Here is a 72,089-nt window from a genome sequence, read left to right on the forward strand (position 1 = left end):
TAAGGTTGAAGAATATAAAGCCAAGATACCTTATCCTCAAAAACTCCAGAAAGAGGAGCAGGATAAGCAATTTGCTCGCTTTGCAGATTACCTCAGGACTCTTGAAATAAAGATTCCATTTGCAGAAGCACTTGAGCAAATACCTTCTTATGCCAAGTTCATGAAAGACATCTTGAGTCATAAAAAGGATTGGAGAGAAACAGAAAGAGTTCTCCTCACTGAAGAATGCAGTGCAGTCATTCTGAAAAGCTTTCCTGAGAAGCTCAAAGACCCTGGGAGTTTTCTGATACCATGCATATTGGAAGGTCAATGCACCAAGACAGCTTTATGCGATCTTGGGGCAAGCATCAACCTAATACCTGCATCCACTATCAGAAAGCTTGGCTTAACTGAAGAAGTTAAACCAACCAGGATATGTCTCCAACTTGCTGATGGCTCCACTAAATACCCATCAGGCGTGATTGAAGACATGATTGTCAGAGTTGGGCCATTCGCCTTTCCCACTGACTTTGTTGTGTTGGAAATGGAGGAGCACAAGAGTGCTACTCTCATTCTAGGAAGACCCTTCCTAGCAACTGGACGATCCCTCATTGACGTCCAACAGGGGGAAATAACCCTGAGAGTCAATGATGATGAGTTTAAGTTGAACGCTGTCAAAGCCATGCAGCATCCTGACACATCAAAAGACTGCATGAAAGTTGATCTTATTGACTCTTTGGTAGAAGAGATCAACATGGCTGAGAGTCTCGAATCAGAGTTGGAAAACATCTTTAAAGATGTTCAGCCTGATTTAGAGGATTCAGAAGACATGAAAGAGCCTCTGAAAATTTTTCTGGAAGAAGGAAAACCTCCTAAACCCGAACTCAAGCCATTACCACCATCCTTGAAATATACATTTCTGGGAGAAGGTGACACTTTTCCAGTGATCATAAGCTCTGCCTTAAATTCACATGAAGAGGAAGCACTTATTCAAGTGCTAAGGACACACAAGACAGCTCTTGGGTGGTCCATAGGTGACCTTAAGGGCATAAGCCCAGCTAGATGCATGCACAAAATCTTATTGGAGGATAATGCCAAACCAGTGGTTCAACCACAGAGGCGGCTAAATCCAGCCATGAAGGAAGTGGTGCAGAAAGAGGTCACCAAATTACTAGAGGCTGGGATTATTTATCCTATTTCTGATAGCCCCTGGGTGAGCCCTGTCCAAGTCGTCCCAAAAAAGGGAGGCATGACAGTGATTCATAATGAAAAAAATGAACTGGTTCCTACAAGAACAGTTACAGGGTGGCGCATGTGTATTGACTACAGAAGGCTCAATACAGCCACCAGAAAGGATCATTTTCCTTTACCATTCATAGACCAGATGCTAGAAAGACTAGCAGGTCATGATTATTACTGCTTTTTGGATGGCTACTCAGGCTATAACCAGATTGCAGTAGATCCCCAGGATCAAGAGAAAACAGCATTCACATGTCCATCTGGAGTGTTTGCTTATAGAAGGATGCCATTTGGGCTGTGTAATGCGCCTGCAACCTTCCAGAGATGCATGCTCTCTATTTTCTCTGATATGGTGGAAAAATTTCTGGAAGTCTTCATGGATGACTTCTCAGTATATGGAGACTCATTCATCTCCTGTCTTGATCACCTGAAACTTGTTCTGAAAAGATGCCAAGAGACCAACCTGGTTTTAAACTGGGAAAAATGTCACTTCTTGGTGACTGAAGGGATTGTTCTTGGGCATAAAATCTCAAACAAGGGAATAGAGGTGGATCAAGCAAAAATAGAGGTAATTGAAAAATTACCACCACCTGCCAATGTTAAGGCAATCAGAAGCTTTCTGGGGCATGCAGGATTCTATAGGAGGTTTATAAAGGATTTTTCAAAAATCGCGAAACCTCTAAGCAATCTGCTAGCTGCTGACACGCCAATTGTGTTTGACACAGAGTGCCTGCAGGCGTTTGAAACGCTGAAAGCTAAGCTGGTCACAGCACCAGTTATTTCTGCACCAGACTGGACATTATCATTTGAGCTAATGTGTGATGCCAGTGATCACGCCATTGGTGCAGTGTTAGGACAGAGGCATAACAAGCTTCTGCACGTCATTTATTACGCTAGTCGCGTTCTAAATGATGCCCAGAAGAATTACACAACCACAGAAAAAGAATTACTTGCAGTGGTTACGCCATTGACAAGTTCAGATCATACTTAGTAGGATCAAAAGTGATTGTGTATACTGATCATGCTGCTCTTAAATATTTACTCATGAAGCAGGATTCAAAACCCAGGCTCATCAGATGGGTGTTGCTTCTGCAAGAGTTTGATATAGAAATAAGAGACAGAAAAGGGACAGAGAACCAAGTGGCTGATCATCTGTCCCGGATAGAGCCAGTAGAAGGGACGTCCCTCCCCTTTCTTGAGATCTCTGAGACTTTTCCGGATGAGCATTTATTTGCCATTCAAGAAATACCATGGTTTGCCGATATTGAAAACTATAAAGCTGCAAGGTTCATACCCAAAGAGTACAACAGGCAACAAAAGAAAAAATTAATCACTGATGCAAAGTACTACTTATGGGATGAACCTTATCTCTTTAAGAGATGTGCAGACGGAATAATCTGTAGGTGTGTGCCTAGAGAAGAAGCACAGAGGATCCTATGGCACTGCCATGGATCTCAATATGGAGGCCATTTCGGAGGTGAGCGAACAGCCACCAAGGTCCTCCAATGTGGCTTCTATTGGCCCACACTCTATAGAGATTCCCGAGAGTTTGTACGTAACTGTGACAGTTGCCAAAGAGCTGGTAATTTGCCTCATGGTTACGCCATGCCTCAACAAGAAATCTTGGAGATTGAGTTGTTTGACGTATGGGGAATTGACTTCATGGGACCTTTCCCACCATCATACTCAAACACTTATATTCTGGTGGCAGTTGATTATGTGTCAAAATGGGTTGAGGCCATTGCCACACCCACCAATGATACTAAAACAGTGCTGAAGTTCCTCCAGAAACATATCTTTAGCAGGTTCGGTGTCCCTAGAGTACTAATCAGTGATGGGGGTACTCACTTCCGCAATAAACAACTTTACTCTGCCATGGTTCGATATGGGATTCGCCACAAGATGGCTACTCCATATCATCCACAAACTAATGGGCAAGCTGAAGTCTCTAATAGAGAACTAAAAAGAATCCTGGAACGGATAGTAAATACCCGTAGAAAGGATTGGGCACGGAGCTTGGATGATGCTCTGTGGGCTTACAGAACAGCATTCAAGACCCCTATAGGGACCTCTCCATACCAACTGGTGTATGGTAAGGCATGTCACCTGCCCGTGGAACTGGAACATAAAGCCTATTGGGAAACCAGATTCCTAAACTTTGATGCCAAATTAGCAGGAGAAAAGAGATTGCTCCAGCTAAATGAGCTAGAGGAATTCAGATTCACAGCTTTTGAAAATGCCAAGCTTTATAAAGAGAAATAAAAAAATTGGCATGACAGAAAGCTGTCATCTAGAATCTTTGAACCAGGACAGAAGGTTCTGCTGTTTAACTCTAGACTCAGGCTATTCCCCGGGAAATTGAAATCCCGGTGGAGGGGACCATACGTGATTACAAGTGTATCACCATATGGTTATGTGGAGCTTCAAGATATTGATTCTGATAAGAAGTTCATTATCAATGGACAGAGAATCAAGCACTATCTTGAAGGCAACGTTGAGCAAGAATGCTCAAGGCTGAAGCTAGATTAAAAGCTCAGCAAGGTCCAGCTAAAGACAATAAAGAAGCGCTTGCTGGGAGGCAACCCAGCCATGGGGCATCAATCCTCTAAGCATTTTGCCCTATTTTTATTTTTATTTGTTTATATAAAGTTCATTGATACTAAGGTAAAGAATCAATTTTATAAATTCACAGGGTTACAGAAGGAATCTGCACACAAAACAGAGAAAAAGAGCTCACTGGCAAGAAAACGCCAGTAAGAGCCCATTTTAGGCGTTCAGCGCCCAAAAGGGGCATCCAGTGGGCGCTGAACGCCAGTAAGGATAGAAATCTAGCGTTCAACGCCAGAAAAGGGCAACAACTGGACGTTGAACGCCCAGGAGTGCAGCATTTGGGCGTTGAACGCCCAAAACAGGTAGTGTTTGGGCGTTCAAATGCCAGGATGGTGGGGAGGAGGTAAAATCATTTTTCTTCATATTTTTTTCATTCTAATTTTAAAAATTCCATGTTTTCAATTCATGATTTCTTGCATAAACATGTTAAGAACCTTGATTTCTAAAACCCCTCTTTAAAAATATCAAATGTATCTTAATCCATACGCACAAATCCTCTTTTGAAAATTCAATCCAACTCTTTTCAGACCTTTTCTAATAACAAATCTATCTTTTTCACTCTAAAATCTTTTCAACTAATCAAAATCTTTTTCAAATCTCCACATTATCTTTTTCAAAATCTAGATCTATCTTTTTTCAAAAATCTTTCTTATCTTTTCAATCTTAATTCACATCTTTTCATATCATATCTTTTTTAAAAATCATATCTTCTATCTTATCTTTTTAATTTTTTCGAAAATCCCACCCTCCCTCCTCTCATCCACCACTGGACACAAGCTCTCCTTCTACCCATCTCCTTTCTTTTCTTTTGCTTGAGGACAAGTAAACCTCTAAGTTTGGTGTGCTTATCCGTGATCAATAAGATCATGGCCCCTAAAGGAAAACAACCCACTCCAAGAGGCAAGAAAGAGAGTATTCCAAAACCACTTTGGAATCAAGGGAAGTTCTTAACCAAGGAACATTCAGACCATTACTACAAAATAATGGGTCTAAGATCAGTGATCCCGGAAGTTAAATTCGATCTGAAAGAAGATGAATATCCGAAGATCCAAGAGCAAAATCAAAACAGCATGCTCTGCAAACTGCTCAGGGAACAAGAGGAGCAAGGGCGTAACTTAAAGGAACTGGAGCGCCAGAAATTCTCTCTTGAAGGACCAAGCACCTCACAGACTAGAGGAACATCCAGTTCCCAAACCTCAAGGTTGTTGAGTTCTAATCTTAGCCTTAACTCTGTGATAACTGTTCTTATTTTAGTTTTACCTTAGGAGTCAGACAGTAGTAATTCGTATCTGTTTTGATTTTATCTCCAATTAAGCTATAGTTTATTTTTCTCATCATCAGCAAACATGAATAAAATAGTAGATCTTTTGAATAAGAGGCAATAAAATTTTGAGTTTTTAATAAGAGAAATTCTAATTAGTTACATGTGGTGGCAATGCTTTCTGTCTTCTGAATGAATGCTTGAACAGTGCATATGTCTTTTGAATTTGTTGCTTAAGACTGTTAAATATGTTGGCTCTTGAAAGAATGATGAACATGAGACATGTTATTGATAATCTGAAAAATCATAAAAATGATCCTTGAAGCAAGAAAAAGCAGCAAAGAACAAAGTTTCCAAAAAAAAATAGAGAAAGAAAAAGAGAAAGCAAGCAGAAAAAGCCAAAGCTCTTAAAACCAAAAGGCAAGAGCAAAAAGCCAATAGCCCTTAAAACCAAAAGGCAAGGGTAATAAAAAGGATCCCAAGGCTTTGAGCATCAGTGGATAGGAGGGCCTAAGGTAATAAAATCCTGGCCTAAGCGGCTAAACCAAGCTGTCCCTAACCATGTGCTTGTGGCGTGAAGGTGTCAAGTGAAAACTTGAGACTGAGCGGTTAAAGTCAAGGTCCAAAGCAAAAAGAAGAGTGTGCTTAAGAACTCTGGACACCTCTAATTGGGGACTTTAGCAAAGCTGAGTCACAATCTAAAAAGGTTCACCCAATTATGTGTCTGTGGCATTTATGTATCCGATGGTAATACTGGAAAACAAAGTGCTTAGGGCCACGGCCAAGACTCACAAAATAGCTGTGTTCAAGAATCATCACATTGAAATAGGAAAATCAATAACAATATCTGAATTCTAAGTTCCTATAGATGCCAATCACTCTGAGCTTCAATGGATAAAGTGAGATGCCAAAACTGTTCAGAAGCAAAAAGCTACTAGTCCCGCTCATCTAATTAGAATCTGGGCTTCACTCAAAAACTCTGAGATATTATTGCTTCTCAACCTATTAGTCTTCTATTTTATTTGTCTAGTTGCTTGAGGACAAGCAACAGTTTAAGTTTGGTGTTGTGATGAGCGGATATTTTATACGCTTTTTGGAGTTAATTTCATATAGTTTTTAGTATGTTTTAGTTAGTTTTTAGTTTATTTTCATTAGTTTTTAGGAAAAATTCATATTTCTGGACTTTACTATAAGTTGTGTGTTTTTCTGTAATTTCAGGTATTTTTCTGGCTGAAATTGAAGGAGCTGAGCAAAAATCTGATTCAGGCTGAAAAAGGACTGCTGATGCTGTTGGATTCTGACCTCCCTGTACTCAAAGTGGATTTTCTGGAGCTACAGAATTCAAAATGGCGTGCTTTTAATTGCGTTGGAAAGTAGACATCCAGGGCTTTCCATCAATATATAATAGTCCATACTTTGCTCAAGGATAGACGTAAACTGGCGTTCAACGCCAGTTCTCTGCCCAATTCTGGCGTCCAGCGCCAGAAAAGGATCAAAAGTTGGAGTTCAACGCCAGAAATGGATCCAAACCTGGCGTTGAACACCCAAAACAGCCTTATGCACGTGAGAAGCTTTAGTCTTAGCCCCAGCACACACCAAGTGGGCCCCAGAAGTGGATTTCTGCACTATCTATCATAGTTTACTCAATTTCTGTAAACCTAGGTTACTAGTTGAGTATTTAAACAACTTTTAGAGACTTATTTTGTATCTCATGACATTTCAGATCTGAACTTTGTACTCTTTGACGGCATGAGTCTCTAAACTCCATTGTTGGGGGTGAGGAGCTCTGCTGTGTTTTGATGAATTAATGCAAGTATTTCTGTTTTCCATTCAAACACGCTTGTTCCTATCTAAGATGTTCATTCGCGCTTAACTGTGATGAAGGTGATGATCCGTGACATTCATCACCTTCCTCAAACCATGAACGTGTGCCTGACAACCACCTCCGTTCTATATCCGATTGAATGAGTATCTCTGAGATCTCTTAATTAGAATCTTTGTGGTATAAGCTAGAACTGATGGCGGCATTCATGAGAATCCGGAAAGTCTAAACCTTGTCTATGGTATTCCGAGTAGGATTCAATGATCGAATGACTGTGATGAGCTTCAAACTCGCGAGTGCTGGGCGTTAGTGACAGACACAAAAGGATGAAGAATCCTATTCCAGTATGATCGAGAACCGACAGATGATTAGCCGTGCTGTGACAGAGCATGTGAGCATATTCTTCACTGAGAGGATGGGATGTAGCCATTGACGACGGTGATCCCCTACATACAGCTTGCCATAGGAGGGCGTGCGTGCGTGAATCAGAAGACAGAGGAAAGCAGAGATTCAGAAGACAAAGCATCTCCAAAACTCCAACATATTCTCCATTACTGCATAACAAGTAACCTTTAATTTATGCTCTCTTGGTTATTCGCAATTCAACTGATAAACATAATTGACTTCCTGACTGAGATTTACAAGATAACCATAGATTGCTTCAAACCAACAATCTCCGTGGGATTCGACCCTTACTCACGTGAGGTATTACTTGGACGACCCAGTGCACTTGCTGGTTAGTGGTACGAGTTGTGAAAAGTGTGATTCATAATTCGTGCGCCAGTTATCTCCCACCTAGTACTTTTCTTTAATGTCCTTAAGCTGGACAGTCGATGAGCTCACTTCTCTTCCTTGGTTGGGTCTTTCAAGAGAAAGATCTCCAGCTCCTTGTTGTTCTTCGCCACTGTACCATGATACAGTTTCAGACGATGACCATTAACCTTGAAGAATGTGGGGCTTGAGGGATGGTTCAAGTGGATAACTCCATATGGCTCAACCTTTTCCACCATATATGGGCCATCCCACCTTGACCTCAGTTTTCCTGGCATTAATCTCAGCCTTGAGTTGTAGAGAAGGACTTGATCTCCAGCTCTAAACTCTCTTTGCTTGATGTTCCGATCATGCACCGCCTTCACCTTTTCCTTGTAATGCCTCGAGTTTTCATAAGCCTTTAATCGAATGCACTCCAGTTCTTCCAGTTGCAATTTCCTTTCAACTCCGGCTCCTCCCAATCCTGAGTTACACTCCTTTATAGCCCAATAAGCCTTGTGTTCCACCTCCACCGGAAGGTGACAAGCCTTTCCGTAGACAAGCCGGAACGGACTCATGCCGATCGGTGTCTTGTAAGCTGTCCGGTAAGCCCATAGCGCATCTCTAAGTCTGGTACTCCAATCTCTCTGATGAGGTTTCACAATCTTTTCTAGTATGCGCTTGATTTTCCTGTTAGACACTTCGGCTTGGCCATTCGTTTGGGAGTGATAAGCCGTGGCCACCTTGTGAATAATGCCATACTTCTTATTCAAATGTGCCATCCTTTTGTTACAAAAATGGGAGCCTTGATCACTCACGATTGCTCGTGGTGATCCAAAATGGCAAATGATGTTACTTCGAACAAAAGAGACAACAACGTTAGCATCATCAGTGCATGTTGGAATTGCTTCCACCCACTTAGAAACATAATCAACAGCTAACAAGATATATAAGAAACCATTTGAGTTTGGAAAGGGACCCATGAAGTCAATACCCCAAACATAAAAAATCTCACAAAACAACATGTATTGTTGGGGTAACTCATCCTTCTTGGATATCTTTCCAAACCTTTGGCATTGGTGGCAAGAATTGCAGAAAATATTTGCATCCTTAAAGAGTGTGGGCTACCAAAATCTGCAGTCTAAGATTTTTCATGCAGTTCTTTGAGGGCCAAAGTGGCCACCACTTTCAGAAGAGTGGCATGCCTCTAAGATAGACTGGATTTCGGATTGTGGAACACACCTCCAAATTATTTGGTCAGCACCACATCTCCATAAATATGGGTCGTCCCATATGTAATACTTGGACTCGCTCTTGAGCTTGTCCTTTTGATGTTTAGAAAAATGTGGAGGAAAGGTTTGACTGACCAAATAATTAGCAATGGGTGCATACCAAGGAACTACCTCGGATATTGCTTGCAAGCTATCAAAGGGAAATGCATCATTGATAGGAATGGAGTCACTTTCTACATGCTCTAGGCGACTCAAGTGGTCCACCACTAAATTTTGGGAACCACTCCTATCCTAGATCTTTAAATCAAATTCTTGCAATAGCAATATCTAGTAGATTAACCTTGGTTTTGACTTTCTTTGCTAGTAAATACTTTAATGCCACATGGTCTGAATATACTACCACCTTGGTTCCAAGTAAATAAGCCCGGAATTTATCCAAGCCAAAAACAATTGCTAAAAGTTCCTTTTCAGTGGTAGTATAATTAGACTGGGCATCATCAAGTGTTTTAGAAGCATAAGCAATAATGTAAGGATCCTTACCTCTGCGCTGAGCAAGCGCCACTCCTACTGCATAGTTAGATGCATCGCACATAATCTCGAACGGCCTACTCCAGTCAGGCCCTCTCAAAATAGGAGCTTGGGTCAAGGCACATAATCTCAAACGGCTTATCAAATGCTTTCGTGCATTCTTCATTCTAAGCAAACTCTACATCTTTTTGCAACAGCTAGGAAAGGCGTAGTGCAACCTTACTGAAGTCCTTGATGAATCGCCTGTAGAAACCTGCATGACCAAGAAAAGAACGGACTTCCCTCACAGAAGAGGGGTAAGGTAAATCAGAAATAACATCAATCTTTGCAGGATCAACAAATATACCAGTATTAGAAACAACATGACCTAGAACAATACCTTACTTTATGATGACTTGCATCATCTACCCTTCTTTCTTGCATAAAGAAGACCATAAAAGAGCATAAATCTTATTTGATCAGTACAATTCATGCATTATTTGATGAATATTATGGTACACTACTTTGAGATGAGTTGTGCTGAATTTCAGGTGAGAAAAGCATCAAAAATAGGGTAGAAGACAAACAAGAAGCTGGGCGGGTGAAACTGGCGTGACACTTGAAGCAAACGCCACAAAAACGCACTGGCGTGGCACGCCAGGAGCTGGGTGTGGCACGCCAGTACTAAAGTCCAGAGAAGAGATTCAAAGCATGCATATGGGCGTGGCACGCTGATACAAAATTCCAGAGAGCCACAATGGAGGACACAAAAGGGGCATGGCACGCCAAGTTGGGCGTGGCACGCCTGACCCATCAACTACTATGGGCGTGCCACTTGAGCAAAGGGGCGTGGCACGCCAACTCTCCATCCCAAGAAGAATATTCACTATGGCGTGCCACTTGGTATCAAAGGCGTGGCATGCCAGCCCAAAGAAGTCACTTGGGCGTGCCACTTGAGAACCCAGGCGTGGCACGCCAAGCTTGAAGAGTTCATAAACCCATGGGCGTGCCACTTGAGCAGCATGGCGTGGCACGCTGGTACAACAATCCAGAGAAGGGGCTGAAGGCAATTGAAGACTGGGCGTGCCACTTGAGCAACCAAGCGTGGCATGCCAATGCACAAAGGACCAAAAGCAAAGACTGGGCGTGCCACTTGGTATTGAAGGCGTGGCACGCCAACCTTAGCATTTCACTATGGCGTGTCACTTGAAGGCTGAGGCGTGACACACAAACTATTGGAACCAAGATAAGATCATGGGCGTGGCACGCTGGTATTAGTTTCCAGAGAGGATGAAGGAGGCCAATTACATGGAGCGTGCCACTTGAGTTCGAAAGCGTGGCACGCTATTCACCATTCTTCACTTAGGCGTGCCACTTGAGTAGCTAGGCATGGCACGCAAGTGTCATTCAGAAGAGAAGCATTGGGGCGTGCCACTTGAGTTCGTGGCGTGGCACGCCAAACAGAGCAACCACTCACTCACAAGAGGGGCGTGGCACGCCAGACCCTGGGCGTGCCACGCTAGTTCATCTTTCCAGAGAAGCCTAGCCAAGCATAAAGCAAGGGCGTGGCACGCCAGACCTTGGGCGTGGCACGCTAGTACAAGTTTCCAGAGGCAAAGAGAAGTGAAAAAGGCAAGGGGCGTGCCACTTGAGTTCGAAGGCGTGGCACGCCAACATAAGAAATCCACTATAGCATGCCACTTGAGTTCGAAGGTGTGGCATGCTAAGGTTGCTAGAGGGACGAGTGTGCCACTTGAAGGATTGGGCGTGGCACGCCAAGCTGGAAATGAAGGGCACGTGACACGCTAGAGACGCGCCAGCTACACGCCAGCTACACGCCAGCTGAGAAGTCATGCTTATTGAGTGTTTTCTTTTCCCTCCAAAATGTAATTTTCCTTTTCCCTTTTGTAATTTTTTTTATTTTACTAGGAGTAGTATAAATACCCCCAAGGAGTACTGAAGAATGGGGTTAAGCAGTCAGTTTTAGATCCACTTTTACACTTCACTTTTGAGTACTTTTTGAGCTATGAGTAGCTAACTTCCCTCTCATTGAGAGAGTGAGCTCTGTTGTACTTGATGGATGAATGATAGTGAAATCTTTCTTCTCTTCATCTTCTCTTTGATTTTCTAGATGGAATTTCGTTATTAATGCTTAGTATTCAATTATCTTGGGAAAGAGATTGAATACAATTGGGTTTCATGGGAACCTTGGGAAAGGAAACATGAAACCATGCTTGAAATCCCTTCTCACACTAGAGTAGAATCTGGGTTTTGGTGTTTGGATATGTGACATATAATCCTCCCTCTACTTGGACCTATGATGGTGTGTGGTATAATTAGGGACCAAGCATATCTCTCTTCATGAGCAATTAGACCAAGGAATTGGCTATTGATCAAGATCTGAGAGATTGAGTCACCAAGGGATTGGGGCTCAATCAATCATGATTGCCAAGAGGTCAATGAGTTGCATGATTGAAGAGGATATAAGCTAGATTTGATCCAAAGAGACAACATCTCCCAATCTCAATGAATTTCCCCATTTTTATCTTTCCATTTCTTTACAGCTTAATTTTACATTCAGCAATTTCACATTCCCGTTTACATTTAAGTCATTTATGATTCTGCACTTTACTTTCTGCCATTTATATTTCTGCACTTTATTGCTTTTCTTTATATTCTAGTCATTTACATTTATGTCATTTACAATTCTGCACTCTACAATCCTATTGATCCACTTGACTAATTCATCAATTGATTAAAACTACTCGAATTTTCCAATCTCTGTGGATATGATCCCACTCTACTGTGGGTTATTACTTGACGATAATTTTGGTGCGCTTGCCAAAAGGAGTAATTCACCAATTATGAATGGGGTGTGAATTCCAGTCATCAAGTTTTATGGCGCCGTTGCCGGGGATTGGCTTAAATTTGACAGTGATTAAATCAATTGGAGAGCTAGATTAAGCAATTTAAATTCCTTGTTATTTTATCTTGTTTATTTTCTTTTATTTTGAGTTCTATCTCTTTCTTCTTTGATTACTTTTATCATTCGTATTTTCACTCCTCTAACTGTTTGATTAATTGCACCACTCACACTAACATCCACTCTAACAAGAGTAACTTCCTTATTCATCTGAACCTGAGAGGACCTTCCTTAGATTAAGGAGGGAAGGAAGAAGGAAAAGAGTTGTTGGTGCTGAGGAAGAGGAAGAGTATTTTGAAACAAACATGGAGGAGAACATGGAGAACCATCATGAAGAAGAAGCTCACAACCATGCCAGAGAAGGTCCAGTAAATCATGATGGGCAAGAGAGGAGAGTCTTAGGCTCCTACATCAACCCAAACCCAGGAAATTGTGGCAGCAGCATCTTAAAGCCAACAATTCATGCCAACAATTTTGAGCTGAATTCTCAGCTCATCACACTCGTTCAGAACAATTGCTCATATGGAGGAAGTGCCCAAGAAGACCCTAATCAACATCTCAGCACATTCTTGAGGATATGTGATACTGTAAAGTCCAACGGGGTACACCCCGACATCTACAAACTACTCTTATTTCCTTTCTCACTCAGAGATAAGGCAGCAAAGTGGTTGGAATCATTCCCCAAGGATAGCCTAACTACATGGGAGGAGGTCGTGAATAGATTCCTTGCAAGATTTTACCCTCCACAAAGAATCATTAGGCTGAGAGCTGAGGTACAAACTTTCAGGCAACAAGATGGAGAAATACTCTATGAGGCGTGGGAAAGATTCAAAGATCTGACAAGAAGATGCCCACCAGAAATGTTCAATGAATGGGTACAACTACACATCTTTTATAAGGGACTATCCTATGAAGCAAAGAAGGCTGTGGATCATTCTTCAGGAGGCTCACTCAACAAGAAGAAAACCATTGAAGAGGTCATAGATGTCATTGAAAATATAGCTGAAAATGAGTATTTCTATGCTTCAGAAAGGACTCAGAAAAAGGGAGTGCTAGAGCTCAACTCTGTAGATGCTTTGTTAGCTCAGAACAAAGCAATTGCAGCTCAAATAGCAGCTCTAATAAAAAGAATGGAGGCCAACCAAGCCTCAGTCATTTAGGACCAAACTCCTCAATAAGAAGGGAATGCACCAGGATCTGAAGGTGACTGAGAACAAGCTAATTATGTGAACAATTCATCCAGACCACCATATGACCCACACTCTAAGACATACAACCCAGGTTGGAAGAACCACCCAAACTTTGGGTGGGAAAATCAACAGAACCACAACTAGGACCACAACAAACCTTATTCATCAAATCAGCAATTCAACCACAACCCTAACCATCAAATAAGGAACCATAGACCCTACCATAAGTCACAAAACACATCATACCATAATAACCAGCCCACACATAACAACCTCAACCAAGATGCACCATCCTCAACTATACAACCATGTGAAATCAAGAGCAACTTTGAGAGGATGGAAGCTGCAATAGTACAACTATCCTCACAAATTACAGGAGCAGTCTCCACCCTTATGGACAGACAAGCTCAAACTAACAGAAGGATAGATGCTAATCAAGAGGAATACAGGTCAAATCTGAAAAATTAAGGCACAGTGGTGCACGAATTATGAATCACACTTTTCACAACTCGTACCACTGACCAGCAAGTGCACTGGGTCGTCCAAGTAATACCTCACGTGAGTAAGGGTCGAATCCCACGGAGATTGTTGGTTTGAAGCAATCTATGGTTATCTTGTAAATCTTAGTCAGGAAGTCAATTATGTTTATCAGTTGAATTGCGAATAAACAATAGAGCATGGATTAAAGGTTACTTGTTATGCAGTAATGGAGAGTATGTTGGAGTTTTGGAGATGCTTTGTCTTCTGAATCTCTGCTTTTCTCTGTCTTCTTGTTCACGCACGCACGTTCTCCTATGGCAAGCTGTGTGTTGGTGGATCACCGTTGTCAATGGCTACCTTCCATCCTTCCAGTGAAAACTACGCTCACGCGCTCTGTCCCAGCACGGCTAATCACCGGTTGGTTCTCGATCCGGTTGGAATAGGATTTACTATCCTTTTGCGTCTGTCACTAATGCCCAGCCTTCAGGAGTTTGAAGCTCGTCACAGTCATTTAATCCTTGAATCCTACTCGGAATACCACAGACAAGGTTTAGACTTTCCGGATTCTCATGAATGCTGCCATCAGTTCTAGCTTATACCACGGAGATTCTGATTAAGGAATCTAAGAGATACTCATTCAATCGTATATAGAACGGAGGTGGTTGTCAGGCACACGTTCATGATTTGAGGAAGGTGATGAGTGTCACAGATCATCACCTCCATCACAGTTAAGCGCGAATGAATATCTTAGATAGGAACAAGCGTGTTTGAATGGAAAACGGAAATACTTGCATTAATTCATTGAGACACAGCAGAGCTCCTCACCCCCAACAATGGGGTTTAGAGACTCATGCCGTCAGAGAATACAAGGGTTTGATCTAAAATGTCATGAGGTACAAAATAAGTCTCTAAAAGTTGTTTAAATACTAAACTAGTAGCCTAGGTTTACAAAAAATAAGTGGACTATGATGGATGATGCAGAGATCCACTTCTGGGTTCCACTTGGTGTGTGCTGGGGCTAAGATTTAAGTAAGTCACGTGCAGAGGCCATTTGTGGAGTTGAACGCCAGTTTTTGTGCCAGTTTGGGCGTTCAACTCCAGCTTTTGATCCTATTCTGGCGCTGGACACCAGAATTGGGCAGAGAACTAGCGTTGAACGCCAGTTTACGTCGTCTATCCTTGTGCAAAGTATGGACTATTATATATTGCTGGAAAGCCCTGGATACCTACTTTCCAACGCAATTGGAAGCATGCCATTTCAAGTTCTGTAGCTCCAGAAAATCCACTTTGAGTGCAGGAAGGTCAGAATCCAACAGCATCAGCAGTCCTTTTTCAGCCTGAATCAGATTTTTGCTCAGCTCCTTCAATTTCAGCCAGAAAAATACCTGAAATTACAGAAAAACACACAACTCATAGTAAAGTCCATAAATATAAATTTTTCCTAAAAACTAATGAAAATAGACTAAAAACTAACTAGAACATACCCAAAACTATATGAAATTAACCCCAAAAAGCGTATAAAATATCTGCTCATCACAACACCAAACTTAAACTGTTGCTTGTCCTCAAGCAACTAGACAAATAAAATAGAAGACTAATAGGTTGAGAAGCAATAATATCTCAGAGTTTTTGAGTGAAGCTCAGATTCTAATTAGATGAGCGGGACTAGTAGCTTTTTGCTTCTGAACAGTTTTGGCATCTCACTTTATCCATTGAAGCTCAGAGTGATTGGCATCTATAGGAACTCAGAATTCAGATAGTGTTATTGATTCTCTTAGTTCAGTGTGATGATTCTTGAACACAGCTTTTTTATGAGTCTTGGCCGTGGCCCTAAGCACTTTGTTTTCCAGTATTACCACCGGATACATAAATGCCACAGACACATAACTGGGTGAACCTTTTCAGATTGTGACTCAGCTTTGCTAAAGTCCCCAATTAGAGGTGTCCAGAGTTCTTAAGCACACTCTTCTTTTTGCCTTGGACCTTGACTTTAACCGCTCAGTCTCAAGTTTTCACTTGACACCTACACGCCACAAGCACATGGCTAGGGACAGCTTGGTTTAGCCGCTTAGACCAGGATTTTATTCCTTTAGGCCCTCCTATCCACTGATGCTCAAAGCCTTGGGAACCTTTTTATTTGCCCTTGCCTTTTGGTTTTAAGGGTTATTGGCTTTTTGCTCTTGCCTCTTGGTTTTAAGAGCTTTTGGCTTTTTCTGCTTGCTTTTTCTTTTTCTTTCTATTTTTTTTTCGTCTATATATTTTTTCTACAAGCTTTGTTCTTTGCTACTTTTTCTTGCTTCAAGAATCATTTTTATGATTTTTCAGATTATCAATAACATGTCTCATGTTCATCATTCTTTCAAGAGCCAACATATTTAACAGTCTTAAACAACAAATTCAAAAGACATATGCACTGTTCAAGCATTCATTCAGAAGACAGAAAGCATTGCCACCACATTTAGCTAATCAGAATTTTTCTTATTAAAACTCGAAATTTTATTGCCTCTTATTCAAAAGATCTACTACTTTATTCATGTTTGCTGATGATAAGAAAAATAAACTATAGCTTAATTAGAGATAAAATCAAAATAGATACTAATTACTATTATATGACTCCTAAGGTAAACTTCTATAAGGACACTGTCACAAAGTTAAAGCAGAAATTGGAAATTAACAACCTTTATTCTGGGGAAACGGGGGTTCCTCTGATCCTTGGGGTGCTTGGTCCTACAAGAGAAGACTTTTGGCACTTCAATTCCCTTAAGTCACGCCCCTGCTCCTCTTGTTCTTTAAACATATAGGTCAGCATTTGACTGTGTTCCTTCTGTTCTTTTATTATTTGCTCCATAGCTTCCTGTATCTTGGTAATGGACGTCTCAAGATACTCCCATTATTCAGATTGAGGGATCTCTGGGAGGAATTCCTGCGCTCTCTTCTTGATGGGATCCTCCTGTGCTTGTTGTTTTTCCATTGATGCTTTGGTGATTGGCTTTTCAATTAGGATATACTCAGTTATTCCCATCCTTACTCCAGCATCCTTGCAGAGCAGAGAAATCACGCTTGGATAAGCCAACCTGGCCTCTTTAGAATTTTTGTTAGCAATCTTGTAGAGTTCAATTGAAATCAGCTGATGAACCTCCACTTCCTTCCCCATCATGATGCAATGGATCATTACTGCTCTTTTAACTGTTACTTCAGAACGGTTGCTAGTGGGCAACAGAGAACGCCCAATGAAGTCCAGCCATCCTCTGGCGAGTGGTTTGAGATCCTCTCTCTTGAGTTGATTTGGGACACCCTTTGTGTTGGTGGTCCACCTGGCTCCAGGGATACATATGTCCTCTAGAATCTTATCCAGGTCAATGTCTGCTCTCATCATCCTCCTGTTGAAGGAGTCTGGATCATCCTTTAGCTGAGGTAGCTTTAAGATCTCTCTGATCTTGTCAGGGGTGGTATGAACAATCTTTCCTCTGACCATGGTCTGAAATTCATAGAAGGCAGTTCCAGATAGTTTTTGCTTGTCAGTCTGCCACATATTAGCATAGAACTCCTGGACCATGTTCCTTCCTACTTTCGTTTCAGGATTAGCTAGGACTTCCCAGTTCCTGATTCGAATTTGCTCCTGGATTTCCGGATATTCATCTTCTTTCAGATCGAATCTAACTTCCGGGATCACTGATCTCAGACCCATTACTTTAAGATAATGGTCTGAATGTTCTTTAGATAAGAACTTCCCTTGATTCCAAAGTGGTTTTGGAACTCTCTCTTTCTTGCCTCTTGGAGTGGGTTGTTTTCCTTTAGGAGCCATGATCTTAGTGATCTCGGATAAACACACCAAACTTAGAGGTTTGCTTGTCCTCAAGCAAAAGAAAAGAAAGGAGATGGATAGAAGGAGAGCTAGGTGCAATTGTTGATGGAGGAGGAGGGAGGCCGAACCCAAATTTAAAGGGATGGGGGGGTGGGTTTTCGAAAAATTGGAAAAGATAAGATAAGAAGATTGAGTTGAAAAAGATAAGATAGAAGATATAGTTTAATTTTGAAGAGATATGATAGATTTTTGAAAAAGATAATCTGAATTTTGAAAAAGATAATATGGAGATTTGAAAAAGATATGGATTAGTTGAAAAGATTTTAGAGTGAAAAAGATAGATTTGTTTTTAGAAAAGATTTGAAAAGAGTTGGATTGATTTTGGAAAGATGGATTTTTAGAAATTAAGGATTTTGGAAATCAGGGTTCTTGACATGTTCATGTAAAAATCATGCATTGAAGCATAAAATTTGAAATTAAAATGGAAATACGTGTGGAAAAAATAAATTTGGCTCCTCCCTGCCTTCCTGACGTTTGAACGCCCAAACACTGCCTGTTTTGGGCGTTCAGCGCCCAATTGCTGCTCTCCTGGGCGTTCAACGCCCAGCTGCTGCCATTACTGGCGTTCAACGCCCAGTGGGTGCCCCTTTCTGGCGTTGAACGCCCAGATTGCTACCATTACTGGCGTTCAACGCCCAGTGGATGCCCATTTTGGGCGTTGAACGCCCAAAATATACTTTTACTGGCGTTTTCTTGCCAGTGAGCTCTTTTTCTCTGTTTTGTGTGCCGAGGTCTTCTGTAAATGATTATTTACCTTGTTGCCAATGAACTCTATATAAACAAATAAGAATAAAAATAGAAATAGGGCAAAATGCTTAGAGGATTGTTGCCCCATGGCTGGGTTGCCTCCCAGCAAGCGCTTCTTTATTGTCTTTAGCTGGACCTTGCTGAGCTTTTAATCTAGCTTCAGCCTTGAGCATTCTTGCTCAATGTTGCCTTCAAGATAATGCTTGATTCTCTGTCCATTGACAATGAACTTCTTATCAAAATCAATATCTTGAAGCTCCACATAACCATATGGTGACACACTTGTAATCATGTATGGTCCCCTCCACCGGGATTTCAGTTTCCCGGGGAATAGCCTGAGTCTAGAGTTAAACAACAGGACCTTCTGTCCTGGTTCAAAGATTCTAGATGACAGCTTTCTGTCATGTCATTTTTTTTATTTTTCTTTATAAAGCTTGGCATTTTCGAAAGCTGTGAATCTGAATTCCTCTAGCTCATTTAGCTGGAGCAATCGTTTTTCTCCTACTAATTTGGCATCAAAGTTTAAGAATCTGGTTGCCCAGTAGGCCTTATGTTCCAGTTCCACGGGCAGGTGACATGCCTTACCATACACGAGTTGGTATGGAGAGGTCCCTATAGGGGTCTTGAATGCTGTTCTGTAAGCCCACAGAGCATCATCCAAGCTCCGTGCCCAATCCTTTCTACGGGTATTTACTGTCCGTTCCAGGATTCTCTTTAATTCTCTGTTAGAGACTTCAGCTTGTCCATTGGTTTGTGGATGATATGGAGTGGCCACCTTGTGGCGAATTCCATACCGAACCATGGCAGAGTAAAGCTGTTTATTGTAGAAGTGAGTGCCCCCATCACTGATTAGTACTCTAGGGACACCAAACCTGCTAAAGATATGTTTCTGGAGGAACTTCAGCACTGTTTTAGTATCATTGGTAGGTGTGGCAATAGCCTCAACCCATTTTGATACATAGTCAACTGCCACCAGAATATAAGTGTTTGAGTATGATGGTGGGAAAGGTCCCATGAAGTCAATTCCCCATACGTCAAACAACTCAATTTCCAAGATTCCTTGTTGAGGCATGGCGTAACCATGAGGCAGATTACCAGCTCTTTGGCAACTGTCACAGTTACGTACAAACTCTCGGGAATCTTTATAGAGTGTGGGCCAATAGAAGCCACATTGGAGGACCTTGGTGGCTGTTCGCTCACCTCCGAAATGGCCTCCATATTGAGATCCGTGGCAATGCCACAGGATCCTCTGTGCTTCTTCTCTAGGCACACACCTACGGATAATTCCGTCTGCACATCTCTTAAAGAGATAAGGTTCATCCCACAAGTAGTACTTTGCATCAGTAATTAATTTCTTCTTCTGTATCCTGTTGTACTCCTTGGGTATGAACCTTGCAGCTTTATAGTTTGCAATATCGGCAAACCATGGTGCTTCCTGAATGGCAAATAAATGCTCATCAGGAAACGTTTCAGAGATCTCAAGAAAGGGGGGGGACGTCCCTTCCACTGGCTCTATCCGGGACAGATGATCAGCCACTTGGTTCTCTGTCCCTTTTCTGTCTCTTATTTCTATATCAAACTCTTGCAGAAGCAATACCCATCTGATGAGCCTGGGTTTTGAATCCTGCTTTATGAGTAGATATTTAAGAGCAGCATGGTCAGTATACACAATCACTTTGGATCCTACTAAGTATGATCTGAACTTGTCAATGGCATAAACCACTGCAAGTAATTCTTTTTCTGTGGTTGTGTAATTTTTCTGGGCATCATTTAGAACGCGACTGCCATAATAAATGACATGTAGAAGCTTTTCATGCCTCTGTCCCAATACTGCACCAATGGCATGATCACTGGCATCACACATTAGCTCAAATGGTAACGTCCAGTCTGGTGCAGAAATGACTGGTGCTGTGACCAGCTTAGCTTTCAGCATTTCAAACGCCTGCAGGCACTCTGTGTCAAACACAAATGGCGTGTCAGCAGCTAGCAGATTGCTTAGAGGTTTTGCGATTTTTGAAAAATCCTTTATAAACCTCCTATAGAATCATGCATGCCCCAGAAAGCTTTTGATTGCCTTAACATTGGCAGGTGGTGGTAATTTTTCAATTACCTCTATTTTTGCTTGATCCACCTCTATTCCCTTGTTTGAGATTTTATGCCCAAGAACAATTCCTTCAGTCACCATGAAGTGACACTTTTCCCAGTTTAAAACTAGGTTGGTCTCTTGGCATCTTTTCAGAACAAGTTTTAGGTGATCAAGACAGGAGCTGAATGAGTCTCCATATACTGAGAAGTCATCTATGAAGACTTCCAAAAATTTTTCCACCATATCAGAGAAAATGGAGAGCATGCATCTCTGGAAGGTTGCAGGCGCATTACATAGCCCAAATGGCATCCTTCTATAAGCAAACACTCCAGATGGACATGTGAATGCTGTTTTCTCTTGATCCTGGGGATCTACTGCAATCTGGTTATAGCCTGAGTAGCCATCCAAAAAGCAGTAATAATCATGACCTGCTAGTCTTTCTAGCATCTGGTCTATGAATGGCAAAGGAAAATGATCCTTTCTGGTGGCTGTATTGAGCCTTCTGTAGTCAATACACATGCACCACCCCGTAACTGTTCTTGTAGGAACCAGTTCATTTTTTTCATTATGAATCACTGTCATGCCTCCCTTTTTTGGGACGACTTGAACATGGCTCACCCAGGGGCTATCAGAAATAGGATAAATAATCCCAGCCTCCAGTAATTTGGTGACCTCTTTCTGCACCACTTCTTTCATGGCTGGATTTAGCCGCCTCTGTGGTTGAACCACTGGTTTGGCATTATCCTCCAATAAGATTTTGTGCATGCATCTAGCTGGGCTTATGCCCTTAAGGTCACCTATGGACCACCCAAGAGCTGTCTTGTGTGTCCTTAGCACTTGAATAAGTGCTTCCTCTTCCTGTGAATTTAAACAAGAGCTTATGATCACTGGAAAAGTGTCACCTTCTCCCAGAAATGCATATTTCAAGGATGGTGGTAATGGCTTGAGCTCGGGTTTAGGAGGTTTTTCCACTTCCAGAAGAAAGTTCAGAGGCTATTTCATGTCCCCTGAATCCTCCAAATCAGGCTGAACATATTTAAAGATGTCTTCCAACTCTGATTCGAGACTCTCAGCCATGTTGATCTCTTCTACCAAGGAGTCAATAAGATCAACTTTCATGCAGTCTGTTGATGTGTCTGGATGCTGCATGGCTTTGACAGCGTTCAACTTGAACTCATCATCGTTGACTCTCAGGGTTATTTTCCCCTGTTGGACGTCAATGAGAGATCGTCCAGTTGCTAGGAAGGGTCTTCCTAGAATGAGAGTAGCACTCTTGTGCTCCTCCATTTCCAGCACAACAAAGTCAGTGGGAAAGGCGAATGGCCCAACTCTGACAATCATGTCCTCAATCACGCCTGATGGGTATTTAGTGGAACCATCAGCAAGTTGGAGACATATCCGGGTTGGTTTAACTTCTTTAGTTAAGCCAAGCTTCCTGATAGTGGATGCAGGTATTAGGTTGATGCTTGCCCCAAGATCGCATAAAGCTGTCTTGGTGCAATTATCTTCTAATATGCATGGTATCAGAAAGCTCCCAGGGTCTTTAAGCTTTTCAAGAAAGCTCTTCAGAATGACTGCACTGCATTCTTCAGTGAGGAGAACTCTTTCTGTTTCTCTCCAATCCTTTTTATGACTCAAGATCTCTTTCATGAACTTGGCATAAGAAGGTATTTGCTCAAGTGCTTCTGCAAATGGAATCTTTATTTCAAGAGTCCTGAGGTAATCTGCAAAGCGAGCAAATTGCTTATCCTGCTCCTCTTTCCGGAGTTTTTGAGGATAAGGTATCTTGGCTTTATATTCTTCAACCTTAGTTGCTGCAGGTTTATTGCCTACAGAAGTGGTTGAAGAAGCCTTTTTAGAGAGGTTGTTATCAGCATTTGTGTGTGTCTGATCCCTCACTGGCACTTGAGTGCCAGAGTTAGAAGCTGGAGTGAAACTGGACGCCAGCTCCTTGTCTGCTCCTGGCATCTGAATGCCAGAACTGTGCCCATTTTGGGCGTTCAGCGCCAGATCCTGCCCATTTTGGGCGTTCAACGCCAGATCCTTGCCCATTTCTGGCGTTGAACGCCAGTCCTGCTGTATTTCTGGCGTTGAACGCCAGTTTTGGCCATGGTCTGGGCGTTCAGCACCAGCCTTCCACCAATTTTCTGGCGTTTTAGCGCCAGAATTATTTTTCCCTGGGCTCTTACTGTCCTCAGGTGAATTTTGGGTGGTTTGCTCATTTCTTAGCTTTTTGCTGCCTTGAGGTGGTGTATTTAATGTTTTCCCACTTCTTAGTTGAACTGCTTGGCATTCTTCTGCTATTTGCCTTGACAGCTGCTGCTTTGTTTGCTTAAACTATTCGTCCATATGTATATTAGCCATCCTTGTTTCTTGTAACCTGTCTTTAAATTCGGCTAGCTGCTTTGTTAGAAAGTCCAATTGCTGATTGAATTCAGCAGCTTGTTTTACAGGACTGAGTTCAGCAGTTACTGTTTTAACCTCTTCATTCATGGAAGGGTTGCTGCTTAGGTACAGATGCTGATTCCTGGCAACTGTATCAATGAGCTCTTGAGCCTCTTCAATTGTCTTTCTCATGTGGATACATCCACCAGCTGAGTAATCTAGAGACATCTGAGCTCCTTCTGCAAGCCCATAGTAGAAGATGTCTAACTGAACCCACTCTGAAAACATTCCAGAGGGGCATTTTCGTAGCATCTCTCTGTATCTCTCCCAGGCATCATAAAGAGATTCATTATCTCCTTGTTTGAAGCCTTGGATGTCCAGCCTTAGCTGTGTCATCCTTTTTGGAGGGAAATATTGATTCAGGAATTTTTCTGTCAGCTGTTTCCATGTCTTTATGCTGGACTTAGGTTGGTTATTTAACCACCTCTTAGCTTGATCTTTTATAGCAAATGGAAACAGTAATAGTTTGTAGACATCCTGATCTATTTCTTTATCATATACTGTGTCAACAATCTGTAGAAACTGTACCAGAAACTCTGTAGGTTCTTCCTGTGGAAGACCGGAATACTGGCAACTTTGCTGCACCATGATAATGAGCTGAGGATTCAACTCAAAGCTACTGACTCCAATGGAGGGTATGCAGATACTACTCCCATATGAAGCAGTAGAGGGGTTAGAATATGACCCCAGAGTCCTCCTGGACTGTTCATTTCCGCTTAGGTCCATGATGGAGAAAGGGAGATGATGTAAAATAGAAAAAATATTTTTTATTTATTTATTTATTAATTTATTTCGAAAATAGAATAAAATAAATAAAATAAATAAAAATGAGTAAAAGATTTTCGAAAAAGTGAGGAGAGAGAAAGTGGTTAGGAGATTTTTGAAAAAGATTTTAAATTTTGAAATAAAAATCTGAAAATTTTTTTAAAAATAGATTTCGAAAAAGATGCTTTAAAATAGAGAGAAAAGATATTTTTGAATTTTAAGAAGAGAGAGAAAAACAGTAAGATAGCACAAGATTTAAAATTTTTAGATCCAATGCTCCTTGTTTTCGAAAATTTTGGATGGAAAACACCAAGGAACACCAAACTTAAAAATTTTAAGATCAAGACACAAGGAAAACTCAAGAACACTTTGAAGATTCACAAGGCACAAAAACACAAAGGAAGAACACCAAACTTAAAATTTTTAGAAAACCAGAATAAATTTTCGAAAATTTTAAGGAAAATCAACAAGAAAACACCAAACTTAAAGTTTGGCACAGGATTTAATAGAAAAATTATTTTTGAAAAAGGTTTTAATAAGAAAATAAGGATTCTAAAATTTTAACACGACAATAATACGAAACTCTAAACAAAAAGAGAAATTTTTCCTAATCTAAGCAACAAAATAAACCGTTAGTTGTCCAAACACGAACAATCCCCGGCAACGGCACCAAAAACTTGGTGCACGAATTATGAATCACACTTTTCACAACTCGTACCACTGACCAGCAAGTGCACTGGGTCGTCCAAGTAATACCTCACGTGAGTAAGGGTCGAATCCCACGGAGATTGTTGGTTTGAAGCAATCTATGGTTATCTTGTAAATCTTAGTCAGGAAGTCAATTATGTTTATCAGTTGAATTGCGAATAAACAATAGAGCATGGATTAAAGGTTACTTGTTATGCAGTAATGGAGAGTATGTTGGAGTTTTGGAGATGCTTTGTCTTCTGAATCTCTGCTTTCCTCTGTCTTCTTGTTCACGCATGCACGTCCTCCTATGGCAAGCTGTGTGTTGGTGGATCACCGTTGTCAATGGCTACCTTCCATCCTTCCAGTGAAAACTACGCTCACGCACTCTGTCACAGCACGGCTAATCACCGGTTGGTTCTCGATCCGGTTGGAATAGGATTTACTATCCTTTTGCGTCTGTCACTAACGCCCAGCCTTCAGGAGTTTGAAGCTCGTCACAGTCATTCAATCCTTGAATCCTACTCGGAATACCACAGACAAGGTTTAGACTTTCCGGATTCTCATGAATGCCGCCATCAGTTCTAGCTTATACCACGGAGATTCTGATTAAGGAATCTAAGAGATACTCATTCAATCGTATATAGAACGGAGGTGGTTGTCAGGCACACGTTCATGATTTGAGGAAGGTGATGAGTGTCACAGATCATCACCTCCATCACAGTTAAGCGCGAATGAATATCTTAGATAGGAACAAGCGTGTTTGAATGGAAAACGGAAATACTTGCATTAATTCATTGAGACACAGCAGAGCTCCTCACCCCCAACAATGGGGTTTAGAGACTCATGCCATCAGAGAATACAAGGGTTTGATCTAAAATGTCATGAGGTACAAAATAAGTCTCTAAAAGTTGTTTAAATACTAAACTAGTAGCCTAGGTTTACAAAAAATAAGTGGACTATGATGGATGATGCAGAGATCCACTTCTGGGGCCCACTTGGTGTGTGCTGGGGCTGAGATTTAAGTAAGTCACGTGCAGAGGCCATTTGTGGAGTTGAACGCCAGTTTTTGTGCCAGTTTGGGCGTTCAACTCCAGCTTTTGATCCTTTTCTGGCGTTGGACGCCAGAATTGGGCAGAGAACTGGAGTTGAACGCCAGTTTACGTCGTCTATCCTTGTGCAAAGTATGTATTATTATATATTTTTGGAAAGCCCTGGATGTCTACTTTCCAATGCAATTGGAAGCATGCCATTTCGAGTTCTGTAGCTCCAGAAAATCCACTTTGAGTGCAGGGAGGTCAGAATCCGACAGCATCAGCAGTCCTTTTTCAGCCTTAATTAGATTTTTGCTCAGCTCCTTCAATTTCAGCCAGAAAAATACCTGAAATTACAGAAAAACACACAACTCATAGTAAAGTCCAGAAATATAAATTTTTCCTAAAAACTAATAAAAATAGACTAAAAACTAACTAGAACATACCCAAAACTATATGAAATTAACCCCAAAAAACGTATAAAATATCCGCTCATCACGCAGCAATCTCAAAGTTGGAAGTACAAGTGGGGATTTTGTCCAAACAAATCCCACTTCCAACACACACATTTCCTAGTGATACTATGGCTAACCCAAGAGGGGAATGCAAAGCCATTACTCTAAGAAGTGGGAAGGTTGTAGAAGAAGGAACCCCAAGCAAAGACAAGCATGAAGAAGTTGCAGCAAAGCGTAGGAACAAGGATGAAGAAGAAATCCCTGCTCCACCACCACCAAAACCAGTCTTGAAGCCGTATGTGCCAAAGGCACCATACCCACAAAGACTGGGAAAAGATGTGAAGGATGGCCAGTTTTCTAAGTTCCTAGAGATCTTCAAGAGGCTCCAAATCAACATACCATTTGCTGAGGCATTAGAACAAATGCCACTCTATGCTAAATTTTTGAAGGAGCTTATAACCAAAAAGAGGAACTGAAAAGCAAAAGAAACCATAATATTGACTGAAGAATGCAACACCATCATACAGAAGAAGCTGCCTCAAAAGCTGAAGGACCCAGGGAGTTTTCAAATTCCCTGTATCATAGGAGACATCACCATTGAGAAGGCTTTGTGTGATTTGGAAGCTAGCATAAATCTTATGTCCATGACCATGATGAGAAGGATGAAGATTGAGGAAGCCAAGCCAATAAGAATGGCACTCCAATTGGCTGACAGAACATTTAAGTTTCCACATGGAGTGGTGGAAGACCTGCTAGTAAAAGTAGGAGAGTTTATCTTTCCTGCTGATTTTGTTATGCTGGACATGGAAGAAGAGGCCAACACGTCAATTATCCTAGGAAGACCATTCCTAGCTACTGCTGGAGCCATCATCGATGTGTAAAAAGTGGAACTAGTCTTGAGGTTGTATGAAGAGAAAATGGTCTTCAATGTCTTCAAAGCAATGAGTTACCCCAAGGAATCCATAGGAGAATGCATGCTGGTAGACACCATGGAACAAAGAGTTCAAGAAGTCTTGGAAGAAGAATAATGTGGAGAAACCATTGAGTTGGAACAAGCACCAGATGGAGAATCACCACAAGCAACCATGAGAAACTCAATCATGCCAACCATTACAAGCAACAAAGATGCCGAGCCACCAAAACTAGAACTAAAAGCATTACCACCCAGCTTGAAGTATGCATATCTGGATGCTAACAACACCCAACCAGTGATCATAAATTCAAGTTCGAGTAAGGAACAAGAAGAGAAGCTCATCCAAGTGCTGAGACAACACAAGGATGCCATAGGCTGGACACTTGCAGATTTAAAAGGGATCAGTCCTTCAATGTGTATGCATAAGATCTTGCTTGAAGAAGATGCCAAACCTTCAAGACAACAACAAAGGAGGATGAACCCAACTATGAATGAAGTGGTTCAGAAAGAAGTGTTGAAACTATGGCAAGCAGGGGTGATCTACCCTATCTCAGACATCCCTTGGGTAAGCCCGGTGCAAGTAGTCTCTAAGAAGGGAGGGATCACTGTTGTGGCAAATGAGAAGAATGAATTGATACCCACAAGGACAGTGACCAGATGGCGTATGTGCATTGACTATCGGAAACTTAATGAAGCCACCCGGAAGGACCACTTTCCCTTACCTTTCATGGACCAGATGCTTGAAAGATTGGTAGGACATGAATATTATTGCTTCCTAGATGGGTATTCGGGCTACAACCAAATTGTTGTAGACCCCAAGGACCAGGAAAAAACTTCATTTACTTGTCCATATGGTGTTTTTGCTTATAGGAGAATGCCCTTTGGATTGTGTAATGCACCTGCAATATTCCAAAGGTGCATGCTCTCCATTTTTCCAGACATGATTGAGAAGTTCATAGAAGTATTCATGGATGACTTCTCTATATTTGGGAACTCATATTCTGATTGCCTATACCATCTTGCTCTTGTGCTAAAAAGGTGTCAAGAAACCAACCTAGTTTTAAACTGGGAGAAGTGCCATTTTATGGTGACTGAAGGGGTGGTTCTTGGTCACAAGATTTCAAAAGATGGCATAGAAGTAGACAAGGCAAAAGTGGAAGTAATTGAAAAAATTACCCCCACCTTGCAATGTCAAAGCAATCAGAAGCTTTTTGGGACATGTTGGGTTCTATAGGAGATTTATCAAAGATTTTTCAAAAATTGCAAAACCCCTTAGCAACCTACTTGTCTCAAATACTCCCTTTGTTTTTTATAGAGAGTGCATGATAGCCTTTGATGAACTTAAGAAGAAACTCTCCTCTGCACCTATTATAGCACCACCAAGCTGGGATCTTCCCTTTGAACTAATGTGTGATGCATCTGATTTTACTGTTGGTGCTATTCTGGGACAGAGGAAAGACAAGCTAGTACATGTTGTTTACTATGCTAGCAAGGTTCTCAATGAGAATCAAAGGAACTAAACCACCACGGAGAAAGAGCTTTTAGCCATAGTTTTTGCTTTTGACAAGTTTAGATCATATCTTATTGGCTCAAAAATAATTGTGTTCACTGATCATGCAGCACTCAAATACTTGCTTACCAAACAAGAATCTAAGCCCAGACTAATAAGGTGGATCTTGTTGCTCTAAGAATTTGATATTGAGATTAAAAATAGAAGCGGAGCAGAGAACAAGGTAGCTGACCACCTCTCAAGGATCCCACAAGAAGAAAAGATGCAGCAAGTAGCAGTCAATGAAAGCTTTCCTGATGAACAATTGATGATGATCCGAGTAGCCCTTTGGTTTGCAGACATAGCCAACTTCAAGGCTATTGGGGAGCTACCAACTAACATCAATAGGCACATGAGGAGGAAGCTAATCAAGGATGCCAAACACTACATCTGGGATGATCCTTATTTGTTCAAAAAGTGTGCTGATGGAATCCTAAGAAGGTGTATACCCCATGAGGAAGGGCAGGAAGTATTATGGCAGTGCCATGGATCTGCATATGGAGGTCACTTTAGTGGAAAAAGGACAGCAGCAAAAGTGCTTCAATCCAGATTTTACTGGCCAACAATGTTTAAGGATGCCAAGGAAATGGTGTCAAGATGTGATGAATGCCAAAGAGCTGGTAATCAAACCAAGAAAAATGAGATGCTACAGCAATTCATACTAGAGTTGGAGCTGTTTGATGTATGGGGGATTGATTTCATGGGACCCTTCCCAACCTCCTACTCAAATAGCTACATATTGGTGGCTGTTGATTATGTCTCAAGATGGGTAGAAGCCATAGCCACTACAACAAATGACAACAAAGTTGTGATAAGCTTCTTGAGAAGGAACATTTTCAGTAGATTTGGAGTCTCCAGAGCTCTCATTAGTGATGGAGGGACACACTTCTGCAATAAACAACTCGAAGCACTCCTTCTCAGATATGGAGTAAAGCACAAAGTTGCAACTCCATACCACCCACAGACCAACGGGCAAGCTGAAATTTCCAACAGAGAGCTAAAAAGAATCCTTGAAAAAACTGTTAGAAGCTCAAGAAAGGATTGGTCTAAGAAATTGGATGATGCACTATGGGCCTACAGGACAGCCTATAAGACTCCCATTGGAATGTCTCCATACCAACTGGTATATGACAAGGCTTGTCACTTGCCAGTTGAACTTGAACATAGAGCCTTTTGGGCTCTAAAGATGTTAAAGTATGATGAGCAAGCTGCTGGAGAAAAGAGATTAATGCAACTCAATGAGCTGGAAGAGTTTAGGAATCAAGCATATGAAAATGCAAAAGTCTACAAAGAGAACACAAAAAGGTGGCATGACCAAAAGATAGCAAGAATGGAGTTCACTGAAGGACAGAAAGTGTTACTCTACAACTCAAGACTCAAGTTCTTTCCTGGAAAACTGAAGTCTAGATGGTCAGGACCTTTCACCATACTCAAGGTGTTTCCCTATGGTCATGTGGAGCTCATGGAGGACAAGACTCAGAGAACTTTTACTGTCAATGGCCATAGACTCAAACACTACTTGGGAGGCTCCTTAGAGGAGCAGGGAGTGAGCTACAAGCTTAGCTGAAAATGAAGAAATGTCAAGCTAATGACAATAAAGAAGCGCTAGTTGGGAGGCACCCCAACACTTTATCCTTTTTGATTTAGTTACTTTTCTTAGAAGTAGTTTAAAAATTTGTTGCATTAGGTAGTTTAATTTTCATTCTATCCTTTATCTTACATTGCCATATTAGGATTAGTTTACCATTGCAGATTAGAATATTAATTTTAGCTTTGGTAGCTAGATTTTCTTTACATTTTTTTTCTATTCCGGAATTACAACTTGATGAAGGCATTGATCATGATGAGTGATTGGGCTGAGGACTAGCTAAAGTGCTAAATTTGGTGTGGCCTCTCACCCACTTAATCTAGGCTTACAGACAATTTATATCTTGATTTGAAGAGTAAGCACAAAGATTAAGTTTGGTGTGCCCACCACCGAGAATCATCTAGCAGCCCAAGTCACCCAATTTGAAAGCACTTAATGCTTTGGGTAAAAACATGAATGTGGTTTAATGAGTTCAGAGGAATTGGAATCAAAAGAGAATGGAAAGATTTATGTTATTCCACTCTTATGAACACATTAAAACACAATGATAAAACCAATTTATTGAGATGCCAAAGAATTAAGTTTGGTGTCCCAAGGGACACCCATCAGTTGCAATCCAATTCACTCTTGATGAGAAGGAATGTGAAAGGGTTCTTTTGTCATTACTAATGGGTTTAGTTTCATTTCAGGAGAGAAGATGGGGCCCACATGGTAAACAACTCACAAAACAAGGAAGTCAAGGTGTACTTACACTTTGGAACTCAACACACGCAGAAGACACAGTGAGAAAAGAGTTGGCGCCTCTTCCCACGCTAGGCGCCACTCCCCAAGTAGGAAAATATTTACCCTTTTCATTTCCCACCCTTCCCACCATAGCATTCACCCATTATAAAAACCTCACTTCACCATCTCCTATTCCACTTTAACAACCCCAATCACACACGAAGAGCTTACAACCCTCACCTTCCTTTCTCTGTTCATCTTTTACCATCTCTTTCTATACTTTCTTTCTTTCTTTTTTTTCTTGATTGGGACAATCAAGTCCTAAGTTTGGTGTTGGAGCAAAACCTTATTTTGCTTGTTCTTCTTTGCAACTCCATTTCACTTTCAAACACACTCTCTTAAACTCATGGCACCACCAAAAAGCTCAACCTCAAAGAAAAGAAAAGTCAAGGAACCAACTTCGGGGTCCTCAAGCTCCTTCAATGACTACAAGTTCCTCTCCGCATTCAACCAAAACCAATTCTATGGTTGGGTGAGTGAGAGGGAGATCATTCCAGAAGTTGGGTTCCAATTAGGGAGGAACGAGCACATTAAAATCAACATTGAGATCAACAATAGAGGTTGGTCACTTCTATGCAACCCACCAAGGAAAGTGGTAGAGAGCTTGGTGAGGGAATTCTACGCCAACGCAGTACCTCAACCAGGGCAACACTATGGCTACATTAGCTATGTAAGGGGAAAGTCCATTGACTACAGTCCCTCTAGCATAGAAAGGATGCTAATGGTGAAGAGGACAAGCTCCACTCGGAGCTATGAAGAAAGAATGAAGCAGCAAGACCCTGGGTTCGATGAGATCCTAAATGAGATTTGTGTGATGCATGTGCGTTGGATCAATGACAAGGATGGGGTACCTAATCAATTGAGGAGAAGAGATTTGAGCCCCCAAGCTAGAGGGTGGCTAGAATTTGTGAGAAGGTCCCTAATCCCCACATCCAACACTTTAGAGGTGACCAAAGAGAGAGCTGTACTCATCTACAGCATCATGAAAGGAGAGAACATCAACGTGGGAGAGATGATTGCCAATAACATCAATAAAGTGCTGAAAAGCACCAGTGACAACACAAGGTTGGCATTCCCCAGCATTATACAGAGGCTATGTGATGAGACTGGAGTTGAAAAGATCATTGATGAAGTGCTTGTGAAGCAAGACAAGTTCATAACTGCCAAAAAGATGGCCAAGGTGGTAGCTGTGCACCCACTCCACAGGGCCAGAGAACGAAGAGCTCAGGCCTATGAACAACAACAACAACAAGAAGAAGAAGAGGAGATAGAAGAGCAACCTCAATTCCTGGCACTTCAACCACCACTACAATATCAATATCAGCAATTTCCAGAGGGATTCAACTGGGAGCAACTGCAAGGAGATGTACACCAAATGAAGAGAGATCTACACCACTTGAGGGAAGATGTCAATTAACTCAAGGAAACTCGACAACAAAAATAGAGCCAAGTCAACCAAAATATTCAACAACTCCAAGGGAATTGGGAGCATATGAGGAAGGAGTAGTAAGAACAATTTGACTAGGGAGAGGTGCGAAGTACACTGGACAAAATAGTAGAGCAAGGCAAATGACAACAGAGGAACCTGGCCGAATTCAAACATCTCTATGATGCCAGAACCATATCCAGGAGGCAGTATGACATTAACACACAAGCGAAGCTGAATCACTTGTGTAACACCGTGGCCGCTCTGAACCTAGGATACCCAACCTTCATGCAAGGAATGGAAGAACTAAGTGCAAGACAAGAGGAAATCCTAGCCAAACATAAGGAGGATGAAAGGAATTACATGAGGAGGGCAGGATTTTGGAAACCCAAGGATGCCAAAACATAAGAAGGCTCCTCCAAACCAGATGAAGGTGGCTCTTCCCCCTCCAAGAAGAAGGACAAAGGGAATGGGCCAATGAATTAAAGATGAAGCTATTCAAGGTTGTTGAGTCCCATGGTTGACACTTTCCAATTTCTGAAATCTTGTTTAAGTTTTTGCTTTATTTACTTTCTGAATAAATAATCATGCTAGGATAGTTTATGCTTTTTGCTTAGTTTTAAATTCCTATTTGAAGTCTTTATGAGTTCTTCTTTTTCAAGAAAGAAAATGCCATGTATTTCAAGTCTTTATTTCAACAAAAATAAAAGTAGAGTTTGTCTCCATAAGAGTCACTGTGAGTTGTGTAAAAACAGTGAGAGAGACCAAGGCCAAGATGGATTATGAAACAAACTAAGATATAAGTGGCCAAGTGTAAGACCTTGGATGAACTAAAAAGAAAATAAGTTATGGAAGAGCAACTAGTCCTAGAAGGTATAACAAGGGGGAGGTTAAGGGGTGTTCCTTAAATATCCATAGAATCAAGAGGTAGTAGGCAATAAAGACCCAAGGCTCTGAGCATCAACTACTGGGATAGAAAAAGAAACATTAAAAAGCTCAAAAAGAATTAAAAAAAATCTTAGTAGATGCTAGTGGTGAAGATGTGTCAAGAAGAGACCTGGGCAAGTAAATTCTTAGGGGTGTCTCAACACCTAGTACCCTAAAACCAACTGGTTTGGGAGTGCTAATTGAAAGCATAATTAAAGGGTTGTCTTGAGACAAAACACTTAGAGTCTTGGTCAAGAAAGCAAAACAACCCTTACTACTTCAAGGTGACAATCAATAGAAAGGACCCCTAAAACCTATACCTGAAAGAACCCTCAAGGATCCAAGAGCTTTTCATGACATTAAAACATTCATGCATGTGTTGAACACTTAGCCTTACTCTTAGTTGTATTGCAATCACTCAGAGCCAAGGCCTCAAGTTATAAAGGTACTCACATTAATTTGCTTGGGACAAGCAAAACTTAAGTTTGGTGTTGTGATGACTTGCATCATCTACCCTTCTTTCTTACATAAAGAAGACCATAAAAGAGTATAAATCTCATTTGATCAGTACAATTCATTCATTATTTGATGAATATTATGGTACACTACTTTGAGATGAGTTGTGCTAAATTTCAGGTGAGAAAAGCATCAAAAATAGGGTAGAAGACAAACAAGAAGCTGGGCATGTGAAACTGGCATGACACTTGAAGCAAACGCCACAAAAATGCACTAGCGTGACACGCCAGGAGCTGGGCATGGCACGCCAGTACTAAAGTCCAGAGAAGAGATTCAAAGCATGCATATGGGCGTGGCACGCCAGAGACTGGGCGTGGCACGTTGATACAAAATTCCAGAGAGCCACAATGGAGGACACAAAAGGGGCGTGGCACACCAAGCTGGGCATGGCACGCCTGACCCATCAACTACTATGGGCGTGCCACTTGAGCAAAGGGGCGTGGCCCGCCAACTCTCCATCCCAAGAAGAATTTTCACTATGGCGTGCCACTTAGTATCGAAGGCGTGGCACACCAGCCCAAAGAAGTCACTTGGGCGTGCCACTTGAGAACCCAGGCGTGGCACGCCAAGCTTGAAGAGTTCACAAACCCATGGGCGTGCCACTTGAGCATCATGGAGTGGCACACTGGTACAACAATCCAGAGAAGGGGCTGAAGGCAATTGAAGACTGGGCGTGCCACTTAAGCAACCAGGCGTGGCACGCCAATGCACAAAGGACCAAAAGCAAGGACTGGGCGTGCTAGTTGGTATCGAAGGCGTGGCACGTCAACTACTGGAACCAAGACAAGATCATGGGCGTGGCACGCCAGCCTTTAGGCGTGGCACGCTGGTATTAGTTTCCAGAGAGGATGAAGGAGGCCAATTACATGGGGCGTGCCACTTGAGTTCGAAAGCGTGGCATGCTATTCACCATTCTTCACTTAGGCGTGCCACTTGAGTAGCCAGGCGTGGCACACCAGTGTCATTCAGAAGAGAAGCATTGGGGCGTGCCACTTGAGTTCGTGGCGTGGCACGCCAAACAGAGCAACCACTCACTCACAAGAGGGGCGTGGCACGCTAGTTTAACTTTCCAGAGAAGCCTAGCCAAGCATAAAGCAAGGGCGTGACATGCCAGACCTTGGGCGTGGCACGCCAGTACAAGTTTCCAGAGGCAAAGAGAAGTGAGTAAGGCAAGGGGCGTGCCACTTGAGTTCGAAGGCGTGGCACGCCAACACAAGAAATCTACTATGGCGTGCCACTTGAGTTCGAAGGCGTGGCACACCAAGGTTGCTAGAGGGACGAGCGTGCCACTTGAAGGATTGGGCATGGCACACCAAACTGGAAATGAAGGGCACGTGACACGCCAGAGACGCGCCAGCCACACGCCAGCTAAGAAGTCATGCTTATTGAGTGTTTTCTTTTCCCTCCAAAATGTAATTTTCTTTTTTCACTTTTGTAATTTTTTTTTATTTTACTAGGAGTAGTATAAATACCCCCAAGGAGTACTGAAAAAGGGGGTTAAGCAGTCAGTTTTAGATCCACTTTTACACTTCACTTTTGAGTACTTTTTGAGCTATGAGTAGCTAACTTCATTCTCATTAAGAGAGGGAGCTCTGTTGTACTTGATGGATGAATGATAGTGAAATCCTTCTTCTCTTCATCTTCTCTTTGATTTGCTAGAAGGAATTTCGTTCTTAATGCTTAGTATTCAATTATCTTGGGAAAGAGATTGAATACAATTGGGTTTCATGGGAACCTTGGGAAAGGAAACATGAAACCATGCTTGAAATCCCTTCTCACACTAGAATAGAATCTGGGTTTTGGTGTTTGGATATGTGACATATAATCCTCCCTCTACTTGGACCTATGATGGTGTGTGGTATAATCAGGGACCAAGCATATCTCTCTTCATGAGCAATTAGACCAAGGAATTGGCTATTGATCAAGATCTGAGAGATTGAGTCACCAAGGGATTGGGGCTCAATCAATCATGATTGCCAAGAGGTCAATGAGTTGCATGATTGAAGAGGATATAAGCTAGATTTGATCCAAAGAGACAACATCTCGCAATCTCAATGAATTTTGCCATTCTTATCTATCCATTTCTTTACAGCTTAATTTTACATTCAGCAATTCCCCATTCCCGTTTACATTCAAGTCATTTATGATTCTGCACTTTACTTTCTGCCATTTATATTTATGCACTTTATTGCTTTTCTTTATATTCTAGTCATTTACATTTATGTCATTTACAATTCTGCACTCTACAATCCTATTGATCCACTTGAATAATTCATCATTTGATTAAAACTGCTCGAATTTGCCAATCTCTGTGGATACGATCCCACTCCACTGTGGGTTATTATTGGTGTGCTTGCCAAAAGGACTAATTCACCAATTTTGAATGGGGTGTGAATTCCAGTCATCACTTTACCATAAAGTGACACTTTTCAAAATTAAGCACAAGGTTTGAACTAGCACATCTTTCTAATACTGGAGCAAGATTATCCAAACAAAGGTCAAAAGAATCTCCATAAACACTAAAATCATCCATAAACACTTCCATACAGTGCTCAAGATCCGAAAAGATGCTCATTATGCACTAATGAGTTCATATTTGATGGTATATTTTGACTCAATTTGGATGGATTCTAGCACTTGAACTCACATTTAAGCACCAAAATAGCATACTCTTGTATTTGATCCCTAATTTGGACTTAAATGTGAAAACATGCAATTTTGTGCTTTAATAGAGCAATTTAATCCCACCTTTGTGCCATTCGATGCCGTGATATGGTTTGTGAGTGATTTCATGCCTTGGAGGCAAGAATGGATAGCCAAAAGTGGAAGAAAGCATGTACAAGGGATAAAACATGAAGAAAACAAGGAAAAACACACACAGCAAAGTGTGCGTGCGCACAGCCCTGCGTGCACGCGCACAAGCGAAAATTTCCATGTGTGCGTACGCACGCACCTGTGCGTCCGCACAGGTCAATTTTCAGCCGTGTGTGTGGACGCACAGATAATTGATGAGTCCATATTTGATGGTATATTTTGACTCAATTTGGATGGATTCTAGCACTTGAACTCACACTTAAGCACCAAAATAGCATACTCTTGTGTTTGATCCCTAATTTGGACTTAAATGTGAAAACATGCAATTTTGTGCTTTAATAGAGCAATTTAATCCCACCTTTGTGCCATTCGATACCGTGATATGGTTTGTGAGTGATTTCTGGCCTTGGAGGCAAGAATGGATAGCCAAAAGTGGAAGAAAGCATGTACAAGGGAGAAAACATGAAGAAAACAAGGAAAAGCACACACAGCGAAGTGTGTGTGCACACAGCGCTGCGTGCGCGCGCACAAGCAAGAATTTCCATGTGTGCGTATGCACGCACCTATGCGTCCGCACAGGTCAATTTTCAGCCGCGTGTGCGGACGCACACGTCTGTGTGTCTGCACAGGTCTCTGCACGTGATTGCATTAATGAAACATGTGCTGCGCAAATTTAGAGGTCTCTTGGCCCATTTTGGAAGGCTTGAAGGCTGAATTTAGAGTGTTATATAAGGGGGATTCAACACATATGAAGAACAAGATTTCATTAGGATAGATTATGTAGAAAATGCATTAGGAGTAGGAGTAGGAGTAGTGTAGCATTGCTCTCTTAGGGTTTAATTTCCATTTCAATTGTAGCATTTTATAGAAGCTTTTCTCTTGGATTTTGCATCTCTACTTGTAAGTACTCTTAATTTCCTCTTTAATTATAGTACTTTTACTTTTAATTTCTCTTGGTTCAAGTTACTTTGTTTATAATTGCAATTTTGAGTTTCTTGAAGTTTTGATTGATGAATTTAATGTTTCATGCTCTCTTTATGCTTGTTTGCTTGTTTATGTTTGATTTTGTTGATAGTTGGTTATAGTTTTCTATTTTACTTTGCAATTTTCCATGTTTTACTTTTATGCACACAAGGTGTTTGTGAAAATGCCAACTTTAGAAATTGAGTAGATTTTCCCACCTTGGCTTGTGGGTTGAGTTCCTAGGATACTAGAGTCATAATGTTTGACATTTAGTGGTGATTCTTGGGTAGTTAGTTGACTCTTGTTTCCATTGACACTAGCTTTTTATCAACTAGTGTGGTAAGTTAGCTAGGACTTATGGATTAAGGTCAATTATGCTTGCTTGACTTACTCCTCGATGGTTAGGGTTGACTAGGCGAGATTGACTCATTATAATTACCATAGTTGTGGTTATGGCGATGATAGACTTCCTTGGATCCTCATCCCCAAGTCAAGGCTCTTTATTGCATTCCTTGCATTTTCACTAGTTTTGATCCTATTTACCTTTGCTTGCATTAATTTTCAATTTTGATCATTGCTTAGTTCTTTTAATCTTTTGTTCTTTTAATCTTTCATTTCTTGCTTGAAAATCTCCTTTTCCTCACAACCGAAAGAGATACACTTCCAATTGCATCCTAGGGAGAACGACCTGAGGTTGAATTACTCTTGATCTTGGTTATTATAATTTGAATCTAAAACATTTGATTGAGAGAATTTATTGTTGGTTTGGACTATGCTACTAATGAATTGATTCTTGTTTTGATTAATTCTGAACCGTACGATAAATCCTCTACTATCATGCACCTTTGAAACGTAGTCGATGCATTACATAAACCAAAGGGCATTCTTTTATATGCATACGTTCCAAAGGGGCATGTAAATGTGGTTTTCTCTTGGTCTTCTAGAGCAATATGGATGTGAAAGTAAGCAATATAGCCATCTAGAAAGCAATCATGTGATTTACCTGACAGGCGATCAAGCATTTGATCGATGAAAGGTAGTGGATAGTGATCCTTGTGAGTAGCCAAGTTCAAGCGCCTGTAGTCGATGAACACTCTCCATGAATTCTGCACTCTTGTGGCCACGAGTTTCCTGTTCTCATTCTTGACTATGGTGACACTAGACTTCTTCGGAACCACTTGTACTGGGCTAACACATTCACTATTCGGGTCACTTCTTTCTTCACAACTTCTAGAATTGTGGGGTTCAGCCACCTCTGAGGTTGACGGATAGGCTTGGCTCCCTCCTCTAGGAAAATGCGGTGCTCACAAACTTGAGGGCTTATACCGACTATGTCCACTAAACTCCACCCAATAGCTTTCCTATTTCTTCTCAGTACATTAAGCAATCGCTCCTCTTGTTGCGAAGTAAGCTCCTTTGCAATGATCACCGGGAGCTTTTGATTGTCTTCAAGATAAGCATACTTGAGGTGAGGTAGAAGTGGTTTCAAATCCATATTTAGCTCATGGCTTGGCACTTGATCTTCCGGTAGCACCGGTGGCGGTAAGGTGTCTTCCTTACTCTCATGGGAATTCCCCACACTTACACCCTGAACCATATTCTTCTCACAAGTATTTCATGGTGGACTTGGGCTACAATATCATCAAGCATATCACACCGGAAGACAAAGTGATCCTCCGGTGGGTACTTCATTTCCTCATCAAGATTGAAAGTCACAACTCTTCCATCAATTTCAAAAGAATAAGTACCCGAGAAAGCATCCAATTTAAACTGGGAGGTCTTCAAGAATGGCCTCCCTAACAAAATAGACGATGGTCTTCCGGAGTCATTAGGGGGGCATCTCAAGAATATAGAAATCAACTGGAAAGATTAGCCCCTTGATGCTCACCAGAATATCCTCTGCAATACCAACCACTGAGATAATACTTTTATCTGCCAAAACAAAACAGGCCGCCGACCGTTTCAACAGTGGGAGCCTCAATGCATCATAAACAGATAAGGGCATAATGCTAACACAAGCACCTAGGTCACACACGCAATCAATAAATTGTACATCACCTATAGTGCAAGTAACTAGACAAGGACCGGAATCGTCACATTTCTCAGGTATAGCACCCATCAAAGCGGAAATTGAGCTACCTAAGAGAATAGTTTCTAAATCATGAATTTTATCTTTATTTGTACACAAATCCTTTAGAAACTTAGCATACTTAGGAACTTGGCAAATATCATCAAAAAGGGAAATAGTTACCTCGACCTTTTTGAAGTTATCCACCATCTTGGGGTTTAGCTCCACTTGCTTCTTAGTTCTCCTTGCTAGATGTGGAAAAGGAATTGGAATAACCTCCCTCAAAACATTTTCTTCCTTAGAAACCTCATCCTTTGATTGAGCAATTTCTCCTTCAACCGCCTCTTGTACCTCATCCTCATCTTCAACATCTTCAACCTCAACAGTATCTTGCAGTGTAGTGCCGGACCTCAAGGTGATGGCGTTGATGCCACCCTTGGAATTAGGTAAAGGTTGAGAGGAAAGTGCACTAGAGCTTGAAGGTTGAGCATTGGAGGTCGAAGGTTAGTCCATACGGGATATAAAAGCTTGGAGAGTAGAGGTGAGACCGGTAAGGCTAGAGGTAATTGTGTTTTGGAAGTCCTTTTGCCCTTGAAGAATAGTACGAAGGGTGTCATCTTGATTGGAGGAAGAAGGGGGATAGGTAATTTGAGGGGCTTGTGGTTGGTTGAATTGAGCTTGCCTTTGGTGAGGTGGTTAGTATCTTTGACCTTGGTTTTGGTGTTGATAAGGGGTGTTTTATTGATACTAGTTTTGTTGGTGATTATTGTTCTACCTTTGGTTTGCACCATTGTCTCTCCCTCCTTGGTTGTAGTTGTTCCTCCATCCTTGGTTGGAATTATCTTTCCAATCTTGGTTATAGTTACTTCCTTGTTGAGAGTACCCTTGATTTGGACGGTTGTAATAAGTATTGGTAGCCGCCAAGGTATTGTCCTCTTGGAGTTGTGGACATTCATCAGTATAGTGAGAATAACAAGCACGAATTTCACATACTCTCTGAGGAACTAATTGTTGACATTGTTATTGTGGAGGGGGTGGAGGTTGTTGTTGATTGAGTTGGAGTTGGAGTTGCTTGAGGATGTTAGTCATCTCTCCCAAAGTCTTGGTAAGGGCGGCGGTCTCACTGCTAGAAGAAACTTCCGCAATAGCCTTAGGATGATTATTCTTTTGCCTTGTGATGGGTGGAAAAAATGCCGGTTAAGAATTTTTGATAAAAATAGCGTTGCAAGTACAGTCTTAACCGACAAAATTTTCACTATCAATTTAGAATGTGTCACAATTAATAATGAATAACCGGGAGTAGAATCCCGGGTTGTTTCCCAAAGAGTTGACACAAGATGCAAATTATTGGTTAGGATTTTCCTGAATATTTTTTAAATTGAGAATGGGAAAAGTAAATAGCTAGGAATTAAAGCGATGAATAACTAACAAGAGATGTTATGTATTCAAAACAAAAGGCCTTGGTCAGGGGAGAGAATTGGAGCTTCTATCCTTGTTGTCTTTCCCAAGTATAATAATAAAGGTTAATTTTTCCCACTTAGTTATCCTCTAGCAATTGAAGGAAAGTTAAGTAGGCGTCACTAACTCTAGCTCACAAGTCCTAGTCACTTCACGGAGAAGGACTAGAGTTGGTGAGAATTGAGCTAGTCAGTAATTTCCAATTACAGATTAATACTTGGGTCTAACAACTCAAGGGTTTCCAATTCAACCCCCAACCAAGGTGGGAGTTTATTCCATTAACATGAATGCTATTTTCATAAACACATAATCGGAGTAAACAAAAGACATGTTAATTATGAGAAATTAATTAAATCAAAATTGGCACTAACAATAATTGACAAGGATCAAATAAGCAATAAAAATAAACTTAAAAATACTTCAATGCATTAATAAAATTCAAGAGTGACAAGATCCAAACATAAATTCAAAGTAATTAAATGGAGAAGAGTAATAGAAGTAATAGAGAAGAAAACTATGAGGATAATGACTCCAATTGAAGGTAGTAGCAGCTCTCTAAAGATCCAATTCAAAAGCAAAACTAAGAATGTCAAAAATCCTATAAAAATAGGTGTTTCTCTCCCTAAAATTCAAAACTAATCAAAAACTAAAGTAAAAAGTGAAGTTTTGTCAGTCTCACCTCCATCCCTGCCTCTAGTTTGCATTTTCAGGCTTGAATCTAGGTCCAAATCAGCCCAGAAATCGCCCCCAGCGAGTTCTGTTAAGTGTAGCATGTGATGCTCTATCACGCGTACGTGTCGGCCACGCGTACGCATCGCTGAACCTTGCACCTGGCCACGCATACGCGTCAGTCACGAGTACGCGTCGCTGAACGACGCTCCTGGTCACGCGCACACGTCGGCCATTCGTGTGCGTCGCTCCTCGCTTCTCAAGTCTTCAATTTCTTGTGCTCCTTCCACTTTAACCTGCTTCATCTTCATCTTTTAAGCCATTCATGCCCTATAAACCTAAAAACACTTAATAAACACATCACAGCATCGAATGGTAATAGCGGAGGATTAAAAATTAATAATTTTAAGGCCTAGGAAGCATGTTTTCAATCATAGCACAAAATTAGGAAGGAAACTTAAAAACATGCAATTCACATGAATAAGTGTGAGAATAGTTGATAAAACCCACTCAATTCAGTCCAAAATATATCATAAAATAGTGGTATATCACCTTGCATGTTGAGTAGACTCGGCTAAAATCGGTGATAAGTTGCCACGCTTCCGCCGCCGTCTTGTACTTTGTAAGAGAGCCATTACTCGCAGCATCCAAGAGGGTTTTATCTTGAGACTTCATGCCTTGGAAAAAGTAACTAATTAACACCAACTGGTCAATCATGTGATGGGGGCACGAATCAAGGAGCTTCCTAAAGCGCTCCCAATACTCATAGAGAGTTTCCAATTCGCCTTGAATGATGCACGAGATCTCTTTTCTCAGCTTATCTGTCACTTCTGGAGGGAAGAATTTGTCTAGGAATTCCATTCAAAGCAAGTCCCAATTGCTGACAACAGTATCAGGTAGAGTGTAGAACCATTCCTTTTCCTTTCCCTCAAGAGAGAATGGGAAGGCAAAAACCCATATAGCAACTTCATCGGAGCCCTCTCGCCTAGTAGTTGAGCATACACCTTGAAAGTCTCTAAGGTGTTTAATCGGGTCTTGAGTGGGAAGACCATGGAACTTGGGAAGCAAATTGATCAAGGCGGTCTTGAGCACAAAATTAGCATTCAAATCCAGATGATGCACTTGAAGAGGTTGTAGAGTAAAATCTGGAGCACCGGCTTCCTTGAGAGTGATTCTTCTAGGAACGGCCATAGTGTTGGTACCTAAATCAATAGAAGAGCTATCAGTAGAATCAGTGAAGAGGAGTTAGTTTCTTCCTCAAATGACGCTTCAGATTCAACCTTAGGTAAGATAGGTGAATTAGCGGAAACCCTTCACCACCCTCGGAGGCTAACCGATGCGGAGCTTGCCTAATACGTAATAAAGTTCTTTCGATTTCCGGATCAAATGTGGCTAAGCTCGGATCCGGTAATGAATGCGTCATTCAACAAAGAAACATAGAGCTCATGAAAATAAGAGATATTAAGCAAAATAACTAATATATACTACTAATAACCAACTAGAAAATAAACACAAAATAAAATTATTCAAATAAGAAAATATTTACACCAACCAATAATAAGGCACGCATATGCAACTCTCCAGCAACGGCGCCAAAAATTGATAGTGGATAAATGACGGTCAAGAATTACCAAAAGAGATTTTTCAAATTTAAACGCCGTAAGTATAGTCTTAACTGACGATATATCCGCTAATCAGAGTTAGAAGTGTGTGTCACAATTAAAACCAATAACCGGGAGTAAAATTCCGGGTCATATCCCTAGGAGTTGACACAAGATGAAAATTATTGGTTAGAATTCTTTTGGTGTTTTTGAAAGTTGAGTGCAAGGAAATTAAATAACTATTAAAGCAATGAATGCTAACGAGAAATTTGACAATTAATCAATGTAAAAAAAAAGGGCTCGGCTAGGGGTGAGAATTGGAAGTACTATCCTCATTGTTTCCCATAAGTGTAATAGTAAAAGTGGATTGCTCTCACTTAGTTATCCTCTAACAATTCAGGGAAAGTCAAGAGAATTCAATTAACTTTAACTCACAAGTCCTAGTTATTTCGTAGAGAAATACTAGAGTTAGTAAGGTTCAAGCTAATTAGCAATCCCCCATCACCATTCAACACCTAAGTATAGCAACTCAAGGGGCTCCAATTCCTCAACCCCAGAGCCAATCAAGGAAATCTACTCCATAATCATGGGTGACATTTCCTCAAACACTTGGTGGGTATGAATAAGAGACATAATGAAAATGAAGAATTAACTCAATTCGAATTATCACTAACAACAATCAACAATAATATAATAAACAATAACAATGGATAAGAAAAATAACTCAATGCATTAACGAAATTTAAAGGTAATAAGATCCAAACATGAGTTCAATGTAATCAAATTGAAAAGAGTAATAAAGGAATTAAAGAGTCAAACTATGAGAAGAATGACTAAGGTTGAACGTAGTAACAGTTTTGAGCATCCAAATCCAAGTGAAATGAGCTAAGAACCAAAACCCTAGAGAGAGGTGAGTCTTTCTCTCACTAGAATTTAAAAACTAATTTAAAAACTAATTTAAAACTAAAACTAAAGTGAAAATCCCCCCTGTCTAGCTCCATTCCCTGCCTCTAGTTCTCATTTTTGGGCTTGAAACTGGGCCAAAAAGGATCCAAAAATTGCCCCCAGCACATTTCTGTTATTGCAGCACGTGACGCTTCTTAGGTGTACGCGTCAGTCATGCGTACGCATCGTCTGAACTTTTCTCTGGTCACGCGTGTGCATCAGTCATGCATATGCGTCGGTGGACGATACTCCTGGTCACGCGCACGCTTCAGCGATGCGTGCGCGTCGCTTGGAAGATGGCTGGGTCACGCGTGCACTTCAACCGTGCGCCCGCGTCGGTTCCAGTTTCTTAGAACTTCAATTTTTTTTGTGTTCCTTCCACTTGAACATGCTTCCTCTTCATCCTCCATGCCATTCCTGCTCTATAAATCCTGTAATCACTGAGCAAACGCATCACGACATCGAATGGTAATAAGAGAGGATTGAGTTTTAGTATTTTTAGGGCCTAAGAAGCATGTTTTGCACTATAATACATCATTAGGAAGAAATCTCAAAACCATGCTATTTGTATGAATAAACATGAGAATAGTTAACAAAATCCACTCAATTTGATCCAAAATAAGTCATAAAATAATGGTTCATCAAATACCCTAAACCGTGGTACCCTATTGCGGTTTATATATAATTGCAAAAGCATTTGCGTCTGCATATTCAAAAGTTATAATCCGATAATGTTTTTCTCTAAACAATTTAAATGAGTAAATTGCCCATAATAAAATAATAGAAGAAATGGTTAGATAAGATACTTAATTATATAGTAAAAGACATCATCTAATTTAACTGGAATTTAACTATATTAATCATCTAATTATAATAAAAATAAGAGGTTTATATATTTAATTGTATATTAAATAAATAAGGATAAAAAATTTATGATAATAAGATAATTAAAACCCTTTAATTGTAATTCTAATAACTACTTACCTATTTTTTTTCTTTGGTCATAATTATTTTTATTATTTTTGGTGTTGGTCGTAATTTTCTAACTGACCTAGTTACGTTGGTGTTGTATTCACGACTTGGTAGGGGTGGAAAAAGGCCAGGCAGCCTGCTAAAGACCTACATCATGACCTGTGTTTAGCTTAGCTTGGCCTATGTTTAGCCTGGTCTGGCCTGACCTGTTATAAAATAGGCAAAGCACAAGTTCTTGTAAAAGCCTTAACATGTTAATAGGCCAAGTCCAAGTTCACTAATTAGTCTTATTGGCCTGTCAGGCCTATCTGGGCCTGTTAACACATAATTAAATATATAAATAATTTTTTGATTATTAACAAAATTATAAAATATTTTAAATTTATTGTATTTTTTATTAATATTTTTGTATATTTTAAATACTTTAAAAGTTTAAAATTTCTTATAATTATTAAATATGACATATTGCATATAAATATTTTTATTAAAAAATAGTTTTTTTAAATAATAATTTTATTGTTATAAAAAAATTTATTAAGCCTTTTAACAGGTTTCAAACCAGGCCAGGCTTAATACTTAAAAAAAAAAGTCTATAGCAGGCTACAAGATAGGTTCAGGCCAATTAAATACATGACAGGTTAGGCCTGTTAAGAGCAAAGTCTGGCTTGGCCTAACCTAAGCTGTTTTCACCCCTCGACTGTATTTTTATTTGGGTTTTATAGTTGTTTTAAAAAAGAGAAGGGGTAACAATAATAAAGGGACACTGGCCCAATAGTCCAAATACTAACCAAAAGTTTTACACTAATATGCAACTAGGGCTTTGGTTGAGTGGCTATATGCATTGTCTCTTAATATGTTGCATTCGGGTTCGAATCTTGGTGATAGTCATGCAATAGATAGAACCCTTGTGTGTGTGGGGTGTTCTGCCTCCTCCTTTCTTGCGGACAAAGTGCGACGAACGGCCAATATTGTCAATTCTTTTCTTTCTTTGAGAGAGGTAAGAACAATGTTAAATGCTTTGAAGTGGAGACCGAGGGTTCATGAATGAGTGAGATTGGGGCTTCTTTTTCCTTTTTTTTCAATTTCTGTATTTTTTTCTAATCCAAAATGACATCACATTGGGTGGGATTCTGAAAATCGATAAGTTCTTAGCCGGTTCAATGGTTTTTAGCAGTGTTTACAATTAGTGGTTCTCTAATAGATCGAACTAAATATACAAATGGTTCACAGTCAGACAGGTTGGACCGACTAATTTAGTCCAATTTTGAAAACATTGGTTTTTAGAATTAAATACTAAATTGTCATTGTTTTGAAATATATTATTCAGTTATCACTATTTTGCTACAATGGCAACTGTTTTTTTTTTTTTTTGTCAAATGTTGACTTAGAGACGCAAAACAGGGTTGTGAATTTAGAAATGATACGCAAAATAGCTTTACATCTTTAACTAGTATTAAACCCATGCGATGCACGGGTTTATATTTAAATTTGACATGTTAAATTAAAAATAATATTTTATAAATATAAATTTTTTGAGTTTAGTATAACACGATCATCGTCATTATATAATAAACGTACTGAATATGCTGTTTTATCTTTATTCAAAGTAAAAAGCAAATAGAAGAGTTTAAAGTCTATAATATTCTTGAACCATAAGGAGGGAGACATGAAAAAAATAAGAACATATATAACTGTAATAATAGCATATCAATTTTACACTAAATTTTATATCAAAAGGCTAATAAAAATTTATCGACAACCTAGTATCTTACTAACTTCATTAGAAAAGGAATTGGCATATGATGTTGTGCTCCTTGTTACACATTTCATCTCAAATCTGAAAACAGAGTTATAGATAAATTTGTTATATCTATAGTAAATATTTATACAAAAGTGTAAATCATAACATGCTATTAAAATGAAAATAATATTATTCTTACCTAAATATTATTAAAAACTTCTTTGAACATGGCATTTGTTGTTGATGACTTTAGATTGCTGTCTTCGTCTAGAATTAAAACCCTGAGGCCACTGCGACTCTTAACTCTTGACAAAGCAACATAAAGTTGTCCATGGGTGAACACTGATTTTGGCAAGTAAAGTCCTACATGTGATAATGATTGACCCTGACTCTTGTTAATGGTTATTGCAAAGCATACTGTTAATGGAAATTGTCTCCGTTGAAACTTAAATGGGAACCCTGAATTTGAAGAGATCAAGTTCATTCTTGGAATGTACACTTTATCTCCAATATTTTTACCGGTCACTACCGTCACTCCAATTACGTTGCTGCCAAGTTCATTAACTATTAATCTTGTCCCGTTGCATAAACCTGAAGTCTGGTCTATGTTTCGCAGTAGTATTACAGCGACTCCTGACTTCAAAGTCAACTTGTGATTGGGTAGTCCTGAACATTTGATGTCATTTAGGAACTCTGGTGTGAACCACTCTTGTTGTACATCTTCATTCTCATAATCTTGACATGTTGTATCAGAACTCAAATACTCCTTTTCCATCCATGGAAAGATTGTCAAGATAAAATCATTTACCTTCTCGACACTCTCAAGCGTGGGTGCAAGAATTGCCCTACTCTGAAAATACCTCTAATCTGACATGTTTTGCAAAAAATTTGGATATACAAAGTCTACCAAATGAAAGAGAGGGTCATCAGTAGTTGTAATCAATAGATCATGTGGAATTTCAATTTCTGATTCATCACCAACAACAGAACTAATATTTCCATTTCCAACATCAAGTATCCAATTAGAAAATCTCTTCATTTCACCTTTATCTTGATTTGAAGAAGACATTATAAGCCTCATGCTTGTATGCAGTTTCAGAACCTTACAAAACGACCACAGATGGGATGAGTTAATAGCTGATGTCAATATATCGTGTCTACTCCTTTTCGGAATCATCGGAAGTATTTGTTGAAATCACCTCCTAGAACAACAACCTTACCACCAAATGGTTGATGTGTCTTATGTTGATCAGTAATTGACATAAGATCCCTAAGCATCCGATCAAGTGCTTCAAAGCACATTTTATTGAGCATTGGAGCTTCATCCCAAATTATTAAGCTACTTTGGATGAGCAGCTCAGCCTTCAAACTGCCATGCTTGATATTGCAAGTAGATTAATCAGTAATTGTAATGGGTATTGAAAATCTAGAATGAGCCATTCTGCCACCTGGTGATACGCGAAAATTTAAAATATTAACGCGCAACCGGCAAGTATACCGGGTCGTATCAAGTAATAAAACTCACTAAGAGTGAGGTCGATCCCACGGAGATTGGTAGATTAAGCAACTTTAGTTAAATGGGAAATTTAGTCAAGCAAACATGGTTTTGATTTCATGAGATTTGTGATTTTTGAACATAATTGCAAAAATTTAAATGGCAAGGAATTTAAAGAACTAGAATAGAGAAAGAAAATGAAAGTGAATAACTGAAACTTAAAGTATAAGAAACTTAAATGACATGGAAAATAAATTACAAGAAAGTAAAGGTTGCAGAATCTTAAAGAGCAGAAGAGTAAATTGCAAGAAATAGAGAAACAGAATGTAAATGGCAAGAATGATAAATTGCAAGAATGTAGAAGGGAATTGGGTAGTGGGTATTCAAAGAACTAAAGAACAAAAGAGATGAGAATTAATGATGGAGAGGTCATTAGGGATCAGAGATGTAAATTGTCATGAATTGATGTTACTCAATTCCTTCTCAATCATAGGTATAGATCCATGGCGGATTGTGAATAATTGGATCCCAATCTCTTGGCAATTCAATTTCTCTTCAACACAATCAATTTCCACTCTCGTGATCTAATTGGTCATGAGAAGAGGTGAAGTTCAATTTCTAATCCAAGGCCACACAGCTTCGAGGATCTCAACTAAGGGAGGTTACATCTCACATACCAACCCAAAGTGTATTGATCAAAAAAATTATGAAAGGATGAACTCTAAACTAAGTTACATGGCTCCTTTCTCAAGTTCACCATATAATTCATGTAGATTCAACCCTTCTCTCGAATGTAGTTGAATCCTTGAAGAACAAGAGTTTCCTCTTGGATGAACCACTTGAATTGAGAAAGAAAAAAAAAGTTATCAACCCATTCAAATGAGCAGAGCTCCTCCCCCTAATGAAAATGGGGTTTAGTGAATCATAGCTCTAAATTCAACAACAAGTGCAAAAGTAAACATTCCAATTGAATAGAGAAGAGTAATGAAGAATAAAGAAAAAGTTCTTGAAAACTGAAATTCCAAGTTGCAAGAAAAACAAAATAGAAGACAAGTGAGAAGTAGTAAAAATGCTAGTGTAATAGTAAAAGTCCTAAAACGTAAAATATTCAAAAAGTCCTAAAATTAATTCCCTTTAAAGTACAAACTCCTTCTCTATTTATACTAGTCCTAAGACTCATTTCGAGATCTTCAATTGGGTTAGCAATGTGGGCTTTATCCTTGTTGAATATTGCTTCATGAAAGAATTCTTGTCAAACAGAGGAAACAGGGCTCATTCTCATTGCTCTGGCCTAATGGCCTGGCGTTGTTTCCCAAGTTATTGGAAAAACACGCCAGTGACAACGTGCATGGCAATTTCCTGGGAGTGGGACATGGTGCTTGGGCGTTGTTGCCCAAGTTGTTGCCCAAGTTGTTGCCAAACACTTGGGTTGTTCTTCATTCTTACTTCACTTTTTATGCTTGATGTTGCCTGTGGTTTGAGCTTCAATTTTGTGCTCCACTATAGACTATGATATATGGTTGGAAAGCTCTTGATGTCTACTTTCCAACGCAACTGAAAGCACCTCAATTGGATCTCTGTAGCTCAAGTTATGTTCCATTGAAGAAGACATGGTCAGGCTGCCTAGCGTTGTTGCCGAAGTTGTTGGCAAAACACGCCAGCAACAACGCCCTTAGTCTCTGAAGCTCTAAATAAAGCCAGCTTTTGAGTCTTCAAATGAACTCTAATCCCATGCTATGATATATGGTTGGAAAGTTCTTGATGTCTTCTTTCCAATTCCATTGAAATCACCTCATTTGGAGTTTTCTAGCTCAAGATATGCTCCTTTGAAGAGAGCAAGGTCAGACTGCCTAGCATTGTTGCCCAAGTTGTTGGCAAATCACACCAGGAACAACGTGCATGCCTTCTCCTCCATTTTGCATGGGTGTTGTTGCCCAAGTTATTGGCAAAACACGCCAGGAACAACGTGCATGCCTTCTCCTCCATTTTGCATGGGCGTTGTTGCCCAAGTTATTGGCAAAACACGCCAGGAACAACGTGCATGCTTCTCCTTTGGTGGCTTACTGGCGTTGTTGCCCAAGTTATTGGCAAAACACGCCAGGAACAACGTGCATTCCTCTCCCTGGCAGCTTGATTTGTTGGGCGTTGTTGCTGGAGTTGTTGCTGAACATGCAGCCAACAACGCCCCTTCTTCCTCCTTGCTGCACACATGTTTTGGTGTTGCCAACTTGGTTTCCAAGTTACCAATGTGCTTGTTCCTCCTTGCTCCATCACCTTGCTATGTTCCCAATCTGTCTTGCTCCAATTCTTGCTCCATTGCCTTCTTGCTTCATCACCTAACATAAACCAAAGAATTTTCCTCAAAGTTTTGCCATCTTATGCAATAATTTTCAAGGGAATCATTCACACCAACTTGTTTATAAACTCCTTGAATTATTTGCATGGATTATGCCAAATTTCACCTAGTTCTTGGTTCATGAATGCATGGAGGTGAAACTCATTAAAATGCTTGTTTATTTCAAAGAAAATGAATGAAACTAAGCTAAAACTACTTAAACTAACTAGCTAAAATAGCAAAGATGCAAACGCATCACAACACCAAACTTAAACCTTGCTTGTCCTCAAGCAAGAAAAGAACTATGCACAAAGGTTTCTTTTAATCGGAACTAGTTGAGGGATAACTTGTAATGCCTTGGTGAGTGAAGTGATTACGTGATAGTGGGGTGAACTCTGAATTATATGCTCATGTAAGGATTCCAGTGCTTATTAGTCCCTACATTTTGGAAGTCTTAGATCTTAGGACTTTCATTCAAATGATATCATGGAAATCTCTCTATAGGTAATCACCTTGAAGCAGTCTTATAGTTTTTGTGTTTTGGCCTTGACTCTAAGTGTCATGTCTCAAAGCGGCTCTTTAGATAAGCTTTCAATCAATACTCCCAAACCAGTTGGTTTTAAGGTATTAGGTGTTGAAGCACCCCTTAGGATTTACTTGCTCAAGCCTCTCTCTTTGACACAATTCTACCACAAGCATTTAACTAGGATAGTAACTCTTTGAGTTCTTATTTCTTTCTTTTTCTTCCTAGTAATTGATGCTCAGAGCCTTTTGCCATGTTCTTTTTTTTTTCTTTTGTTGCTTCTTGGATCAAAAGATATTTGAGAATCTCCACAATACTTCTTTGAACTCTATTTCCTGCCTATGAGCTCCCATGCAGGTTTTTACAAATATGCAACCTCAATACACAATCATACAACTAGAACCACCACTTCTCTTAATCTTTTGCTTGCCTCAAAACAAATTTTTGACTCCTCAATCATTCTTTTCAAAGGAATGTTCTCTGTTTGTAATTTATAGATCTTAAATGTAAGCAAATTCTCAAGAGTATGGTGCTATGATGTATTTAGCATCTTAGTTATTGAACTTTTAAAGGGATTATGCTAAGCAGACAAGCAGGGGTGCAATATTGCTCTCAATCATAACAGTTTTAAATAAAAGACAATCACTTAACAATACAACCTTTTGGAGTTCACTTGCTTTACTCCTTATCATCATCATTTTTGGTCTTTACATCCTTCTTTGCCTCTTTGGTTGATGATGCTTAATCCTTCCAAAAATTAAAGTGACTGCCTACAATGAATTTTGAAAGTTGCTTGTCCCCAAGCACTTGAGAAAATAGTTAGCATGCATGAATTATTTGTGGGCTTTTGAACTTACTTTGGTGTGGGAACACCAAACTTAGTACCTTGCCAATGGTTCTCATGCATCAAATCAACCATATGTGGAACTTCTTTTTTTTCTTTGCCAAGGGTAATAGAACTAAAAACTAGGAAACAGCAGAATAGTTAACTAGTTTATCTAAATGCTTGAAGCTAGCATTATGCAGAAGGTGAGAATATGTTTTATGATGAGATTTTGGTGGAACACCAAACTTAGAATCCTTCATTCTCCCTTATATTGTTTTGGTGTGCAACACCAAACTTAGCTTCTTGCAATATGGATAAAGCTAATTAACCTTTTTATTAAACTAGCTATGAAAAGAAAACTACCTCAGGTTGGGTTGCCTCCCAACAAGCGCTCTTTTAATGTCACTAGCTTGACATGTTGTTCTTCACTTTCTTCCTATTCTTCTAGTTTGGTAAGAGGAATGACCTCAAAGGGGGGAAAGATTCAGCTAGTGTCCTTTGTCTTGGCCTTTCCTCAGCAAGCTTCCTTTTGTAAATAGCTTGATTGAGCTTGCTTGCTAGATCGGGGGGAGGATTGCTTGTAGTTGACCTTCTCTTCTTCATGAATATTGTCCTTTGTAGCTTGGTCACAATCCTCTTCTCGGTGCTTTTATTAATTGCCTTCACTTCCTTGAATCCAAGTCTTGGTGGTTGTGTGATTGTTGGAGTGATTTCTTCATCAAGAGTCCCTTGCAATGGTGGTTCCATGAGCTCTTCCTCTGTGCACTTCTCCACTTCAATTGAGTGTGACTTCTCTTGATTATCTTCCTCCATTTCTTCTTCATGATTTTCCACTAATTCTTTTGGGAGGGAATCTTTATATTCCATTGTCACCTCAAGTAGCTTTTGTGAATGTAAAATCCTTGGCTCATGCTCCTCATCCTTCATTGTAATTTCACTTGACACAGGGACCTTTTGTTCTTGTTTTTCCACTTCCGCACCCACAAATTGGTCTTCATTCTCACTGTTTGATGGTTCTAAGTTCCCCCTTGTTTGCTCTAAGGGCCCATTCATCTTTTTGAGGATGATTTCTTTCCAGGATTGGGGTTGTGTGTATCTTTCCAGGAGTTTTCTATGTATTTCAATGGCTTGAAGGTAATCCTCATCTGCTGGTTTAAGAGATGAAGGTTGAGAATAATTTTGGTGATATGGATGTGTTGTGGTGAAGTTGTGTTGAGGGGTGTGGAATGAGTTGTGTGATTGATGGGATGACTTGTATGGATTTTGGAGGAAACTTTGTGTTGAGGCATAATCAAGTGATGAAGAATTTTCAAATGAGAAATTGGGACGTGAGGGTGGATGCTCTTTCATTCCTTGGTGATACTCCCAGCCACCATTAGAATAATGACTTGAATCATTTTGTGGTGGTGGGAAGTATCCCATATGATTCTCTTGCTCATCTTGTGTCTCTGAAGCAAATCTCCATGAATTGGAGTGCTCAGAATTGGTATTTTCTTGGTGATATTCCCAGCCACCATTAGAGATTGGTGATGATGGGTAATATCCCATAAAATTTATTTGATCATAAGATGAGTTGAACTCCATTTGAATTTTGTAAAACACAACACCAAGGAAAATTGAAATTCATATCTCAGAGATGAATTTCTTAGTGAGACAATAACTCAAACACCTTAATGTCAAAAAGAAATAAAAAAAATTAAAAGAACTGTACAAAAAAAACAAAGAAAATGCTTAATCTAGACCACCATTCATTTAATCATTGTTAATCTTTGCCAATCCCCGGCAACGGTGCCAAAAACTTGATAAGCGGAAATTTTAAAATATTAACGCGCAACCGGCAAGTATACCGGGTCGTATCAAGTAATAAAACTCACTAAGAGTGAGGTCGATCCCACGGAGATTGGTAGATTAAGCAACTTTAGTTAAATGGGAAATTTAGTCAAGCAAACATGGTTTTGATTTCATGAGATTTGTGATTTTTGAACATAATTGCAAAAATTTAAATGGCAAGGAATTTAAAGAACTAGAATAGAGAAAGAAAATGAAACTGAATAACTGAAACTTAAAGTGTAAGAAACTTAAATGACATGGAAAATAAATTGCAAGAAAGTAAAGGTTGCAGAATCTTAAAGAGCAGAAGAGTAAATTGCAAGAAATAGAGAAACAGAATGTAAATGGCAAGAATGATAAATTACAAGAATGTAGAAGGGAATTGGGTAGTGGGTATTCAAAGAACTAAAGAACAAAAGAGATGAGAATTAATGATGGAAAGGTCATTAGGGATCAGAGATGTAAATTGTCATGAATTGATGTTACTCAATTCCTTCTCAATCATGGGTATAGATCCATGGCAGATTGTGAATAATTGGATCTCAATCTCTTGGCAATTCAATTTCTCTTCAACACAATCAATTGCCACTCTCGTGATCTAATTGGTCATGAGAAGAGGTAAAGTTCAATTTCTAATCCAAGGCCACACAACTTCCAGGATCTCAACTAAGGGAGGTTACATCTCACATACCAACCCAAAGTGTATTGATCAAAGAAATCATGAAAGGATGAACTCTAAACTAAGTTACATGGCTCCTTTCTCAAGTTCACCATATAATTCATGTAGATTCAACCCTTATCTCGAATGTAGTTGAATCTTTGAAGAACAAGAGTTTCTTCTTGGATGAACCACTTGAATTGAGAAAGAAAAAAAAAATTATCAACCCATTCAAATGAGCAGAGCTCCTCCCCCTAATGAAAATGGGGTTTAGTGAATCATAGCTCTAAATTCAACAACAAGTGCAAAAGTAAATATTCTAATTGAATAGAGAAGAGTAATGAAGAATAAAGAAAAAGTTCTTGAAAACTGAAATTCCAAGTTGCAAGAAAAACAAAATAGAAGACGGGTGAGAAGTAGTAAAAATGCTAGTGTAATAGTAAAAGTCCTAAAACGTAAAATATTCAAAAAGTCCTAAAATTAATTCCCTTTAAAGTACAAACTCCTTCTCTATTTATACTAGTCCTAAGACTCATTTCGAGATCTTCAATTGGGTTAGCAATGTGGGCTTTATCCTTGTTGAATATTGCTTCATGAAAGAATTCTTGTCAAACAGAGGAAACAGGGCTCATTCTCATTGCTCTGGCCCAATGGCCTGGCGTTGTTGCCCAAGTTATTGGCAAAACACGCCAGTGACAACATGCATGGCAATTTCCTGGGAGTGGGACATGGTGCTTGGGCGTTGTTGCCCAAGTTGTTGCCAAACACTTGGCTTGTTCTTCATTCTTACTTCACTTTTTATGCTTGATGTTGCCTGTGGTTTGAGCTTCAATTTTGTACTTTACTATAGACTATGATATATGGTTGGAAAGCTCTTGATGTCTACTTTCCAACGCAACTGAAAGTACCTCAATTGGATCTCTGTAGCTCAAGTTATGTTCCATTGAAGAAGACATGGTCAGGCTGCCTGGCGTTGTTGCCCAAGTTGTTGGCAAAACACGCCAGCAACAACGCCCTTAATCTCTGAGGCTCTGAATAAAGCCAGCTTTTGAGTCTTCAAATGAACTCCAATCCCATGCTATGATATATGGTTGGAAAGCTCTTGATGTCTTCTTTCCAATGCCATTGAAATCACCTCATTTGGAGTTTTCTAGCTCAAGATATGCTCCTTTGAAGAGAGCAAGGTCAGGCTGCCTGGCGTTGTTGCCCAAGTTGTTGGCAAAACACCAGGAACAACGTGCATGCCTTCTCCTCCATTTTGCATGGGCGTTGTTGCCCAAGTTATTGGCAAAACACGCCAGGAACAACATGCATGCTTCTCCTTTGGTGGCTTCCTGGCGTTGTTGCCCAAGTTATTGGCAAAACACGCCAGGAACAACGTGCATTCCTCTCCCTGGCAGCTTGATTTGTTGGGCGTTGTTGCTGGAGTTGTTGCTGAACACGCAGCCAACAACGCCCATTCTTCCTCCTTGCTGCACACACGTTTTGGTGTTGCCAACTTGGTTTCCAAGTTACCAACGTGCTTGTTCCTCCTTGCTCCATCACCTTGCTATGTTCCCAATCTCTCTTGGTCCAATTCTTGCTCCATTGCCTTCTTGCTTCATCACCTAACATAAACCAAAGAATTTTCCTCAAAGTTTTGCCATCTTATGTAATAATTTTCAAGGGAATCATTCACACCAACTTGTTTATAAACTCCTTGAATTATTTGCATGGATTATGCCAAATTTCACCTAGTTCTTGGTTCATGAATGCATGGAGGTGAAACTCATTAAAATGCTTGTTTATTTCAAAGAAAATGAATGAAACTAAGCTAAAACTACTTAAACTAACTAGCTAAAATAGCAAAGATGCAAACGCATCACCTGGTAGGAGTAAAGACGCAATTCCACTGGATGCGACATTTAAAACAATCTTTCCTCTAAACTGAATAGTAGAAGAACGTTCATTCCAAATAAATGTCTTACCACACCCATCATGCCCATAAAGGAAGTAAAAACCACCAGAGTCTGTAATAACAGCATTGAGTATCTCAGTCATGTTTAGTACTAGCAAAAGCACATGGTGGTTTTATGAAATATTTAATAAGTAATTTCAAAATAAAACTATTAATATTATTAATAAAAATAAAAATAAAAATAATAAGAGAATACAATCTTGATATAAAAAAAGACATAGTAAAATATCTTGATTTTTCAAAGTTTTTCTCCTCTCATATAGTATTCCATCAGCTAATAATGTCCAAGTTGCATTCCAAACACGCTCTGGGTTGCTAATGCTATTAGATATCAGTAGCATCGCAAATAATTTTCTCAAATGATGACCAGATGCAAGTTCAGCTACCTCATTAATAGCTGTAATGAATTCTCTATCATCGCACAGTAGTCCCATGGAATAGCAAGCATCTTGGAAGCTAGAATATGTAATTCCATTAATTGTCCTAATAGACTCATATGTTGTGCAACCTCTCTGAACAGCTAACAAAATTTTCATATAATAAATATCACCTGTACCCGATGGAACATAGTTTAACCTCCCGATAGAATACCCTCTTTTGTGTGGATGTCATTCCCTTGCTTCTCTATCATAAACAAATTGATTTGGAAACTCAGTATATGTCAAAATTTGACTTGATTCAAATTTTTTATTGGCCTCCATCCATGCTAAGAACATCGTACATTTTTTTCCTCTTCTTCCACAATTTTCTCAAGATCATCATCGTCTTTAAAGATGATATTTTGCTCTCCAGGCAAATGAAAGGTTAATCTCATCACTGAAGGCCAATCTAATTCGATTTGTGTGTTCCAATAAATCTATAATAATTATATAGCATATACCGAAGATTGTTTTTAATAGACCAATTGAAAAATTAAATATTTGGTCTTTAAGTAATAAAAGCATATTAACATACGTTGGCTTTGTAACTGGTCGATATTGTTTGATGTTTGTTGAAGATGTTGTTGACTTGTCTGATGACATGGGCTATCATATGCTCCACGTGTGATACCCGAATTTCTAATACTATTAATATTGGCACATTATTCTTTTTCACCTACAGAGTGTGGATTAGTAGTTGGAGACCTTGGTCGATATGGTGTTGGGTTATTACCTAATAAGATAATTCGAGACATTAGTTTTGAACAAATTTTCTGTTAAAGTTTATAATTGAATAAATGGTAGGAAAATCAAAATACATAAAGTGAATGCATATTCACATAAGCAAGTTTTAAAAAAATTCATCCAAAACCTGTATTGATGCTGCTATTTGTAATGTCCGACAACACCGATTCAAAATGCACACAACTGGAACCATCACTCGGATTTTCTGTAATTTTTTTTATAAACAAATTTAGTAAAATATTACGAAGACAATATAAACTAATAATTTATTACTTGTCTATAGCTAAATAATGTATAGAAAATATTGTATTTTATGAGATTTTATTTGGCCAAAATACCCATGACCCACCACGCACATTTGCTCCTTCTTCTCTGTTCCTATTCCATCAAAAATTCTAAATCAATCATTATGTTTTGTTATATTTATATCCATGTAGTTCTCATTTTCTCTCTATTTTTTTCCAACCATTTCACCAACCATCCTGTTTGAATTCAACCTCCTCATTCCTCTCCATCTCTAATCAATAAATAAATAACTAAATGGTCATTTTAACTTCAATGACGGCTTTAATTTTCTTTTCATTCTCATTTATTTAGCTATGTAAATATATTTTATGAAAAATAATATATATTTTTTCACAAAAGTTTCTTTTTTCAAATAAATATAAGTTTAATCTCACAGTCAATAAATTCAACTAATAGTTAAAATCTTTTTTTATTTTTTAAATAAAAAATTGAAAATAAATACCTTGTAATTAAAAAGAGAGAAAAAGATGAAAGTACCTCTATTATTGTACAGAGACAATCTAAAAAATAACAATGTAAATGGAGTAAAGAGAAAATTTAAAATGTAACAAATAAAAAAAATTAAATTTAAAAATCAAAACGGTTAAGAAGTCACTTAATTAGGAATTAGTATTAGAATTTCAAATTTCAAATTTTTAAATAGAGTTTACTAATTAGTTAGTGCAAATTTTAAAATTTTAAATAAAATTTTCTAATTAAACGTTCGTTGTTCATCAGGAATATAGGAATTTGTTAATTTAAAAATGACTTTATTAGTTTCGTCATAAATAGTGTCAATCCTATTATTTATCGATAAAAATAAATAAAATTAAATACAATCTAAAAATTAATAACCTTATAAATTACGTAAATTTAGAAAAAATATTTAAAAAGAGAAAAAAAATGAAAGTACTTCTGTTGTACAGAAACAATTTAAAAGATAACAATGTAAATTGAGTAAAGAGAAAATTTATAAATATGGCAAGTAAAAAAAAATTATTTAAAAATCGAAACAGTTAAGAAGTCACTTAATTAGGAATTAGTATTAGAATTTCAAATTTTAAATTTTTAAATAGAATTTTCTAATTAGTTAGTACAAATTTTAAATTTTTAAATAAAATTTCCTAAATTAATTCAATTTTGTTGGAACAACATTAGAAACAGAATTAAATATAGAAAAATGTCAAATTAAAATTTTTTTAAAATAGTATAAGTAACCTCACATTTTAATAAGACTGGTAATTCTATTTACTTTAATATAGTCTTTTGTAATTAGCATAGTAGCTTATAAATTATATAAAATTTTAAAAAATATTCTCAAACCCAATTGCTTACTTAAAAATTCAAAAGTTTATTTGAATTTAAATTTAAAATTTTAAACATAATACTTTAATTAAAAATTATAATTAGATTTTCTTTTTAAAATAAGTACATATTAAAAATCAATAACTAACTTAATTGTACTAATAATAATTCATATGAGAAATTTATAACTTTATGACATTAAATACTAAATTAGAAATTAACAGAATATCAACGGTGTGAATCGAATTAAAAATAAAACCATAAGTAATAACCAAATAACTTCAATTTATATTTAAAAAAAATTCTAAATTCCAAACATAAAAATTCAAAAGAACCAAAAGAAAAATAACAACTCAAGAAAAGACAATGTTTCCACCAAAACAAATATATGCTTAACATTATTCTATTAGATATACTCTAAAAGGGATTCTAAAACATGTGCATCCAAATTCTCAAGTTTCATTCTCAATCTTGATCTTCTTACAAGTTGAGGTATCTCCTTACACCTTTGAATCTTCCGACTCCGAGGATAGTCGCTTGGTTGGTGTAATAGCATTTTCCAACACTTCGGATTCATCATTGTCCGCAACTTCATTGGAGAATTCAAGCAACAAATTTTGTACAAAATACTACGTTAAATTAAAGACTTCCTTCTCACCTTTGATTTTATCCCAATAATATTTTTTTAATAAAATAAAGATCTAACTTTGAGAAAACAAACAAACAAAAAATTTATTTTTTGAACAAATACTTTAACACCTACTTTCTCCCCTTCAATGATTGAGGAAGCCTTTGAAGTTGAAAGCAAACCACCGGTGTATTCAACATACTAAAATTATAATTAGTTATTAATTATTATTTATAAAATAGATACTACTAATGACCAAGGAAGAGAAAAATAAACTGCTTTTTAATAGAAAGTAAACTTATAATTGTACTCACAATTTGAATAGGGTGAGCCTTTTAGAATTTATTTATGAAGTCCACATTATCAGTCATCTTCTTAACTTTATAAAAAGGTGAAAAATGTATATTATCAGATATTTAAACTTCAACGATGAAGAGGAAGGTCTTATCAATTAGGTTGAGTAAAAGTTTAGGTGTATCCGATAGATCTCCTTTCTGCAAGGTATTACATAATATATTAATAATAAATAATATAAAAATTAACATTAAAAATATCTTCACTAATGTTTTTAGAAATAAATATTGGTTAGAACTTATTAATAGAAGTGGATCAAGTATCTCTCCACAGCTCTTTCCCAAAACTTGTTTTGTCTCCTTGTCACGAATCGAGACACAAGAACCATCTTAACCGAGAAGTATATTTTTCCTCCCTAGAATTGATAAACAAAAATCAAAGAACAATTAGATGGGAATAAACAAACAAATTTAAAATATAAATAATATAAATTTAAAATAAAATAAAAAATATTAGTAGAAAATTCACGTTTTCATCGAGCCAAACCATCTCAATTGAGTATGCCAATGAAGAATTACCGTAACTTGGTAGTGTTCATAACCGTATCACTCGTATACGTACACACAAATTGTCGATTGTAGGTTTGATGTCTGCGATTATGTGAATACTATCCATTGGAATAAGTAGAGAAATTTTAGATTTTGGATGTATGTAAAGAAAGGAGTTTAATGTACTTTGAATTGTGGTGCTACACATATCTCATAACTTATACTTTTATAGTTGACTCATAGCTAAAAGTTTTTAAATTTGATTGATTTTAATTTAAATTTGAATTAAATTTGCAGATAAAGTAAATAAATATATTAACAATTTTTAAAGTTCTAAATTAACGTAAATATATTTAAATTACGTATGTAGTTGTAATTTTTGAAAAAAATCTACAAAAATTTAAAAATTAGTGCTAAAAAGAATCAACAAATTTTTAAAAAATAGTGTTAAAATTTAAAAAATAACAACCTAAGTATAACAATCTAAGATTTAAAAAATAACAACCTAAATAAAAAAATTTAAAATTTAAAAAATAACAACCTAAGTATAACAACCCAAATAAATAATTTAAAATTTGAAAATAACAACCTAAGCAAATAATAATTTATAATTTATAATTTATAAATATAAATCTAAAAATTTCTAGTAACGACACCTAAGTAAATAAACTCCCAGACTCAACGTATGAGCGTCACGTCAGCATATGAGCTCCCCATTTGTGTTACTACTAGTATTAAACCCGTGCGATACACGGACTTATATTTTAATTTGACATGATAAATTAAAAATAGTATTTTATAATCATAAATTTTTTAATTTTAGTATAATACTATCATCGTTTTATATAATAAGTGTATTAAATATGTTATTTTATATTTATTTAAAATAAATACAAATAAAACAGTTTAAAATTTATAATATTCTTGAACGATAAGAAAAGAGACCTAAAAAGATAAGAATATATATATAACTGTATTGGTAGCATATCAATTTTGTACTAAACTTTATACCAAAAAACTAACGAAAGTTTATTAACAATAGAATATTTTACTAACATCATTAGATAAACAATTGCCATATGATGTTGTGCTCTATGTTACACATTTTATTTTAAGTTTAAAAGTATAGTTATAGATAAATTAGTTAAATTTACGACAAATATTCGTACAAAAGTATAAATCATAACATGTTACTAAAACAAAAATACTATTTTTCTTACCTAAATATTATTAAAAACTTCTTTGAACATGATATTTGTTGTTGATGACTTTGGATTTCTATCTTAGCCTAGAATCAGAATGTTCAAGCCATTGCGACTCTTAACTCTTGACAAAGTAACGTAAAGCTGTCCATAGGTGAATACTGATTTTGGCAAGTAAAGTCTTACATATGATAATGATTTAATTACCACAATGAAATACCTTAGTTTTTCAATATTTTTCTCCTTTTATATAGTATCCCGTCAGTTAATAATGTCCAAGTTGCATTCTAAATACAATTTAGTTTGCTAACACTATTAGATATCAATAACATCACAAATAGTTTTCTCAATTGATGACCAAACCTCATAAATAGCTGTAATGAATTTTCTATCGTCATACAGTAGTCCCAATGAATAAAAAATATCTTGGAAGCTAGGATATATAATCCTATTAACTGTCATAATAGACTCATATATTGTGCAACCTTTCTGAACAGTTAACAAAATTCTTATATAATAGATATCACCTATATATACCCGGTAGAACATAGTTTAACCTCACAATAGAATACCCTCTCTTGCGTGAATGTCATTCCTTTTTTTTCTATCATAAATAAATTGATTTGGAAACTCAACATACGTTAAAGTTTGACTTGCTTTAAATTTTTTGTTGGCATCCATCCATTCTAAGAACATCGTATCTGTTTCTTTCTCTTATTCCATGATTTTTTTAAGATTGTCATTGTCTTTAAAGATGATATTTTACTTTTCAAACAAATGAAAGGTTAATCTTATCACTGAAGGCCATCTCCGATGAATATCATATGTCAAAGTTCTCCACACAGCCTCACGTGCAGACAAATACCCGTAATTAAAAAATTGTTTGACCTCATAATAATTTGAGCATCCTCTCCACTGAAAGTTTCTTTTGAAACCTCAACTGCCACCTTGTTTGAACCTTTATTCATATACTTGAACAAATATTTAATAGTATTTGGCTTGTTGTAGTACTCTACATTAACATGCACTTGATAAGACATTAGTAGATATGCATTGTAAGAAATTACATTCCTATTATTCATATGGAATCTCTTCCTTTCAGTGACTACTCTTGTGTCTTATCTTCTACATGATGGGTATCCACTATCATTAATAGCTGTGGTTTTATTGAATGTTTTAAGATAATATTTGGTGTAGTCCATCTTTCATGTAGGGAGATTTTAAGCAAATGGTCCATGAATTATATATGTAGACATAGCTCTAAATAATTTTGGGTGTCGAACACGATCGAACAATCTTAACACTGTCAATTTAAATTGTGTTTGTTATTTTGTGGTCTCCATTCAACCACAAAAGAATATGAATATGTAGTGGACTTTTTTTTTAGAATTCTACCATATACATCATTATAATAAAAAGATAAAAAAATAATGTTATAAATAAATTATCTATTATATATATACTTTGATAAATATATAACCGTGCAAATAATTTAACGAAAAATTTTTCTAAAAATAAGGTTAAATGATGAGTAATACATGTATCTTGCACTTCAAATGGTATCCCTTGCTTAAAATCAGAGGTTATCATGTCAAGCTTAATTTTGAACACTCTACATAATATATCTGGTCAGTTTTCAACCTTTAAGTTCTTTGGATTATTAACTCTACAATCTCTTACCAACTCGAGTTACATGTCATTGTGATTAAGAGATTAGGATATCCATATATTTCTTAGAAATTGCTAGAATATCTTGATAATTATGAAACATGTACTCATGCTACCTGTGAAAGACGCGAATAGCTAGAATGACACATTTATCTGATTTGGAAGCACAGATTTCATCCCTAACAACTACATCTTAAATCCTAATCTCCTGTATATATCACTCCTGATCTTATCATTAAATTAATTAATTAATTAATTAATTAATAATTTTATTTTACACTCCTTTCAAAATAATGTCATGAGAAAAATTAAAATTTAATATTATTTTAAAATATAAAACTCTTTTAATCTAATCAGAAAATAAAAATTAAAAATAATTATTTTAATTTTATCATAAATTGTATCTATCCTATTATTTGTCAATAAAAACAAAAAATAATTACAATTTAAAAATTAATAACCTTATAAATTATATAAATATCTAAAAATAACAATTTAAGAAAGCGTATTTAAAAATTTCAAACTAACAACCTAAGTAAATAATTTAATTTTAAAAAATAACAATCTAAGTAAAATAACTTAAGCAAATAACTTGAAATTTAAAAGATAACCACCTAAACAAATAACTTATAATTTATAAATAAAATTTTAAAAATTTTTAATAACGACACCTAAGTAAATAATTTTCAAGCTCAATGTATTAGCGTCACACCAGCAAAAAAATTCTCCATTTTTTTTTGAACCAGTAAATTAGTTCAATTCTTTAGGTACGATAGAAAAAAAATTAGGTATAGAAAAATATATATTAGTGTTTTTAAAATAGTATAAATAATCTCATATTTTAAAAAAATAAGTACTTTCATTCAATTTAATCTAATATTTTGTAGTTAATAAAAATTTGCTTATTATAAATTATGTAAATAAAAAAGATATTTTTAAAGACATTTGCTTATTTAAGAATTAAAAAAAAATATTTTTTAAATTAAAAAGTCTAAACAAAGTGTTTGAATTAGTCATTAGAAATTAGAATTAGGTTATTTTAAATAATTACACATTAAAAATTAATAACTAACTTAATTATATCAACAATATTTCATATTAGAAATATAAAACTAACTTAATATTTCATTATTTAATTAAATTTTTTATTCCTATTATTTTTTTAGTGTCGTCATAAATAATATCAATCCTATTATTTGTCAATAAAAATAAATAAAATTAAATACAATCTAAAAATTAATAACCTTATAAATTACATAAATTTAGAAAAAATATTTAAAGAGAAAAAGATGAAATTACTTCTATTGTGCAGAGACAATCTAAAATATAACAATGTAAATTGAGTAAAGAGAAAATTTATAAATGTGACAAATAAAAAAAATTTAAATTTAAAAATCCAAACGGTTAAGAAGTTACTTAATTAGAAATTAGTATTAAAATTTCAAATTTTAAATTTTTAAATAGAGTTTCCTAATTAGCTAGTGCAAATTTTAAATTTTTAAATAAAATTTCATAATTAAACAATAATTGTTCATTAGGAATATAGGAATTTGTTAATTTAAAAATATTTTTTTTTAGTTTCTTCATAAATAGTATCAATTCTATTATTTATCAATAAAAATAAATAAAATTAAATACAATCTAAAAATTAATAACCTTATAAATTACATAAATTTAGAAAAAATATTTAAATTTTTTTAGAATATTAAATTAATTTAATTTTGTCGGAACAACATTAGAGATAGAATTAATTATAAAGGAATGTTAAATTAAAATTTTCTTTAATAGTATAAATAACTTTACATTTTAATAAGATTGGTAATTCTATTTACTTTAATATAATCTTTTGTAATTAGCATATTTGCTTATAAATTATATAAATTTTTAAAAAATATTCTTAAACCCATTTGCTTACTTAAAAATAAAAAAATGTATATTTTGAGTTTAATTTAAAATTTTAAACATAATACTTTAATTAAAAATTAAAATTAGATTTTTTTTTAAAAAAGAAATACACATTAAAAATTAATAACTAACTTAATTGTATCAACAATAATTCATATGAGAAATTTATAACTTTGAGTTATGACATTAAAGACTAAATCAGAAATTAATAAAATATCAACGGTGTGAATCAAATTGAAAAATAAAACCATAAGTAATAACCAAATAACTTCAATTTATATTTAAAAAAAATTCTAAATTCCAAACATAAAAATAAAAAAAAAAACAAAAAAAAAACAACTCAAGAAAAAATAATGTTTCTACCAAAACAAACAATGTTTGGTATTATTCTATTAGATAGACTCTAAAAAGGAATTCCAAAAGATGTACATCCATATTCTCAATTTTCATTCTCAATCTTGATCTTCTTGTAAGTTAAGGTTTCTCCTTCCACCTCCGAATCTTTCGACTCCGAAAATAGTCACTTGGGTGGTGTAATAGCATTTTTTAACACTTCAGATTCATCATTGTCCACAACTTTATTGGAGAATTCAAGCAACAAATTCTGTACAAAATACTATATTAAATTAAAAACATCCTTCTCACCTTTAATTTTATCTCAATAATATTTTTTGAATAAAATTAAACTCTAACTTTGAGAAAATAAACAAACAAAAATTTCATTTTTTAAACAAATACCTTAGCACCTTCTACTTTCTCCTCTTTAATGATTGAGAATGCTTTTGAAGTTGGAAGCAAACCACCAATGTAGTCAACATCCTAAAATTACAATTAGTTATTAATTATTATTTATAAATTAAATACTACTAATGACCAAGGAAGCAAAAAATAAATTATTTTTTAATAAAAAGTACACTTATAACTGTACTCACAATTTGAATAGGGTGAGCCTTTTTGAATTTATTTATGAGATCTACATTATCAGTCATCTTCTTAACTTTATAAAAATGTGAAAAATATGAATTATCAGATATTTGAACTTCAACGATGAAGAGAAAGGTCTTATCAATTAGGTTGAGGAAAAGTGTAGGTGTATCCGATAGATCTTCTTTCAATGCAAGATATCATATAATATATTAATAATAAAAATATAAAAAATACTATTAAAAATATCATCACTAATGTTTTTAGAAATAAATATTGGTTGGAACTTACCAATAGAAGTAGATCAAGTATCTCTACACCGCTCTTTTCCAACACTAAAATATCTTATTTGGTAAGATATTCATTCTCTTAACAAATTCACGAATCGAGACACAAAAACTCTCTTAATTGAGGAGCGTGTATTATTCCTCCCTATAATTGATAAAAAAATTAAAGAACAATTAAATGGGATAAACAAACAAATTTAAAATATAAATAATATAAAGAAAATTAGTAAGAAACTCATGTCTTCATCGAGGCAAACCATCTCAGTTGAGTATGGCAATTGAGAATTTTCGTAACTTGGTAGTGTCCATAACCGTATCACTTGTATACGTACACACAAATTGTAAATTGTAGGATTGGTCTCTACAATTTTGTGAATACCAGCCATTAGAATAAGTAGAGTAATTTTAGATTTTGGATATATGTAAAGAAAGCGATCGATGTACTTTAAATTGTGGTGTTATATATGTCTCATAACTTATATTTTTATAGTTGACTCATGACTAAAATTTTTTAAATTTAATTGATTTTAATTTAAATTTGAATTAAATTTACAGATAAAGTAAAATAATTTAAAATTTGAAAAATAACAACCGAAGTAAAATAATTAAAATTTAAAAAATAACAACCTAAGTAAAACAACCCAAACAAATAATTTTGAATTTGAAAATAACAACCTAAGCAAATAATTATTTATAATTTATAAATATAACTCTAAAAGTTTTTAGTGACGACACCTAAGCAAATAAACTTTCAGACTCAACATATGAGTGCCACGTCTGCATATAAACTTCCCATTTGTATACTATAAATACAAAGATAAAGATATCGAAATGCCAATGCGGCTAGCACCACAAGCTTAGCAAGCGATGACTAAGATGTTGCTACATGTGCAAGAGTTGGTGAATAGAGTAGCATTTCCAGCTTGAACTCGACAAATGAGTTAGTGCTTCTTCCCGAATAAATCCCTTTTTCATCCTCTCATTCCATCATTTTTGCTTCTCTCTCTAGAAGTTTTCACTTTCTCTCTAAACTTTTTCTTTCAACTCTTTTTTGAGTCAGATTAAGGTTAGTGCTTCTTTCTTATTATTTTATTTTCAATTATAATTGTTTATAGTAGTATATATATGTTTATAAATTAGGATGATTTTTATTTACATTTTAGTTTATGTAATTTTAGAATTATGAATTATTGTTTATCACTTTTACGCTAGTTAAAATTAAATATTTTACACATGTTAAATTAGAAAATCATAAAATATGTTACTATTTGAATGTGTTAATTATATATTATATTTTGCTTCGGTGAATGTGCATGTTGTACTATAGTTTTTAGTTTTCATATTTAGATTTTATTTTATTTTTTAGATTAGGTTAATTTAGGATATCATCGTGTTAGGATTATTCTACATGTTTTATTGTTATTTAGTTACTTATACCCAAATTTTTTGTGGTTGATATTATTTAGGACATTATTGATGGCTCTTCTCACTGCGTTAGTTCATTATAATAGTCGATCAATACATGGTGATAACATAGAAAATAATGATCCATACCATGGTCTGAAGCCAGAGGCCATGAGTATTAAGTATTCATTTACCTTGGATACTCTCTTCATGAAAAAAATTGGTCTGAAAGATAACGTATTACATGTTCAAGAGGCCATTTCTGCCATTCTAAAGCCAAGAGGCAGAATTGCAATATTATTATGTTCAAAGATCTAATAACTAAAAAAATTACATTATGTCGGCCATGGAGACTTAGAAGACCAAGAATTCGTCTTTAAATGTACTTGCATTGACTTGAGAAGCATAGAATATGAATTTCTTGAAATTACTTAGGATGCAAGCAATCATGAAAAGTTTTATAAATCTAAACCGCCTCTAACTAAGTTTGTTGGACTTAGTTCAGATTTTGGAATTACTTGAAGATTAGACTTCTTTTCTTTTGTTTAAATTTCAAATAGGATAGTTTAGATTTAAATTTGTTTTATTGTTAGAATTTGTCAAAAGATTCGATTTGATTTTGATTTGCTTAGTGCTCCATTACTAAAGCTATAATTCGGCTTTATCTATTATGCATGATGAGAATAATTTGGTCTTTATTGTATATGAGGAGTAATAATTTAGTTTTATTTGCTTTAATTATGAGTTTATAATGAACAAGCTTAATGACCATCATGACCAACTTAATTATCAAACATTCATAATATCAATGTGATTTATATTTTATAATTTAATCTCTATATAAGTTATCTTTTATCTCTTAGTATAGGTAGGTTTTAAGATCTGAATTATTTTACTATTTTGATATATTTCTGATACTGACTTGAGTATTGGAGTGCTTTTTATAGGTATCCACTCTTTGTGTTCTTCTTGTCAAAGTATATACATCCTCTGGAGATGAAGAGACAAGTTCGATTCCCTCTAAGATGAGATATACCTCAGAATTGTTCCCATACAAGAACATTTAACGCCGACCATGGGACCGAGTAAACTAATTTCTACTATTTCTACTCCACCGATATTCATAAAGTTGGAATTATATTCAAATTTTTTAACCAAATTTAACAATCTTTTATAATATTTTATTCAATATTTTTTAACAAATTTTCAGATGACATATACATTATTTTTCTAATTTATATATTCTAAAAATGTTTATTACTCATCAATTTTATTTTGTCCATGCTTTATCTAGTATAACATCACAATATTCGATAATTTTTTAATCCTCAATAATTTAAAAATAATTATGTGTTTACAAATAATTTGATTAGTATAAAAATAAATATGATAAAAATATATCAATTTTTGTTATTATCTATCCTTTGCTTTTACATTTTTGCATTCTATATCTTCCATAATCCATCTACCTTTATATTTATTATTATCAATTATTGAAAGCTAATAATTTTAGCCGAACTCTTGTTAAAGTTTTGATAAAGCTTCAAATCGAGAAAATGAACATCACTCATTGGTTGTCTCTTAACAATTTTTCAATTCCAACTTATATACTTAATTTATTCATCGCACGTAAAGCAATTCTAAACCTATAATTTCAAGATGAATGTTATTAATTTTATTATCAATTATTAAAATAGTTTATGCATTTCAAGAAATAATTAACAATTATGATTCCACATATTTAATATAAGAATAAATTGCTTTCTTGGTCTCTTTGGCATTGTTTTGTCTCTCTTAATTTTTTTTCAACATTTTATTGATGTAAAAAAATACTATTATATCTATATTATTAACCAATTCATGAAAACAAGCAATGAAATTATAAATGAGGATTTAAACTTGATTTTCTCCCGACTAACGTCGGCACAATGAGAAAGACCGCACAACTCACTACAAATCTTTTTAAATTTATGGTAATGTCATCTAGTGTTATACAATTTTAGTTGCATATAATACATGCTTGGTTTTCATGTTTTCATCTAAAATTTTGGATTTGTACAATTTACAAGCATTTGATCAAATAAAAAAAATGATTTTCTTATCTTTGATACATGATCAAAAGTAAAATTACATAGGATTCAAACAATCAAATATGACCAATCTCATAATTTTAATATACTAGTTCAAAAACTTATTATCTATTTTATTCTTTTAGTGATAGTGAATTTTTTTATATTTATTTAAAATTCATGTATTACTTGTCACTACTACATAATTAACTTTTACTAACATTTAAAAAATGTTACTAAATTATATTAAAATGTTATCTATGTATATTAGTAACATTTTAACAAATGTTAAATATACCCTATGTTACTAAAGAGTTTTACTAACATTTTTTTAAGGATCTAATAATATTTAATAAAAATGTTACAAAAGATATTCTATAGTAATATTATAAAAAATGTTACAATAGACCATTCATAGTAACACTTAGAGAAATGTTACAATAGATTTTTTTGTAACACTTAGAAAAATGTTACCATAAATATTTTCTGTAACACTTAGCAAAATGTTACAATAGATATTTTTTGTAACACTTAAAAAATATTACAATAAATATTTTATGTAACACTTAAAAAATATCACAATAAGTCTTTTTAATAACACTTTAAAAAATATTACAATAAATATTCTATAGCAATACTCTAATAAATGTTACAAAAGATTTTCTTTACTAACAACAAAAAAATATTACAATAGATCTTTAATAACATTTTAAATGCACAAAATATTGAATTAAAATCTTTTTCTTCAATTACATATTCTACACCCACTTTACAAATTAAATTCAAGATATTTAAACATTAAAATTGGTCCAATAAGTTAATTTTTCTATTTCTTCAATATGCTTACATGATTAAATACACAATATACTACACATAACACATGCTAAAACCTAGCTGTCTAAGCACTCAATTAATATAACTCATCAAAAAAGTAAGCCATTACATAGAAATAGTGTCGGTGCTTCATTGTGACTGCTTTATAGACAAACTGTAAGACCCAAGACCTTTGAAAAAGGGCTATCATTAGCTAATTTCAAATTCAGTGTTTCTGTAGCCTTAATTTCGGAAATTTCTTTATTAAAGAAAATTAAAGCAAGTTTTGATTTATTGAATTTGAAATAAATTGAGATTATTATCCAATTTTACAATTATTGGATTATTTTCTATATTCAAATTATAAAATTGGTAGTTGTGAAATAATAAAGATTTCTATATGGTTTGGATTAAATAATTAATATTTTAAATATTAATACTGCTGCTTTGGAAAATAAATGATTTAATTATATTATTTTCAGTTATTGGATTTGGGCATTTTATTGAAAATAATTTGTAAAATTGATGAGCAAATAGTGTTGGATTTAATTTGGGTTTCAATTACTATATTATTCCCAATTTTAAGTGAAATTACTAAAATGCCCCTAACCCTAAGTTTCAAAAATGAAACCCTAATCCTATACCCAGCAGCCACCATCTTTCTTCTCCCCTCAGCAGCTGCAACCCCTCCTTCCCAAACAGATACACACGCATAGCTTTCCTCACCTAGCAGCAAACAACACATTTTCCCCCTTTCTCCAATTCAATGTGCAACAACAGTAGGAGAAGGAAGCAAGAGAAACGGACCAGAGAGAGAGGAAGGAGATTCGCGCCGGCGTGCTGGGCTCCACCGCCGCCGTCGCGTCGTTGCCGTCAGGACTGCGGGATGCCATCCGCGTCGCTGTCGCTGAAGCTTCGCGCCGCTGTCCAACCGCCGTGCCTCGCCGTCAGTTGCTGCTC

General features: G+C 36.9%; 2 protein-coding genes across 2 annotated transcripts; both read right to left on the bottom strand.

The window, feature by feature from the left end:
• Positions 1–7,750: 7,750 nt before the first annotated feature.
• LOC107627381 (uncharacterized) lies at positions 7,751–8,443 on the bottom strand. Its single transcript, XM_016330219.1, has 2 exons — positions 8,236–8,443; positions 7,751–8,145 (listed from the first exon to the last, which is right to left on the bottom strand). The coding sequence occupies exons 1-2, from the start codon at positions 8,441–8,443 to the stop codon at positions 7,751–7,753; spliced, it is 603 nt and encodes a 200-aa protein (XP_016185705.1).
• Positions 8,444–47,209: 38,766 nt separating this feature from the next.
• Positions 47,210–57,656, bottom strand: LOC110269246 (uncharacterized). Its single transcript, XM_088505958.1, has 9 exons — positions 57,585–57,656; positions 57,356–57,490; positions 57,185–57,258; positions 56,831–57,090; positions 56,543–56,725; positions 56,193–56,284; positions 48,226–48,387; positions 47,918–48,112; positions 47,210–47,776 (listed from the first exon to the last, which is right to left on the bottom strand). The coding sequence occupies exons 1-9, from the start codon at positions 57,654–57,656 to the stop codon at positions 47,210–47,212; spliced, it is 1,740 nt and encodes a 579-aa protein (XP_088362084.1).
• Between the last annotated feature and the right edge of the window lie 14,433 nt (positions 57,657–72,089).

The sequence above is a fragment of the Arachis ipaensis genome, chromosome B2 (genome assembly GCF_059453495.1).
Source record: "Arachis ipaensis isolate K30076 ecotype BB chromosome B2, ASM5945349v1, whole genome shotgun sequence".
Classification (NCBI taxonomy): Eukaryota; Viridiplantae; Streptophyta; class Magnoliopsida; order Fabales; family Fabaceae; genus Arachis; species Arachis ipaensis.

Bases quoted from the DNA above. Each gene is read 5' to 3' on its own strand.
- LOC107627381 (XM_016330219.1), bottom strand. From the start codon at position 8,443: ATGGCACATTTGAATAAGAAGTATGGCATTATTCACAAGGTGGCCACG. The intron at 8,146-8,235 runs GTCCGTTCCGGC...AGTGTAACTCAG, and splicing joins CAAGACACCGATCGGCATGA to GATTGGGAGGAGCCGGAGTT.
- LOC110269246 (XM_088505958.1), bottom strand. From the start codon at position 57,656: ATGTCATCAGACAAGTCAACAACATCTTCAACAAACATCAAACAATAT. The intron at 56,726-56,830 runs GTATTCTCTTAT...TGCTTTTGCTAG, and splicing joins TCTTTTTTTATATCAAGATT to TACTAAACATGACTGAGATA. The intron at 47,777-47,917 runs GTAGACTTTGTA...TGGATGGAAAAG, and splicing joins ATGACCCTCTCTTTCATTTG to GAGTATTTGAGTTCTGATAC.